The sequence below is a fragment of the Moschus berezovskii genome, chromosome 14 (genome assembly GCF_049115385.1).
Source record: "Moschus berezovskii isolate FMDL1 chromosome 14, NW_MosBer_1.0, whole genome shotgun sequence".
Lineage (NCBI taxonomy): Eukaryota > Metazoa > Chordata > Mammalia > Artiodactyla > Moschidae > Moschus > Moschus berezovskii.
Genome location: NC_142473.1, coordinates 85,230,814 through 85,302,902, shown reverse-complemented (window position 1 = coordinate 85,302,902; position 72,089 = coordinate 85,230,814). Strand labels below are relative to the sequence as shown.

General features: G+C 42.0%; 1 protein-coding gene and 1 pseudogene across 1 annotated transcript; one reads left to right on the top strand and one right to left on the bottom strand.

Moving 5' to 3' along the window:
* The first annotated feature begins 858 nt into the window (after window positions 1-858).
* LOC129553724 (olfactory receptor 5G9-like) lies at window positions 859-2,598 on the top strand (annotated as a pseudogene).
* Window positions 2,599-18,726: 16,128 nt separating this feature from the next.
* Window positions 18,727-62,210, bottom strand: LOC148775777 (fatty acid desaturase 2-like protein FADS2B). The gene is made up of 12 exons (XM_088843589.1): window positions 61,637-62,210; window positions 46,807-46,917; window positions 40,925-41,122; window positions 37,024-37,125; window positions 33,531-33,656; window positions 29,293-29,353; window positions 26,435-26,511; window positions 26,176-26,273; window positions 24,150-24,246; window positions 22,175-22,254; window positions 20,806-20,931; window positions 18,727-19,224 (listed from the first exon to the last, which is right to left on the bottom strand). Exons 1-12 carry the CDS (start codon window positions 61,955-61,957, stop codon window positions 19,164-19,166), a joined length of 1,458 nt encoding a protein of 485 aa, XP_088699715.1. The 5' UTR covers window positions 61,958-62,210; the 3' UTR covers window positions 18,727-19,163.
* Between the last annotated feature and the right edge of the window lie 9,879 nt (window positions 62,211-72,089).

Here is a 72,089-nt window from a genome sequence, read left to right as displayed (position 1 = left end):
AAGTTGAATAATAAATTTCAAAACAAAAAAGTGAAGGAAAAGTGCTTAGCATAAGTGTGATGCTGAACTCCAATATTCCTGGGCTAATAAAAATGTAAAGTATGAGTGGTTTTCTGAGCACTTACACATCAACCCTCTCATTCTAAGTAAGAGTTCTGAGAGATCAAGTTACAGGGCTTTCAGCCTCGTTGAATGAATGGAGCAATTCAGGTTCAAAGAGATCAGCTGATTTAACCAAGGCCATTCTTATAGTGCATGAAAAGAGAATACATAGAGGATATCAGTTCAGTTCAGTCGCTCAGTCGTGTCCGACTCTCCGCGACCCCATGAATCACAGCACGCCAGGCCTCCCTGTCCATCACCAACTCCCGGAGTTCACTCAAACTCATGTCCACAGAGTCGGTGATGCCATCCAGCCATCTCATTCTCTGTCGTCCCCTTCTCCTCCTGCCCCCAACCTTTCCCAGCATCAGAGTCTTTTCCAGTGAGTCAACTTGTCGCATGAGGTGGCCAAAGTATTGCAGTTTCAGCTTTAGCATCAGTCCCTCCAATGAACACCCAGGATTGATCTCCTTTAGAATGGACTGGTTGGATCTCCTTGCAGTCCAAGGGACTCTCAAGAGTGTTCTCCAGCACCACAGTTCAAAAGCATCAGAGCCGGGCTAATTTAGGCTGTTTTCATGGTTCATTCCATGTACTGTTTCCATAGAGGTGATGCTTAAACTCAGCATTCTATTATCCTATGGCTTCCCACTAGTGACCATTGGCTGTAACCTCAAAAGATAGGAAGCCAAAATGCATTATTCTGTGCTGCTATTGCAATGTACGGTGTTTAACCTCTTTACAATGAAAGGGTTTATGAAGACGCAGGCACACTCTTACAGTGTGAAAAAGAAAGCTCAGTCTGTTTTGACAGGTGAGTGCCCACTTCTGCCGGCCACTAGTGCAGGGAGCACGGGTTAAGCTTTCATTTTCCTCCTATGTAAAAGGAAATAAGACGTTTGGCTTGCAGGCTTGTTAAAGACAATATGTAAGGCACACATGCCAATGACTAGTGTGCACTTATTAGGAGATGAATAAGACTCTGTTAAGTGTCTGCAAGCATTCACTCATTTAATCCTCACAGCAATTTACAAGGTAGGTATTACTATCATTACTCCTATTTCACTCCTAGGTGAAGAAAAGTAGCTTTCCTAGGGTCAGAGCACCTGCAGAACACGCACTTAGGCTTAAGCTGTAATCCCAAAGTGCATGGCACCTGGCCTGACACTGAGCAGCGGTTCATTCTCTGCTTGTTTTATTTCACTCCCCTACATCCCTTCACCGCGTGTGTACCCATTTGGTGAACTCAGGAAAAGTTCACTGAAGTTGGAATTACTGGAAAGTTATTCTGGAATTCTCTCTGCTATCAGTTATGGGAATTTGAGTTTCTAAGCTGTGGTTTTCTCACCCATATATTGATGGATTCCTATGGAGCCTTGTACTATTATAGCTTCAAATCTGATCGTTTGCCCTGGTCTCTATTTCACTTCTGTTTCCTTGGCCACAGCATGCAACTAAACGTCACATGCTCTCCTAGGGACTAGTTTATTTGTTTCTGTGTCCCCTTTCTGAAGACATGTTTACCAAATTTCTCTGCTCTTCTCCAGCGGAACCCAGTCTGTCCCTGGCTAATGAGAGCGACACGAGGCTCACAGAGTTCATTTTTAGAGGTTTGAATTTCAGCCCTCAATTGCAGGCCTGCCTTTTCCTGCTCTTTCTGAGTTTCTACCTCATCAACCTAACAGGAAACTTGAGCGTGATTATTCTGATACAGATGGATTCCCACCTTCGCGCGCCCATGTACTTTTTCCTCAGTCACTTTTCTTTTGTGGACATGTGCTTCTCTTCGGTCATGAGCCCCAAGATGCTCTCCGACTTCTTTGTGAGGAGGAAAGCCATCTCTTTATGGGGCTGTGCTTGGTAACAAGGGTGCTTTGGGTTCTTCGTGGCAGCAGAGTGTTTTCTCTGGCGTCCGTGGCCTATGGCCACTGTGTCGCCATCTGTAACCTCCTGTTGTATTCTGTCACCATGTCCCAGAGACTCTGAGTCTAGCTGGCGGTGGGGCCCTGTGTCACTGGGTTGATGAAACCCATGACGCACACATGATGCTTTTTGCCTTCCTTTCTGCAGCCCCGATGCCATCCATCGCTTCTTCTGTGACTTGCCCCCTCTGCTCCCCCTTGCTTGCTGACACCAGTCTCAACAAATGGATGGTTTTTGTCGTGGCTGGAGCTGTGGGCATCTTCAGTGGCCTGACTGTCCTGGGCTCCTCCACTGACATCCTTATCCCCAGATCCTGAAGATCCGCTCTGCTGATGGGAGACGCGAAGCCTCGTCTACCTGCTCTGCACACCGGACAGCCCTGTCTATCCTGTATGGCCCTCTTCTCTTAATCTATGTTTGGCCTAGTGCCCGCGTCTCCCTGGGTCTTGACAAAGTGGTATCCGTGGTTTACACTGCAGGCATCCCTGTGTTGAACGCGCTTACCTATAGCTTGAGGAGGTCGAAGACGCCATCCACAGGGCCGTGGTGAAGAGGAGGTTTTCTGGGGCATAAATTCTTATCTGGAAAGGAAATTGGAGGAGAACGCTAAAATGACAGACTGTGTGGATTCCTAAGGTTCCAGGCTTCTAGCAAGTATTTGTGAGAAGGCAATGGCACCCCACTCCAGTACTCTTGCCTGGAAAATCCCATGGACGGAGGAGCCAGGTAGGCTGTGGTCCATGGGGTCGCTCAGAGTCAGACACGACTGAGTGACTTCACTTTCACTTTTCACTTTCATGCACTGGAGAAGGAAATGGCAACCCACTCCAGTGTTCTTGCCTGGAGAATCCCAGGGACGGGGGAGCCCAGTGGACTGCCGTCTATGTGGTTGCACAGACTCGGACATGACTGAAGTGACTTAGCAGCAGCATCAGCAGCAGCAAGTATTTGGGGATGCAGTGGTACCCCTTTATTCATTCATCCATCCAATTATTCATTCATCTTGTCACTGTGGATTCCTTAAGCCTTGATCTTTTCTGTATAACAAGCCAAAGTTATAGTTCAAATCCACAGCCCATTTAATTCGGTTCCTTTCAGCCACCTCATAGTCCAATCATTTCCAGAAAAAGCTTATTATTTAATATCAGCTACTATTTTTAATAAAAACTCTGTATATCTATTTTCTTTTTCTGCTGACTTCTTGGAATTGGACTTTTAAAATGCCAGTGTTTGCACAAGATTTTGCACTCACATTTCCCATCGATAGGAACTGGTACCATAAATGATGTGGGGTTTTATGTTCAGCCTCATAAGCGGAATGAAATCCCTGGCTGTACACACCAGTTTTGGGAATGACCTTGACACAAGGAGCTATGTGTATCTCAGGAACTAAAGATCTATCTATGTTCAACCCTGACAAATGGAATGGTCCACAGAGCCTGTTTATAGTAACAGAGGCCCTTGGGATTATCTCTAATGAATTTCATGCTTGAAAGAACTTCCGATGGAATGGGGTAAAATTATATGTGTGTGTGTGTGAGAAAATGTACAGCATTTGTCTTTTTCTGTCTAACTTCTCTCACTAAGCTTTAAACCTTCCAGGTTCATCCATGTTGTTACAAATGGCAAATTTTCATTTTTTTTTTTTTTATAGTTGAGTAAAACCACAGTGCAGAATCGTGGTCAAGAGGAGCTATCCCACGCCCAAGGTTAGGGCGGTGGCCGAGAGGAGCTGTCCCACGTCCAAGAGGCAGTGGTGGCTTGGGCACAGGAGGGCTGAGAGGAGCTACTCCACATTCAAGGTCAGGAGGGGCAGCCTTGAGGAGATACCCCTCGTCCAAGGTAAGGTACAGCAGCTGCACATTGCTGGAGCAGCTGTGAAGAGGTACTCCACGACCAAGGTAAGTGAAACCCAAATAAGAGGGTAGGTATTGGGAGGGGGCATTAGAGGGCAGACACACTGAAATCATAATCACAAAAATCTAGTTGATCTGATCATATAGACCACAGTCCTGTCTAACTCAATGAAGCTAAGCCATGCCATGTGGGGCCACCCAAGACGGACTGGTCATGGTGGAGAGGTCTGACAGAATGTGGTCCACTGGAGAAGGGAATGGCAAACCACTTCAGTATACTTGCCTTGAGAACCCCATGAACAGTATCAAAAGGCAAAATGATAGGATAGTGAATGAGGAATTCCCCAGGTCGGTAGGTGCCCAGTATGCTACTGGAGATCAGTGGAGAAATAACTCCAGAAACAATGAAGGGATGGAGCCAAAGCAAAACAAATACACAGTTGTGGATGTGACTGATGCTAGAAGCAAGGTCCGATGCTGTAAAGGGCAATATTGCATAGGAACCTGGAATGTTAGGTCCATGAATCAAGGCAAATTGGAAGTGGTCAAACAGGAGATGGCAAGAGTGAACATAGACATTCTAGGAATCAGTGAACTCAAATGGACTGGAATGGGTGAATTTAACTCAGATGACCATTATATCTACTACTGTGGGCAGGAATCCCTTAGAAGAAATGGAGTAGCCATCATGGTCAACAAAAGAGTCCGAAATGCAGTACTTGGATGCAATCTTAAAAACGACAATGATTTCTGTTTGTTTCCAAGGCAAACCATTCAATATTACAGTAATCCAAGTCTATGCCCCAACCAGTAATCCTGAAGAAGCCGAAGTTGAACAGTTCTATGAAGACCTACAAGCCCTTTTAGAACTAACACCCAAAAAAGATGTCCTTTTAATTATAGGGGACTGGAATGCAAAAGTAGGAAGTCAAGAAACACCTGGAGTAACAGGCAAATTTGGCCTTGGAGCACGAAATGAAGCAATGCAAAGGCTAATAGAGTTTTGCCAAGAGAACGCACTGGTCATAGCAAACACCCTCTTCAAACAACACAAGAGAAGACTCTACACATGGACATCACCAGATGGTCAACACCAAAATCAGATTCATTATATTCTTTGCAGCCAAAGATGGAGAAGCTGTATACAGTTAGCAAAAACAAGACCAGGAGCTGACTGTGGCTCAGATCAGGAACTCCTTATTGCCAAATTCAGACTGAAATTGAAGAAAGTAGGGAAAACCACTAGACCATTCAGATATGACCTAAATCAAATCTCTTATGATTACACAGTGGAAGTAAGAAATAGATTTAAAGGTCTAGATCTGATAGATAGAGTGCCTGATGAACTCAGGACGAAGGTTCGTGACATTGTACAGGAGACAGGGACCAAGACCATCCCCATGGAAAAGAAATGCAACAAAGCAAAATGGCTGTCTGAGGAGGCCTTACAAATAGCTGTGAAAAGAAGAGAAGCGAAAAGCAAAGGAGAAAAGGAAAGATATAAGCATCTGAATGCAGAGTTCCAAAGAATAGCAAGGAGAGATAAGAAAGCCTTCCTCAGCGATCAATGCAAAGAAATAGAGGAAAACAACAGAATAGGGAAAACAAGAGATCTTTTCAAGAAAATTAGAGATATCAAGGGAACATTTCATGCAAAGATGGGCTCAATAAAGGACAGAAATGGTATGGACCTAACAGAAGCAGAAGATATTAAGAAGAGGTGGCAAGAATACACAGAAGAACTGTACAAAAAAGATCTTCACGACAAAGATAATCACGATGGCGTGATCACTCACCTGGAACCAGACATCTTGGAATGTGAAGTCAAGTGGGCCTTAGAGAGCATCACGACGAACAAAGCTAGTGGAAGTGATGGAATCTCAGTTGAGCTATTTCAAATCCTGAAAGATGATGCTGTGAAAGTGCTGCACTCAATATGCCAGCAAATTTGGAAAACTCAGCAATGGCCACAGGACTGGAAAAGGTCAGTCTTCATTCCAATCCCAAAGAAAGGCAATGCCAAAGAATGCTCAAACTACCACACAATTGCACTCATCTCACACACTAGTAAAGTCATGCTCACAATTCTCCAAGCCAGGCTTCAGCAATATGTGAATCGTGAACTTCCAGATGTTCAAGCAGGTTTTAGAAAAGGCAGAGGCACCAGAGATCAAATTGTCAACATCCGCTGGATTATGGAGAAAGCAAGAGAGTTCCAGAAAAACACCTATTTCTGCTTCATTGACTATGCCAAGGCCTTTGACTGTGTGGATCACAATAAACTGTGGAACATTCTGAAAGAGAAGGGAATCCCAGACCACCTGACATGCCTCTTGAGAAACCTGTATGCAGGTCAGGAAGCAACAGTTAGAACTGGCCATGGAACAACAGACTGGTTCCAAATAGGAAAAGGAGTACGTCAAGGTTGTATATTGTCACCCTGCTTATTTAACTTATATGCAGAGTACATCATGAGGAACGCTGGGCTGGAAGAAGCACAGGCTGGAATCAAGATTGCTGGGAGAAGTATCAATAACCTCAGATATGCAGATGACACCACCCTTATGGCAGAAAGTGAAGAGGAACTAAAAAGCCTCTTGATGAAAGTGAAAGAGGAGAGTGAAAAGGTTGGCTTGAAGCTCAACATTCAGAAAACAAAGATCATGGCATCTGGTCCCATCACTTCATGGGAAATAGATGTGGAAACAGTGGAAATCGTGTCAGACTTTATTTTTTGGGCTCCAAAATCACTGCGGATGCTGATTGCAGCCATGAAATTAAAAGACGCTTGTTCCTTGGAAGGAAAGTTATGACCAGCCTAGATAGCATATTAAAGAGCAGAGACATTACTTTGCCAACAAATGTCCGTCCAGTCAAGCCTGTGGTTTTTCCTGTGGTCATGTATGGATGTGAGAGTTGGACTGTGAAGAAAGCTGATCGCCGAAGAATTGATGCTTTTGAACTGTGGTGCTGGAGAAGACTCTTGAGAGTCCCTTGGACTGCAAGGAGATCCAACCAGTCCATTCTAGAGGAGATCAGTCCTGGGTGTTCATTGGAAGGACTTATGCTAAAGCTGAAACTCCAATACTTTGGGCATCTCATGAGAAGAGTTGACTCACTGGCAAAGACTGATGCTGGGAGGGATTGGGGGAGGGAGGAGAAGGGGACGACAGAGAATGAGATGGCTGGATGGCATCACCGGCTCGATGGCCATGAGTTTGAGTGAACTCCGGGAGTTGGTGATGGACAGGGAGGCCTGGCGTGCTGTGGTTCATGGGGTCATTAAGAGTCGGACACGACTGAGCGACTGAACTGAACTGAACTGACTGAAAACCACAGTGAGGTATCACCTCACATCTGTTAGAATGGTAAGTTAAAAAAGACAAGATATAACAAGTGTTTGTGAAGATGTGAAGAAAAGGGAACCCTTTGTGCCTGTGGGTGGTGATGTAATTTAAAGCAACCACTATGTAAAACAGTATGTAGTTTTCTCAAAGGATTAAAAATGGGACTACCATACAATCTGACAATTCCACTCCTCGGTATCTATCCTAAGAAAACAAAAACACTTATTTGAAAAGACATATGTACCCTAAGGTTCATAGAAGTGTTATTTACATAGCCTAGATATGGAAGCAGCCTCATTGTTCATAAATAGATAAATGGGTAAAGATGTGGTACATATATTTAACGGATATTTTTCTTGGGGTTTGGTTTGAAAATCATGATGGGTAAACATAGGCATAACATAATACACGGGGATAGTGGTGCATTTTTCAAGCTTAAAATAACTGTAGAAAAAACCTGATAGATTTGACCATATATTGACCTGAGTTTGAGCCAATTCCAGGAGATAGTGAAGGACAGGAAGCTTGACATGCTGCAGTCCATGGGGTTCAAAAGAGTTGGACACGACTTAGTGACAGAATAGCAACAGTGGGAATATTAATAAAATCAGTTTGGTAGGACAGAATAGAATTGTTTAAAGGAATAGAATAGAATAAAGAAAGAATGAAGTTTAACAGTTCAGTTCAGTTCAGTCACTCAGTCGTGTCCAACTCTTTGTGACCCCATGGACTGCAGTATGCCAGGCCTCCCTGTCCATCACCAACTCCTGGAGTTTACTCAAACTCATATCCATTGAGCTGGTGGTGCCATCCAACCATCTCATCCTCTGTCGCCTCCTTATCCCCCTGCCCTCAATTTCCCCAGCATCAGGGTTTTTTCTAATAAGTCAGTTCGTCACATAAGGTGGCCAAAGTATTGGAGCTTCAGTTTCAGTATCAATCCTTCCAAAGAATATTTGGTGTTGATTTCCTTTAGGACTGACTGGTTTGATCTCCTTGCAGTTTAAGGGACTGTCAAAAGTCTTCTCCAGCATCGCAGTTCAAAAGCATCAGTTCTTCAGTGCTTAGCCCTCTTTATGGTCCAACTCTCACATCTGTACATGACTACTGGAAAAACCATAGCTTTGACTATATGGACACTTGTAGGCAAAGTGATGCTTCTGTTTTTTAATAAGCTATCTAGGTTTGTCATAGCTTTTCTTCCAAGGAGCAGCCTCTTTTAATTTGATGGCTGCAGTCTCCATCCACAGTGATTTTACTCCCATTAATAGAACTTAAATTGCAGTTTGAAAAACTCTATTCTTTTTTTTAAATTTATTTAAAAAAATTATTTATTTTAATTGAAGGCTAATCACTTTACATTATTATACTGGTTTTGCCATACACTGACATGAATCTGCCCTGGGTGTACATGTGTTCCCCATCTTGAACCCCCCTTCCAACTCCCTCCCTATCCCAACCCTCTGGTTCATCCCAGTACACCAGCCTCGAGCATCCTGTATCATGCATTGAACCTGGACTAGCGATTCGTTTCACATATGATAATATACGTGTTTCAATGCCATTCTCCCAGATCATCCCACCCTCGCCCTCTCCCACAGAGTCCAAAAGACTGTTCTATTCATCTGTGTCTCTTTTGCTGTCTTGTAAATGGGGTTATTGTTATCACCTTTCATATATAAATTCCATATATATATAATTCCATATATATGCGTTAGTATACTGTATTGGTGTTTTTCTTTCTGGCTGACTTCACTCTGTATAATATGCTCCAGTTTCATCCACCTCATTAGAACTGATTCAAATGTATTCTTTTTAATGGCTGAGTAATACTCCATTGTGAGTATGTACCACAGCTTTCTTATCCATTCGTCTGCAGATGGACATCTAGGTTGCTTCCATGTCCTGGCTATTATAAACAGTGCTGCGATGAACATTGGAGTACATGTGTCTTTTTCAGTTCTGGTTTCCTTGGTGTGTATGCCCAGGAGTGCAATTGCTGGGTTTTATGGCAGTTCTATTTGCAGTTTTTTAGGAATCTCCACACTGTTCTCCACAGTGGCTGAACTAGTTTGCATTCCCACCACAGTGTAAGAGGGTTCCCTTTTCTCCACACCCTCTCCAGCATTTATTGCTTGTAGATGTTTGGATAGCAGCAATTCTGACTGGCGTGAAATGGTACCTCCTTGTGGTTTTGATTTGCATTTCTCAAATTATGAGTGATGTTGAGCATCTTTTCAAGTGTTTGTTAGCCATCTGTATGTCTTCTTTGGAGAAACGTCTGTTTAGTTCTTTGGCCCATTTTTTGATTGGGTCGTTTATTTTTCTGGAATTGAGCTTCAGGGATTGCTTGTATATTTTGAGCTTAACTCTTTTTCAGTTGCTTCATTTGCTATTATTTTCTCCCTTTCTGAAGGCTGTCTTTTCACCTTGCTTATAGTTTCCTTTGCTGTGCAGAAGCTTTTAATTTTAATTAAGTCCCATTTGTTTATTTTTGCTTTTATTTCCAATATTCTGGGAGGTGGGTCATGGAGGATGCTGCTGTGATTTATGTCGGAGAGTGTTTTTGCTTATATTCTCCTCTAGGAGTTTTATAGTTTCTGGTCTTACATATAGATCTTTAATCCATTTTGAGTTTATTTTTGTGTATGGTGTTAGGGAGAGTTCTAGTTTCATTCTTTGACAAGTGGTTGACCAGTTTTCCCGGCACCACTTGTTAAAGAGATTGTCTTTTCTCCGTTGAATATTCTTGCCTCCCTTGTCAAAGATAAGGTTTCCATAGGTGCATGGATTTATCTCTGGGCTTTCTATTTTGTTCCATTGATCTATATTTCTGTCTTTATGCCAGTACCATACTGTCTTGATGACTGTGGCTTTGTAGTAGAGCCTGAAGTCCGGCAGGTTGATTCCCCCAGTTCCATTCTTCTTTCTCAAGATTACTTTGGCTATTCGAGGTTTTTTGTATTTCCATACAAATTGTGAAATTATTTGTTCTAGCTCTGTGAAAAATACCGTTGGTAGCTTGATAGGGATTGCATTGTACATATAAATTACTTAAGGTAATATACTCATTTTCACAATATTTATTCTTCCAATCCATGAACACGGTATATTTCTCCATCTATTAGTGTCCTTTCTGATTTCTTTCACCAGTGTTTTATAGTTTTCTATATGTAGGTCTTTTGTTTCCTTAGGTAGATATATTCCTAAGTATTTAATTCTTTTCATTGCAATGGTGAATGGAATTGTTTCCTTAATTTCTCTTTCTATTTTCTCATTATTAGTGTATAGGATTGCAAGGGATTTCTGTGTGTTGATTTTATATCCTGCAACTTTACTATATTCATTGATTAGCTCTAGTAATTTTCTGGTAGAGTCTTTAGGGTTTTCTGTGTAGAGGATCATGTCATCTGCAAACAGTGAAAGTTTTACTACTTCTTTTCCAGTTTAGATTCCTTTTATGTCTTTTTCTGCTCTGATTGCTGTAGCCAAAACTTCCAGAACTATGTTGAAGAGTAGTGGTGAGAGTGGGCACCCTTGTCTTGTTCTTGACTTTAGGGGAAACGCTTTCAATTTTTCACCATTGAGGATAATGTTTGCTGTGGGTTTGTCATATATAGCTTTTATTATGTAGAGGAATGTTCCTTCTATTCCCGCCTTCTGGAGGGTTTTTATCATAAATGGATGCTGAATTTTGTCAAAGGCTTTCTCTACATCTATTGAGATAATCCTATGGTTTTTATTTTTCATTTTGTTAATGTGGTGTATTACATTGATTGATTTGCGGATGTTGAAGAATCCTTGCATCCCTGGGATAAAGTCCACTTTGTCATGATGTATGATATTTTTACTGTGTTGTTGAATTCTGATTGCTAGAATTTATTAAGGATTTTTGCTTCTATGTTCATCAGTGATATTGGCCTGTCGTTCTCTTTTTTTGTGGCATCTTTGTCAGGTTTTTTTTTTTTTTTTGGATTTCAGTAACTTTATTGAAAGGTATATCCCTTAGTACCAAAACATAATGGGAGTTGGCTAGGTTACCTCTGGCAACTCAAAATTAACACTGATGCATTCAAAATATTGAAATTTATCAGTATTTTGGGAAAACTGTAAAGTTATCCATAAAACATGGTTTACCAAAGTATAAGATACACTGTGGTTCTTTGGTTCATTTTCTAATGCCTCTATAACAATAAAATGATGTCAAAATTGGGTGCAGCCATCCTGGATGGATTCAGGCTACACACTGCATTGAGTAACTCTCTGCAACACTTTAACCCTGTAGATCTCCGAACACTACACCTCAGCAACCTTATAATTATGAAGATGCCTACTTACCTTTCTTAATACTTCCTTTTGGCACACAGTAGGGGCAATTAATGTAAGTATATTCTCTTCCTTTTAACCAAAATTCTAAGTTAGAACTAAGTTTTATAAAAACAGTCCTCAGTAAAAACTGATGGAGTGTTAAAAAGTTTTCAGAGTTTGTCATCTTTGTCAGGTATTAGGGTGATGGTGGCCTCATAGAATGAGTTTAGAAGTTTACGTTCCTCTGCAATTTTCTGGAAGAGTGTGAGTAGGATAGGTGTTAGCTCTTCTCTAAATTTTTGGTAGAATTCAGCTGTGAAGCCGTCTGGTCCTGGGCTTTTGTTTGTTGGAAAATTTCTGATTACACTTTCTTTTTCATGCTTGTGATTGGTCAGTAAGAGCTTCTGTTTCTTCCTGGTTCAGTCTTGGAAAGTTATACTTTTCTAAGAATTTGTCCACTTCTTCCAAGTTGTCCATTTATTTGCGTATAGTTGTTGACACTAGTCTCTTATGATCTTTTGTATTTCTATGCTGTCTGTTGTTATTTCTCCATTTTCATTTCTAATTTTGTTCATTTGATTCTTCTCCCTTTTTTTCTTGATGAGTCTGGCTAATGGTTTGTCTATTTTGTTTATCTTCTCAAATAACCAGCTTTTAGTTTTGTTGATTTTTGCTATGGTCTCCTTTGTTTCTTTTTCATTTATTTCTACCCTAAATTTTATGATTTTTTTCTTTCTAGTACCCTTGGGATTCTTCTTCTTTTTCTATTTGCTTATGGTGTAGAGGTAGGTTATTTATTTGATTTTTTTCTTGTTTCTTAAGGTAAGCTTGTATTGCTATGAACCTTCCCCTTAGCACTGCTTTTACTGAATCCCATTGGTTTTGCATTGTTGTTTTATCATTTTCATTCGTTTCTATGCATATTTTTATTTCTTTTTTGATTTCTTCTATGATTTGTTGGTTATTCAGCAGCGTGTTGTTCAGCCTCCATATGTTGGAATTTCTAATAGTTTTTCTCCTGGAATTGACATCTAGTTTTACTGCATTGTGGTCAGAAAAGATGCTTGGAATGATTTCAATTTTTTTGAATTTCCGAAGGCTAGATTTATGGCCCAGGATGTGATCTATCCTGGAGAAGGTTCCATGTGCGCTTGAGAAGAAGGTGAAATTCATTGTTTTGGGGTGAAATGTCCTATAGATATCTATTAGGTCTAACTGGTCTATTATATCATTTAACATTTGTGTTTCCTTGTTAATTTTCTGTTTAGTTGATCTATCCATCGGTGTGAGTGGAGTATTAAAGTCTCCTACTATTATTGTGTTATTGTTAATTTCCCCTTTCATACTTGCTAGCATTTGTCTTACATATTGCAGTGCTCCTATGTTGGGTGCATATATATTTATAATTGTTATATCTTCTTCTTGGATTGATCCTTTGATCATTATGTAGTGTCCTTCTTTGTTTCTTTTCACAGTCTTAAAGTGTATTTTATCTGATATGAATATTGCTACTCCTGCTTTCTTTTGGTCTCTATTTGCGTTGATAACCTTTTTCCAGCCCTTCTCTTTCAATCTATATGTGTCCCTCGTTTCGAGGTGGGTCTCTTGTAGACAACATATATAGGGGTCTTGTTTTTGTATCCATCCAGGCAGTCTTTGTCTTTTGGTTGGGGCATTCAACCCATTTACATTTAAGGTAATTATTGATAAGTATGATCCCGTTGCCATTTACTTTATTGTTTTGGGTTTGAGTTTATACAGCCTTTCTGTGTTTCCTGTCTAGAGAAGGTCCTTTAGCATTTGTTGGAGAGCTGGTTTGGTGATGCTGAATTCTCTCAGCTTTTGCTTGTCTGTAAAGCTTTTTATTTCTCCTTCATATTTGGATGAGATCCTTGCTGGGTACAGTAATCTGGGCTGTAGGTTATTTTCTTTCCACACTTTAAGTATGCCCTGCCATTCCCTCCTGGCCTGAAGAGTTTCTATTGAAAGATCAGCTGTTATCCTTATGGGGATCCCCTTGTGTGTTATTTGTTGCTTTTCCCTTGCTGCTTTTAATATTTATTCTTTGTGTTTGATCTTCACTAATTTGATTAATATGTGTCTTGGTGTATTTTGCCTTGGGTTTATCCTGTTTGGGACTCTCTGGGATTCTTGGACTTGGGTGATCATTTCCTTCCCCACTTTAGGGAATTTTTCAACTATTATCTCCTCTAGTATTTTCTCATGGTCTTTCTTTTTGTCTTCGTCTTCTGGGACTCCTATGGCTTGGATGTTGGGGCATTTAACATTGTCCCAGAGGTCTCTGATATTGTCCTCATTTCTTTTAATTCATTTTTCTTTTTTCCTCTCTGTTTCATTTATTTCTACCATTCTATCTTCTAACTCACTTATTCTATCTTCTGCTGCCATTATTCTACTGTTGGTTCTACAGTGTTTTTGATCTCATCTATTGCATTATTCATTCTATACTGACTCTTTTTTATTTCTAGATCCTTATTAAATTTTTCTTGTGTCTTCTCCGTCTTTGTCTCCAGGTTATTTATCTGTAACTCCAATTTGTTTTCAAAATTTTGGATCATTTTCACTATCATTATTCAGAATTCTTTTTTTTTTTTAATTTAAATTTATTTTAATTGGAGGCTAATTACTTTACAGTATTGTATTGGTTTTGCCATACATTGACATGAATCTGCCCTGGGTGTACATTGTTCCCCAACTTGAACCCCCTTCCCACCTCCCTCCCCATCCCATCCCTCTGGTTCATCCCAGTACACCAGCCCTGAGCATCCTGTATCATGCATTGAACCTGGACTGGCGATTCATTTCACATATGAGAAATCCACTTTGTTGTTTGCATAATCTGAGGTTTAGTTTTAAAAATAGCCTCTGGAAATTTACTTTGAAGCACATAAAAAGATAGGGTAATGGATAGAGAGGTAGATGGATAGATATAAAATAAAACAAGTGAACTTAAAATGTAACTTCACAATTTTGATTATGGTTAGACTGATGTTCATTGTAAAATCCTTTCAACACTGCACATTTTCGTAAATACAGTTCAGAAAGAAAGGGTACCTGAGTGTTCCTCCTCTCAACAGAATTTATGCTTTATCTTTATTGACATTAATAAAGTACATTAAAATAATTTATGTTTAATATAGTACCTTCTGTATATTTAGGGTAGATGATTAGCAGGGAAATCGTCTAGTAAATCCTTTACAATATACTGATTAAGCAACAAATGATATGCTTCTATTTGGTATGATTTCCAGAAGAGACCTGTGCACTTACATGGTTGACTGGAAGTTTGGAAAACTAGAGCCCATGGCTCTCGACTATTCTTCCAGCCTGAGAGCTGGCTGCTGGCTCCAGGGGTAATGTCAGAAGTGGAAGGTAACTCCCAGGTGTTATCTGTTGTAACCGGAGAAATCGTTTTCTCACCTGTGACTCACAGCCCTCTCATCTAAGGAAATGTGCCCTTGTCATCATTAACATGGTTCAGTGTCTTTCTGTCCCATGAGTCTATTTGACTTTGTGGCTGCTCTTGCTGTTGATGGGGCCAGGATGGAAGGAACCCTCGTTGCATTAATAACAACAACCATCATCTGAATGGGTGTTCCTGGCTTATGAAAGTATTTTTATTTGCTTACTTTATTTGGTTGTCCCAACAAAGCTGTGATGCAAATAGGCCAGGTAATATTATGTACTCCACCTGTTTTACAGATCAAGGCAATGTATGAGAGACATGGCCAATTTCATGGTAGGGCATTGAGGAGCTGAATTTAAGACTGAGGTTCCCGCCTTCTAATCCAGTCAGTCATCCTCACTTAAAGCCCAACTGAAAATACAATTTCTCACTGTGAGAATTTTTTCACATTTGGAAAAGAGTGAAGCTTTCGAAGAAATAGGATATCAGGGAAAAGCCATGTGAAGGTAGCCACAAGTAAGGTGAACTTTTCGCGGGTTGAATTGATGCCATGTCACCACCAAAGCGCCGATCCATTTCTCCATTCCATTCTTTCATGTTTAATGCAGTGTCTCTCCCTTGAAAAGTTAAATCTCTGCTTGATTCTCCCCCAGTGAAGAACCTGAGCTGGATAATACTCTTTTAGGGTGGGAGTAGTCAGTCAGTGGGGACTGTTTGTATGTTTGTCCCATGCGCCTCCAGTCTTTCCCTCCCCACGTGCCTGTTCTTGCTGAGGTGGAAAGAAAACTACCCTTGTGCTTATTCCACCAGCTCCCGAGAAGCTATTAGAGTCCAAATGTGTCCACTGCTCACGACTTGTAATACCACTTAATTCCCCTTTAGTTTTGGTTTCTTGGCATGAATGTTAATGAGTATTGACTATGGAATCAGACATCCCTGGGTCTGAAACTCTCCTCACCCTTTCCTACCTGGGCCATCAGGCAAGTTGCTTGGCCTCCCAAAGCAACATGTTTTTATCTATAAAATGAGATTAATTATAGGACTTGTCCTGTGGCGCTTTTGTGAGGGCTAAATGGAATAATACCCATTCCACACACGAAGGGTGCAACTACTTACTGCTTGGTAGATGCTCATAAGTATTGGTAAGAATTTTAATAATCCTGAGTTAAAATATAGATGCACTCTTCATATACTTGATAAAATCCATGTTACTATCTGGGCTACCCCAGTGGCTCATTGGTGAAGAACCCACCTGCTAATGCAGGAGGTACCAGTTCAATCTCTGGTGGGGAAAATCCCCTGGAGAAAGAGCCCTTACGTCTAGTGAGAAGGAGTACTATTTACACACAGCTGCTTCTCCCTCCTCCCTCCCCCTCCCTCCCTCTCCTTCCTTCATTTCTTCCCGCCCTCCCTCCTTCTCTCCTCCGCCCAGCCTTCCCTCTTTCCTGCCGTCCTGTAGACTGGAAAAAAGGTGCACCATGAGAGCTGTGAGCTGAGTGTTGCTGGGGGCAAAGCGTGGACTCTTGCCCCGGAGACAGGGTTCCAGGTAGCTCTGAGGAGCGGCACCACAGTGCAGCCGGGGAGTCGGTATGTACGTGGTTTGCGTGAAGAAGGGTATGTGCAGTCAAGCACACATTTTGGCAGAAGCTTGCTGCTAGTCACAGGGAGCAGGTGTCACCATTAATGATCTTAGTGTTTTTCTCAGATGTGAGGAGATGCAAGATTTGGGCTCATAACCTCTTCTCCTGGAAATATCTAACTCTCTGAGTAAACTTCTGCCAATTTTCCCAGAACACAGTGCCTCCTTCCCTGTCTCCTCCCTGAACTTATTTCAGGGGGCTTGAAGGTGAGCGGCTGCAATGGCTCATGACTTATTCCTTGTAGAGGTAGCAGGCAAGTGCCAGTTTGAAGTTGACACTTCATTTTCCCCTCCTTCCTATCCTCGCCCACTGCGTTCCTTCCTTCTTCACATCTTTACTGAGCATCTCTATCATGTGAGGCAGTCCCTACTCCCATGGATGCTGCAGGCTACCGTAGAAGACAATTATTAAAGTAATTACACAAATGGATGTCACATTATGCCTCTAGTGATTACTACAGAGCTACAGAGTATTTCACTGGAGACCATAACTTAACAGGGAAGCTTCCCTGAAATTGTTACCAACAAAGGCTCACTGCTTGATGTGCGTAAAAGCCAATACTGTGTATACTCAGTTGCTCAGATTGTCCAACTCTTTGTGATCCCATGGACTGTAGCCCACCAGGCTTCTCTGTCCATGGGATTTTCCAAGCAAGAGTATGGGAGTGGGTTGCCATTTTGGTGCCAGCTTTTGAGAAGTTTTATTTTGAGGCTCACCGGCAAGGAGATGGGATGCAGGGTTCAAATCTGTGTCTCTGATCTGGGGTTTGGTCAAACTTTATGAATTAATGCTGGCTGGGTTGGTCTGCAGAAACGCTGGTGGGGCAGGTTGCCATTAGTGAGCTTTGGAACATGGTCATCTATGGTAAAATATGGTTCAGGCTTCAACATGGAATCTTCAAGGACCATGGGCCCTTCACTTCTAAAAGGATTCTGGCATTCAAGTTCCAGCCATGCCCTGATCCTTTGGTTTCCTGGGGGTTGTGGTGGGTCCTTTGGTTCTGGGTGTTACTTGAGGTCAACAGTTCTCTCGTCTGCACTCACCTTGGCTGCCTGGCTTGCATGTGGTTCTCTTGTCTTTGAAAAAGTCTCAGTGACTTGTTAGAAACAGACCATACTGGGGTGGTTCTGTGGTTCCAGGACTGCAGGGAAGTGGCAACTAACCAGGTGAGGAGTCAGGGCGGGGATGGTGACAAAGCAGTTCAGACACCGGCTTCAGAAGCCATGACCCGTTAGCAGAAGAGTGTGTGAGCCTGGAAGGAGGCCACTGGGCTGAAGAAGTGGCACGTGGTCTAAGGTGCGGCAGGGTCTGTGGTGGGAACCGATATGTGTAGTCTGTTGGCAATCACCAGGCTCCATCTTCACTCCTAGAGCCATGGGAGTCCACTGAAGAGCTGCAGGTAGGGCTGTAACATAATACTCATGAACCGCTTAGTGTACAGGAATGTCAATACAAGTTCCTGACCTGATGCCTAGTGAGGCAAAAGAAACTCAGATGGAGTTTGGAGCAGAGAAAGGTCTATTGCAGGGCTGTGCAAGGAGAGGAGGTGGCTCATGCCATGAAAAGTCTAGACTTCCCAGAAGGGTTTTGGCAAAGCAGTTTGTAAGGGCATGTGCAGGGGAGGTCCTGGGGTTTGGGATCAGCTTGTGTACAGCTCTCCGACTGGCTGGAGGTGAGGCACAGGGGTTCCCATCTTCAGTTCTTAGGCTCCTGGTGGCCTTGGGCTGTGTGTTCTAGGTCAAAAAGTAGTTCTTCCTTTCGGTGGTGGGGCGGGGATGGGTTCCTATATGCAAAACAATTCATGAAATTTGCATCAAGTACTATTTTCTGGTACCTTAGAGAGGAGCTAAAGCAGAGGATGTGCATGATCGCCTTTTGCGGGGTGCTGTTCCCAGGAGGCCCTGTAGGCTCCTGCTTGGTTACAGAGATAGAAGTCTGGCCAATCAAGCCATCTTTATTCCTGTGGCCAAAGAGCAGAGGGTGGAAATGATCTGCAGGATGGATCATCTGAATTCCAACCCAGTGCTCAGTGATCTGGGGAGTCATGAAAGCAGCCGGCCTTGGGTCTTCTCTGGGAAGATTATTAAACAAGCTGTTAGAAAACAAAATTTCAACTGAGTAAATTTGATGATTTAATTGGCTTTATTCAGTGACTTATGAACACAGTTAATCAAATGGGGCTCTGAGGGGCTGGGCAAATGGAAAGCATTTATGGGAAGAAGGGAGGGGCAAGGAAGCTCTCAGCAAAGTATATTTAGGGCAGACACCTTTTTTGGTGATGGGGAGGGGATGCCAAGGGATTTATTCTCCTCTTCCTATGGACTGGAGGCAGGGATGGAGAAGGGACAAAACACAATAGATTACCTCGTAGATAGCTGATCAAAAAAATTACAGATAGTTGATCAGAAAATTCCAGACAGTTGATTAAAATTACACTTTGGGGAAGGTTGAAACTGTGAGTAAGTCAGGCATTAGAGAGGTTTGGTATCATGAGCTTTAGCACAAGTGACACTTTGGGGCCTGTGGCTTTCTCTTTAACACAGACTCCCACACATCCACATCATGTTTCTGGATGCCTATAGTAAGCATCCATCCAGAGGGCTGCGGACTTCTTCAGGGCCCTGTGAGAGGAGCAGACAATATTGTGAGAAGGTGAGACTTAGGTCAAAGGAGCTACTTCATGGAACATTTGCTCTTTTGCTTAATTCAGGTCAACATTGCCTTTTTCAGATATATCTAAAAAATGTCTTTCTATCTTCCCAGTGGGGGAAATCAAGTACACTGACTTATGTATTAGAAGGTGAGTCCACATTTTCTGGCTTCCCAGGTGGCTCATTGGTAAGAATCCACCTGCCAATTCAGGAGATGCAAGACACACAGTTTCTATCCCTGGGTTGAGACGATCCCCTGGAGAAGGAAATGTCAACCCATTGCAACATTCTTGCCTAAGAAATCCCATGGACAGAGGAGCAGTCTATAGTCCATCAGCATTTCTATATGGAAGAGACTGAGTTTTTCTTTCAATTATTTTTCTTCCGTACGCCAAAGCATCACTTATTCTTTTCTCCATATTAAAAGAAAAATCTCTTCTGAATCTCTGCAAGACAAACCATATACATATACCAACCTATCCTATATCCACCTTCCTCTCCTACTTTATAAAGTTAAAGACTTTTCTAGGCTCTGTGATACAGCTGTGAGTAGGAGTGGTGAGAGTCTTTCTACCTGGAGCTCTGGTCTATGTTGGGAGACACATATTACATAATTTATTACCCAATATGCTATTAAATCATGATTGTAATAAAGATCAGAAATGAAGAGAAACACGTGCTGTGGGAGCATGTGACAGGTTTAGTCTTGGGAGCCAGGGAGGACTGAGATGAAGAAAGACCTTTCAGGTGAGCTTTGGAGAGTGAATCGAACTTGAGAAGGTGACAGGAGGGGGCTGGCAAGTTGGCAAATTATTCTAGGTAGGAGAAAAGGTGACCAAGGATGGTCATGGCAAGGGGCAGGGAGTTATGTAGCTGCTGAAGGGAAGTCAGATATCGGGAGGGCAGGAAAGGTGGAGGGCAGTGGCAGAAGGTGAAGAGGGGTCACTGTTCAGGGATCAGATCTGACCAGGTCTAGCCTTCCTGGTTTATTTATTTGTATTAAAAAGCTACACCTGCTTTTCTTTTTCCTAATTTTAAGATAAATTATACAACCAAGGTTTTGGCTGTTAATTTGATGAGCAAAGGATCCTCTAGGGAACTGTGACTGCTTCAGGATGAGTGTGGATTCTCAGTTCTCATAGGAAGAGTCACCCCTGCCTGTCCCACCAGACCCTGCAAGCATCTTAGTTTGCAACCCTGGACCAGGTGATTTGAGAGTCCCTCCCACTGGTTAAGTTCTAAAGCATGTCAAGGCTCTGTGGGTGATACAAAGCCAAATAATACAGAACCCTGGTTTATAAGAAGCTTGAAACTTAGTAGGGCATGACGGCGTTTTCACTAAGAAGTACCCAGAAGGCAGCAAGTAAATGGTAGGAATGACTGTTACCATTTCTGTGTTAGCGTTGCTCCTTATAGAGCCTCATGTCCATGCTGGGCACATGGATGTTCCTTAATAAATAGCTATTGGCTGAATGATTCATAAAGCAGTGAAGAGTCTGGGGACCAGCGGTGAAGGGAAATGAGAGCTGTGGGTTGAGGGACTGTTATTACCTGAGAATATCTCCAAATGCCTTCAAGATGGGCTTATTCACATACTGCAGTCCATGCTTGGCACACAGTGACTTCACCAGAGGTGCCACCTTGTGATAATTATGGCGTGGCATTGTGGGAAATAGACTAGGGAAACACAGAGAGGAGATATACAACTTCTCAGACCTAAGGAGAAACCCAAAGTTCCCTTTCCCCTTTTACAAAATAAAACGGTATCAGCCGTGTAGACCCAACCTTGAGCTTGCACATTACTTTTGTTCTGGGAAGTTACAAAACTTGCTGGCAGACTCATCTTATCCCTTAACCCACTACAAGCCTTGTGGGTGGCAGATGTTTAGGAAGATCTAAAAGAATACATTTTAATTCCATCAACTGTTTATTTTTGGTCAGATCAAATGAAGGTACAGCGTTTAGAACTTTCTACCATTTAGAACTACCCAGAGAACTGGAGATACTGAACTTCCCACCCCGCCAATGCTAATCTCTGTCTTTGTTTGTCTTTTTAACTTCCTTAGCAAGAATATTTGAATGTATATTAAGTCACTGTAAAACAGTTAAAAGTCCTAGGAAAGGAATAAGAAGTGAGGAGAGATGGATTTTTAATCCCAAGTTTTCATTAGTCAGCCAGATGACCGTCTTGGATGTAAACCTCTCCTTTAATAAAACTATGCGTAATAATCTTTTTGTTGCTGTTGTTTTGCTGAAATTTTCAAGCCCTAATGTGAGAAATAGAATGAAAAAAATTCCTTGAACAAATAAAGGTCTTGCTCCTTCTTTGACTATCATAGACTCACATGGCTTAGACAAAGAGAATGTGGAAAGCCTTTCCCCTGATACTCTGGAGAAACTGACTCGCAGTGTTTTAACTTGCATCCAGGCGTGAACTACCCGTTTTCCTCTCTGTAACTGACCCATTGGTAAGTATTTCCAGATACAATGTAGAAGTTGCAGCAGGGACTCCACTTCATTAGTTATTTTTTAAACTTGTCTCTAAAGACACAGATAAGTAAATATTTGAATTATAGCATAGTTAAGTTTGAACACAGGTTGGTTACTCGTGTCCTGGTTTTTCTTAGGTTTTGCCAACAAAGCAAATGCAAGGAAACCACCAGTTCCTGAGCCCATAGGAATCTGGAACTGCGTCACTGATACTTTTCCAAGATTCCTCTCCATTTACTCGCAATTGGGACACTCCCTTCATTTCTTCCTTCCCTTCTCTATCATTGTTGTTGACTGAAAAATAGCATCCTTTAGAGAGGCCTGGTTCATTTCCCCCAAGATTGCGGGTCTCGTGCTCTGCTCTGGACCATATGGAGGGGTCATTAGTGGCCACCCTCGGCCTTGGTCAGGAGACATTGGTCTCACTCACTGGTGCTCAATCTGGAAGTTCAGGTGCCCAGTGAACCAGTCATTGAACAGGGACTGTTCAACATTACAGGTGGCCAGGACCTGCAAAGACAGAGCACACATTAGATGGAAATCAGCCCGTGTCACACAAGAGCTTGTTACTCTTTTATTTATCCATCAGTCAACAAGTGCTGATTGAGTACATATTTTGTGTAACAAACCATGAGTGATAAAAATAAGTCCCTGGTCTCAGGGACCTTACAGGTATGAAGGAAATAAGACATTTTGGTAAGAAGTATAGATAAGGCAATAGATATAAGGAAGTAAATAGGATCTGAGAGGACTGAGTCCCTACTAGCCCTCAAAGTCAGAAGACTAAGGTGTCATGAGTAAGGACTTTGCAGATGGAAGCAGGATTGTAGGACTCTGGTAGAAATTATAGGAGTTTGAATATCATTACCACAGAATAGACTTAAAGGACTTCTAAATGGGGAATAAAGCATGCAAGGGCTTTAATCAATGGTTTTTTGCATAGAAATACATTAATATATACAAGTAGCTTCCTTTTCAATCTAATGTATTTTATTTTGTAAAAAACAAACGGACAAGAAGTTCATAGGATTCTCCAGATTACTCAGAATACTTATGAATGTGATTTTATTTAGTGCTTTTCTAAGATTTAATTCTTTTTAGGGTTGTTGCCATTTTGAATGTCATTTTTGCAGTTGCTCTATGTCAGGTTTCCTCGAAGTGTACTTTAGAGCACCTTGGGGTTCCCTAGGACACTTTCAGGGGATCTGTAAGGTCAAAATGATTCCCATAATACTTCTGAGACAACATTTGCCTTTTTCATTCTCATTCATGCATGCTTAGAGCATGGGTTTTTCCAGAGGCTATTAAACATGGGATGGTGCCATCATTCTGATGTTAACCTTTATTGGTTTTATCTTGTTATTTTAAAATTAATTAATAGATATTTTAACACTCTCTGTTTCAATTTCAAATACAGTAAGTATCAGTGGATATAACCTCCAGCAACGAAGCTCTTTGATGTCCTCAATAAGTTTTAAGCGTGGTGCTTGACCGAAGCGTTTGAGGACCGCTACTGCGTGGAATGTCCACTGAATTTGGCAGTGGGCACGGTGCAGGAAGCAGTATTGACCGGATGCTCCAGTCAGTCATGGCACAGCCAGTGTCAGGCCTGGGGGCAGCGGTGTTCTGCGTGGGGCACGAGTCTTTTAATCATGAACAGCATGCTTGGCGAGACTGCTGAGTCTCCTCTCTGGGCCCCCCTATCTGTACAGTGAAATTAGAAGGATTCCAGGGTTCTTCCTTCTGTTATTCAAGTGTGTGAGATTCGTGGAAAGACTGTACCATGTTGAGGCAGGTTTAGTAAGCCTTACCTGTAAAGTGCCGCACAGTAAATGTTTCGATTCTGCATCACAGCTATGCAGTTCTGCTGTTTTAGAATGAAAGCTATCATAGAGAATATGTAATGTATGAGTGTGGCTGTGTTCCAGTAAAACTACAAAAACACAGACTGATCTAGATTGTCCCTTGAACTGTAGTTTATTAAGCCTTGGTTAAGAGCAAAGGTTCTGAAATCAAGCTGCCGAGGTTTAAAACCTACTTCCAGGGAACTCCCCCTGGTCCACTGGTTAAGACTGTGTGCTGAACACAGGTTTGATCCCTGGTAGGAGAACTAAGATCCTGCATACCGCACAGTGTGGCTAAATAAATAAATAAAACCTGCTTCTACCACTTATTAGCTGTGTGATCTTACACAAGTTATGTAGCTTCTTCATACCTCAATTTTATCATTTGTAAACTGGGAATACTCTGAGCATGTAGGTACATGTAGCTACATCTCGTGTAGCTACATGCAAAGCAGTTGACAGTGCCTGGCCCCTGGCAAGCCTCCAATATACGTTATCTGAGGTAAGCAGATGGTGATCAGGATGCTTTGATGGATGCTTTCCCAAGAATAGCATTATTACCTGAGTGCTGAACCAATCCCGGTTCTCCTCTTTGCTCATTTTCATTGCTGTGTGGCTCATCTGGGTAACATATGCAATCCAGGGACTTTCAAGAAGCCTTTAAAAGAATAAAAGGAAGATATGATCACTCCTTGGGTAGTTTCAGTTCCAGTCACCGGGCTTGCATAACCACTGGCAGATCTGGCTGAGCATTAGAGGAAATGGCAGTGACTCAAAGGTTCCAATAATGTGGTGGTTGTTTGTTTTTCATCTTTGCAGACCTTTTATATCTAAAGATGACACACTAGGTATTCAGTCATACTACCTGTCTTGCAGCCTACCATACCAGGGCAGTGTCCCCAGTATTTTCTGTAGGCATTGGTGCAAGGCTCAGAAGCTACCTAGATAACTGTAAGTCAGGTTTCCCTGGTGGCTCAGTGGTAAAGATTCCATCTGCCAATGCAGGAGACCTGGGTTTTTGATTCCTGGGTCGGGAAGATCCCCTGGACAAAGAAATGGCAAACGACTCCAGTATTCTTGCCTGTGCAATCCCCTGAGCAGAGGAGCCTGGCAGGCTACAGTCCATGGGGTCGCAAAAGAGTCAGACATGATATAGCGACTAAAGCAACAACTTAAGGATATATGCAATGTGATTAACAGCTTGGCTGTTGTCATCAGATAGAACTGGGTACAAGTTTCATTTGGCACTGCCACTAGCCCTTATTTCCTTTTGAGTAAGTGATTTCATTTCTCTGAACTTTAGTTTTCTTATCAGAAAAATGTAATTGATACTATCTGCATTGCCTGGTTGTGCATTTTTGATTACATCAAATAAGATAATGCATGTAAAGCCTTTAGCAAATTGCCTGATGCATAGTTCAGTTCAGTTCAGTTCAGTCGCTCAGTCGTGTCCGACTCTCCGCGACCCCATGAATCACAGCACGCCAGGCCTCCCTGTAGCTACCATTATTGTTATGAATAGTAATGCAAATAAATGAGAAAGGAATAAATTGCGAAGTTAAAGAGGGTTATTCAGTTGAAAGTCCTTTCGATCTGGGGAAAATCTCTTGTCGTAAAATAAATTAAAAAAAATTTGGCCTCCTGTTATCTTTGGTAAGAATTATGATGTCCAGCTGGATTACAGTTTGAATTATTTGGTGATCAGGTAGAATACAGTTGACCCTTGAGAAACACGCAGGTCCACTTAAATGTGGATATTTTAAAGTAAACACGTACAGTACTGCAAGATTAGTGGTTGCCTGAATTCACGGTAGTGGAACCACACATATGGATAGATGACTATGGAGCTTGAATATCTTTGGATTTTGGTAACTGAGGTGGGTCCAGGGATAATCCTCCTCAGATGCTGAGGGGCTGCTGCTGCTGCTGCTAAGTTGCTTCAGTCGTGTCCGACTCTGTGCAACCCCATAGATGGCAGCCCGCCAGGCTCCGCCGTCTCTGGGATTCTCCAGGCAAGAACACTGGAGTGGGTTGCCATTTCCTTCTCCGATGCATGCGAGTGAAAAGGGAAAGTGAAGTCACTCAGTCGTGTCTGACTCTTCGCAACCTCATGGACTGCAGCCCACCAGGCTCCTCTGCCCATGGGATTTTCCAGGCAAGAGCACTGGAGCGGGCTGCCATTGCCTTCTCCTTGATGAGGGGCTGCTGCTGCTGCTGCTGCTGCTAAGTCACTTCAGTCGTGTCCGACTCTGTGTGACCCCATAGACAGAAGCCCACCAGGCTCCCCCATCCCTGGGATTCTCCAGGCAAGAACACTGGAGTGGGTTGCCATTTCCTTCTCCTACTGTACTGCAATTGGGAATTAATCATGTGGGAAAAAAGGCAGGATTGGGCAAATTCAGTTTCCAGGAAACTCATTCAACTATTGCAGCTGTTTTATTCCACATTTTCTTGGAAATGTCTCAGCTACAAGAATGTAGCCTGGTGTCACAATCTGCTAATCATTGCTAATCATAAATAGATCAAGTAAGAAAGGTAAGAGGACCATCCAGGCAATAAGAGTAGGAGAATATTATTGCTTTCTTACTTGACTAAGTATATGAGCACCATGGTTCCGAAGATTCCATAGAAAGGACCGAATGTGATGAAATAGCGGATATAAAAGCTGCTGACCCAGGCAATGTCCTGTGGAAAGAAGTGCTTGAAAGTTAAGCTAGTGGAAATAAAACTGGCTAAATCTTCTATCCTGGTTCTCAAGAAAGCTACATCTGGAAAGGACCAAACATTTACATTTCCCCTTTTCTACGAGCCTGATCTAGCTCTAGAGAAGGAATCAAGTTACTCACCTCCCAGTCCCTACTGCGGTACATTGCTCGAATGGAATCCAGGTTGAAATATACTGGCATGAGAAGGGCGGCCCCAACTGAAATGAAACCAAGAAGATGGTGAATAAATGAGCAGATATGATTCCTGTGGAAGCCAGTGGGAGTTGATCTCCTTGCTACCCCTGGAACATTGCCCCCGAGAAGGGTTCACGGTGGAGATCCACAACCACACCCTGGATGCTGCTGGGCTTTTAGAGTCTCTGAGGCGGAAACAGGACTTTGGTTCAAGCTCCCTTAAGGAAACTAGGGAAGCTTTGAAGATCTGAGTCATTCCTGATGAAGGCATCCTGGAAGGGCTTCTGCTGTGAGCTTTCAAGTTTTCTCAAGGTCCCTGAAATCCTTCAATCCTTCATGATCCTTCCTGTTGGGCCTGTCACAATATGTTGAGGTGGTAGATACAGAGCAGGCATACTGAGTCTGGCCAGAAAGTTATTTATCTGCTTCTCTCCCAGGACCAGTGAAGTTGCCTGGAGCAGGTAGGAGTCATATGGAGACCCTTCAGATTTTGACAGCTCTCTTCTTGATCAAACTTTAGTCAGATGCTCTGGAGCCCTCTTCCTGTAGAGGCTTCAAACTTGACCTGTAAACTTTCAAAGTCTGCAAACTGTCAGCACAAATGATTTTGTCCACCCTACACACTAAGAGACTCGCACATATGCTAGAAATAGTTTCTAAGAACAGTTCAAGGCCGTGCTCCTGGGATGATTCCAGCCCCCTTAAAATACTTGAGAAAGTTCAAAACTGTCCAAAGAACTTACTGCTTGTTCAGTAGGCTTCTGACCACCTTTTTCTTCAATCATTTGTTAGAAAACTTACAATTATAAAATTCTTACTGTGTCCCTCTGGGATGGATTGTCCCTGATCCAGAAGTGTCTTTCTCAAGGACTTGGGAGTCATCCCTTTGAAGTACAATCTTTGAGGATCAGGCTCTGTCCTGCCGCCTCTGGGAGGGTAAGGAGTTTGACTTTGATAAGCACCAGTGAGAAGACACACATGCCTTAACTACATGACCAGCTTCCCCTCCCTCTATCCTCTTGCCCTAATTTCCTTTAGCATGTCCCAGTGTTTTAAATATTGGAGAAGGAAATGGCAACCCACTCCAGTGTTCTTGCCTGGAGAATCCCAGGGACAGGGAAGCCTAGTGGGCTGCCGTCTATGTGGTCACACAGGGTCAGACAAGACTGAAGTGACTTAGCAGCAGCAGCAGCAGCAGCAGCAGCAGCAGCATCAGCAGTGTTTTAAAAGTCTCTTACCTTTCATTTCTGGAGAGTTGAGCTCAGCTTATACTGAAGTACCTTTCCCTACTACAGGAATCTGCATGAAAGCTGTCTCGCCACCTTTGTGAAATGTCAAGCCTCATCTCTCTCTGACAGGTTGAGTATGACTCATTTGTACCTGTCTTACTAAGTTGAAGACATTTGAAAGAAAATGACAAAATGAAACAGCTCCTGAGGACGATGTGGTCTGTAAGCTGGGCATTCTGCAGTGGAGCTACAATATTCATCCATTCCTCCTAAGCTGAGGCTGTATTGCTTTACTGCACACGGGAGGAGAGTTCAGACAAGAGACTCCAACAGTTTTTTCTTATGTGAATACACATCTGTCTGGGCTGGGAGAGTTTCCTTTCAAACTGGGGCACCAATGTTCTCCACACCCTTTTTGGTCTTGAAGGAGAATAACTGCATTAGGATAAGTCCTCAGAATTCTATCACAGGAAGAGGCTGCAGTGATGGTTGAGCCTCGTGTCTCAGAATATGGACTCACAGGCCATCCCAGTCAGGTATGAGACAGATGACCACTGGTGGCCAATGTTTGGGCAAGCCAGATCAGCTGCAACAGTTTCTCAATCTTATCATTGTTGGCATTTTAGGGTCAGATAATTCTTTATTGTTCAGGGCTGTTTTATGTACTATAAGACATTTCAGAACATCCCTGGCTTCTTCCCCATGGATGTCAGTACCATTCCTCCCCCTTTGTTGCAATCATCAAAAAAAGTATCTATATGCTGTCAAACGTCCCACTGGGGCAACGATGCTCTTAGGTGAGAACCACTGTTCTATAGGAAATGTTTGGAATCTTCCCTAATTTGGGTTTCTTTTCCAAATGAGTAAGCATGTTTTAGATGAGCATATTTTGGGGTCCTGAACTTTTCTTTGTGAGCAATCATGAGTTTGACTTGGTTAAGAGCAAAACATTTTTGCTTCTAATATTTTTATTGATATTAGCATTATTCAGCTACCCTATTTTCTCTCAAGCCTAGAACATATCCAGACCTGTCTTATTATATATGTGTGTGTGTGTGTGTGTGTATCCACTAAAATACCTTCTACAGCTGTATGTAAGCTGTGGGAACAGTCAACTTCCTTCCACACAGATGCTCTACAGGTGACTTTTATTCATGAGACTCTGCTTTTTCTGGCACCGACTGTCAGTGCTTGAGCATTCTTTTCCTGCTTTTCCTCCCTATCCGTATACCAGTGTCCTTTTCTTCTTGACAAGTATTGTAGTCTACCGAGGACGAGAGTCCCAGATACCAGACCCCTTGATTGGCATCCTGCCTCCCATCCTTCTTGGAGCATCTCCTTCCCTGTACAGTAGCCAGAGTGATCAGAGGCCCATTAAGAATGCCTAATTGCTCTTCTATTTTCCTCTTCAGATTTCACCCAAGTAAGTCTGAAATAAAACATGCTGCTTTTTTGAGGCACAACAAGACATGGGATCATCTCTCTGGGGGAGGATTTCAGTCATGCCTTCTGGCTTGACAACTGTTTGCTTCAAGGAAATGGGATGGTAAGGATTGCGGCTCCCTGGTGACTCACCCGTGCAGAAGTACAGGTGCTGCTTCTCGTAGTCGATGTATTTGATTTTTTTCTTGCCATACTGAATGAAGAGAGAATAAAACCAAAGTAAGTTGGTGATGGACAGGGAGGCCTGGCGTGCTGTGATTCATGGGGTCGCAAAGAGTCAGACACGACTGAACGACTGAACTGAACTGAAGAGCAATATAGACTCTGTTACTACACTCAGAGTTGTGTGTTTGTGTAGAATCTCTATAGAAGGAGCCATCTCGTCAGAGTTCATTTACTGTCAGACTGAAGGCACTGAAGAACCAGAACTGAAGGCGGCGGGGGGAGTACTGTGGTGCCTTTTTCTTTACTTAAACGTGGGCAGTTCTTGCAGGGGTGGTTTATCCCATTTGAATTCAGGGATTGTGATCGTTTATTATTATCCCCATGGGAGCCATTTTGAAATTTTTGCCCTGGTGTGGAATGGAATGGTGATGGAGGAGAAATATTTCTGATAAGTTTTCAAGGTCTTCTTCAACCTATGTGCTTAGAATTCTGCTTGAAACTCGGTCTGCTTATATCCATTCATCCATTTAGCAGATATTTGTTGAATGGTTGTGTTATAAAACACATAGTCATGACCCCTAGGATCTACTTCATCTTTCCTCCTTTAATTCCATCGTGGACCTCATGCTGTGGTTTACTCGTTTTAAGGCATGATAACATATAATGGCACTCATCTCACACGCTAGTAAAGTAATGCTCAAAATTCTCCAAGCCAGGCTTAAGCAATACGTGAACCGTGAACTTCTAGATGTTCAAGCTGGTTTTAGAAAAGGCAAAGGAAACAGAGATCAAATTGCCAACATCCGTTTGATCAATTAAAAAATAAAAGAGTTCCAGAAAAACATCTATTTCTGATTTATTGACTATGCCAAAGCCTTTGACTGTGTGGATCACAATAAACTGGAAAATTCTGAAAGATATGGTAATACCAGACCACCTGACCTGCCTCTTGAGAAATCTGTATTCAGGTCAGAAAGCAACAGTTAGAACTGGACATGGAACAACAGACTGGTTCCAAATAGGAAAAGGAGTATGTCAAGGCTGCGTATTGTCACCCTGCTTATTTAACTTATATGCAGAGTACATCATGAGAAATGCTGAGCTGGAAGAAGCACAGCTGGAATCAAGATTGCTGGGAGAAATATCAGTAACCTCAAATATGCAGATGACTCCACTCTTATGTTAGAAAGTGAAGAAGAACTAAAGAGCCTCTTGATGAAAGTGAAAGAGGAGAGTGAAAAAGTTGGCTTAAAACTAACCATTCAGAAAACTAAGATCATGGCATCCGGTCCCATAACTTCATGGCAGGTAGATGGGGAAACAGTGGAAACAGTGAGAGACTTTATTTTTCTGAGCTCCAAAATCACTATAGATGGTGACTGCAGCCATGAAATTAAAAGACATTTACTCCTTGGAAGGAAAGTTATGACTAACCTAGACAGCATATTAAAAAGTAGAGACATTACTTTGCCAACAAATGTCCGTCTAGTCAAGGCTATGGTTTTTCCAGTGGTCATGTATGGGTTTGAGAGATGGACTATAAAGAAAGCTGAGCACTGAAGAATTGATGCTTTGAACTGTGGTGTTGGAGAAAACTCTTGAGAGTCCCTTGGACTGCCAGGAGATCCAATCAGTCCATCCTAAAGGAGATCAGTCCTGGGTGTTCATTGGAAGGACTGATGTTGAAGCTGAAACTCCAATACTTGGGCCATCAAATGAGAAGATCTGACTCACTGGAATAGGCCCTGATGCTGGGAAAGATTGAGGACAGGAGGAGAATGGGATGACAGAGGATGAGATGGTTGGATGGCATCATCAACTCAATGGACATGGGTTTCAATGGACTCCGGGAGTTGGTGATGGACAGGGAGTCCTGGCGTGCTGCCTTTCATGCGGTTTCAAAGAGTCAGACACGACTGAGGGACTGAACTGAACTGAACATATAATCTTACCTCTGGGAATTTGAGTCATTTTCTAGGGGTCTTCTTAGTTAATTTAGTCAGTGCCCAAATGCACAAAGGCAGCAAATATCTTGAGAGGAGGCATAGAAGTAATGGTTTATCTCTATTTCCTAAGAGACACTTAATGTTTTGTTGAAGGAATTAGTGAATGAATGATAATTCAAATCTCCTGTATAATTTTACCATATTTAATTACCAGTCATGTTTAATTTTTGCTTTTCCCATTCTTTTGATACCTTCCCTTCTACATATTTCTTCTGTTATTTGGATATTAGACTTGACCCTTCTTTCTCTTACTATCATAAATAAAAATAAATGTCATGGTGATAAAGTAATGATAGTTATTTGCAGTTACTCCCAAGCTTCTAGATAGTTAAGTTGGTAGGAAACTTGAAAGAGGGAGTTGGTGAGAAATTTTGGAGAGCTGGCAAATGTAGGTGAAGGATTGATTTTTGAGTATTGCTCCAAAGGAGAAATCTAATTTTTTCAGAGTATGAGCACAGGACCTGGCCCGAGAGGATTTAATTAATAGTTGTTAAAGGAATGAATGTTTGAAGAAAGTGGTAGAATGACACAGTAAAACAGGAAGAAGAGAAACATTTAAGGCTTATCAGAGTTAGTTTTGTTGCAAAACAACTGAATTTAGAGATTAAATGATTTTAAGTAATGTGTTGTGCATTGTCTTTGAAATTATAGTAAGCAGAAACCTAAGGCTCGAGGGATATGATGGAGAAGTGATGATGTCTCCATCCTCTGTGAAGAGGCAGCATTTGAACTGGATACAGTTCTACAGAAGGGACTTCTGGAGGCGATCAGGCTGCCTCATGAACTCCAGTGAGGCAAATCTCCATTGCTGTGAGGGAATGAGGAGAGAAGTCAAAATGTCATAAGTTTAGTGATCAGCCGAGGAGTTCACAGGGATTCCGTGGTGGTTCAGCCTGTAAAGGGTCTGCCTGCAATGTGGGAGACCCAGATTTGATCCCTGGAGAAGGAAATGACAACCCACTCCAGTATTCTTGCCTGGAAAATCCCATTGGGTGGAGGAGCCTGGTGGGCTACAGTCCATAGGGTCACAGAGTCAGACATGACTGAGCGACTTCACTTTAGGAGTTCATAAACTTCAGAGAGCTCTGACTTGTTTGTGGAGTCATTGTGAAGAACAATTAACTAAAGACTACAGTCAAGGTTTCTTTCTTTCTTTTTTTCTTTAAATCTAGGCAGGAGACTTTTTCTCCTAATTGGAAGAAGGTTGTCTTCCAAAACTGGGAAAACCTATTTTGAGAAAGTTGCACAATTGTGGTTACCACGAAGTCCACACAGCTACTGACGAAGCTACACTCCTTTGTTTTTAGAAAGCTCCTGAATTCTTCCAACTTCCCTGGTGGCTTAGAGGGTAAAGCATCAGTCTGCAATGCAGAAGACCCAGGTTTGATCCCTGGGTTGGAAGGATCCCCTGGAGAGGGAATTGGCAATCCACTCCAGTACTCTTGCCTGGAAAATCCCATGGATGGAGGAGCCTGGTAGGCTACAGTCCATGGGGCCTCAAAGAGGCGGACACGACTGAGCAACTTCACTTCACTAAATCCTTCCAGAAGGAGAGAGAGCCTCTTCCTAAGCACTTAATTCTCAGGATCCATCATTTCCTTTCGAGGAAAGATACCTTTCTGTTGTTATCCTTATACCTTCTGTGTTGAAAGCAGACTCTAAATATCTTGGTAATAATCCTTACATGCTGGTTTCTAAGCTGAGATTTAAGAAAGTCATCAGCTGAGACATTCTGGAGTTTGCCTTCCTTTTTCTGTTCCTTAAGAAGTCTGAATTAGAGGTGAGGTCCTGTGTATTATGAGGCGTTTGAGCTGAGTTTCATGTATAAATGAACCAAAATGAACCTAAACCAAAAAATAACAGCTTAGTTTCTTCAAACAGCAAGAATTAGTTGGCAGAACTAGATATGTAGATGTTTCGTGATTTAGCATTTGTTGAATGTTCTGCCATGCCTTCTATAAGTGATTTAGCCTGCATGACTTTTAAGATCATGGGGTCGTTCATTCCACACTTTCTTCTTTTCTTACAACACCAGATTCACTTATTTAAAATTTATATCCTGGAGTTAAAAGAAGAGATGCTCTGAAAACATGCTTGAAGCCAGAATCTCCAACCTGATCTCTTCAAGACAAGGGTGTAGACTTTTCTAAGAGCCACTTCCTGAAAGATTTCTCTAGTGCTTAGGATTTCTAAACATACCTTGACAGGTTGTAATTCTCCAATAACAAAAAGTGGGCCTACGTCAATATCTGGGTCTTTGGGGTAGATGTTCGTTTTGACGTGGTGCTGGAAGTGCCGGTTATTCCACCACTTTGCAGACAGGCCCTGAGGAGAAGAGAACATTCATTAGCTGCAAGATTTCTCTCCTGAAATATCTTTCATTATCAGTGTTTTCCAAAACTAAAGAAAATCAACCCTGAATGTTCACTGGAAGGACTGATGCTGAAGCTGACGCTCCAATACTGACCACCTGATGTGAAGAGCCAACTCACTGGAGAAGACCCTGATGCTGGGAAAGATTGAGGGCAGGAGGAAAAGGGGATGACAGAGGATGAGATGGTTGGATGGTGTCACCGATTCAATGGACATGAGCCTGAGCAAACTTTATGAACTGGTGATGGACAGGGAAGCCTGGTGTGATGTGTTCATGGGGTCGCAATGAGTTGGACATTAGCTGCCATCTATGGGGTCGCACAGAGTCAGACATGACTGAAGCAACTTAGCAGCAGCAGCAGCACCTGAATAGTAACAATCAGAGTTTTCTGCCTACATCTCCAAAGTTTAATTAGGATATGGATTCCTGGAACATGCCACCCCCCCGCCCCGTTCCTGGGTCACAAAATGATTCATTGAATAGAGGCTCTAAAACCATACCAGCAAATAATTATCTTATCCAGGAACACAAATTCCAGGCTAAAACAACTCCTGATAATGAAGAAGAATAAAAATGGTTGAAATGAAATGGTTTTCCATCTTTCTTTTTTTTTTTTTGTCCTCCCTTTAAAAAGAAACATGAAATAGGTAAAGAGCAGAGAGTGTACTTCTTATTTTATAAATAAAGAAACTTCAGCTCTAAAACCAATTAGTTCTGGGGGGAAATGGCCCCAAGGTTCCTACTTCAATGAATATTTTAAAGAGTCATGGATCTGAAGTCATCTCCTATGGGGGCTTGCCTCTGATCATCACATGTTCAAGTTTCAATGATCTCATTAAATATAAAAGAGAATAAAAGTATTTTAGTTGATGCTGAGCTGATATCATCTCTTCTTAAGTTGTTTTGGATTTTTTTCTCTTTCAGTGAAAATCTGAAGGTTCTAACAAAGAAAAGGATTTGGAAGCATATCAACTTAGCTGAATCCACTGGATGTATAAATGCTTCTCTGTGGTTTGGGAAAATTATCTACCCTTTGGTGTTCAATTTCCTCTTCAGTAAATATAGTATAATATAATGACATTTACCTGCATGGGTTGTTTGAGGAGACATGAAATGCTGTATGTAGAATGCTGGCATATTGAGATATTCCATTTCTCTCCCCTTCCCATATTACATTAATCATATGTAGAAGAATAAGCAATAGTCACAGCTTTTACTGCATATTTGACATCTCTCAAAAATTGAGGGAGGGAATAAGATGGCGGAGGAATAGGACGTCGCGACCACTTTCTCCCCCACAAATTCATCAAAAATTGATTAATACGTATTTTAGGTCTGCAGTGCTCAATATAGTAGCCATTATCTGTGTGTGGCCTCTGAGCACTTAAAATGTAACCAGTCAAATTGAGACGGGCTGTGTAAGGATATAATGCATACTAGACTCAAAGCCTCCGAATGAAAAAAGAAATGTAAAGTATATTAATAATTTTTATATTTCTTTTATGTTAAAATGAAAATATTTGGAATATATACAGGAGTAATAAAGTTGGGAGAGGGTGTTTGCTGTGACCAGTGTGTTCTCTTGGAAAAATTCTGTTGGCCTTTGCCCTGCTTCATTCACTCCAAGGTCAAACTTGCCTGTTACTCCAGGTGTCTCTTGATTTCCTCCTTTTGCATTCCAGTCCCCTATGATGAAAAGGACATCTTTTATTGGTGTTAGTTCTAGAAGGTCTGGTAGGTCTTCATAGAACCGTTCAACTTCAGCTTCTTCAGCATTAATGTTTGGGGCATAGACTTCAATTACTGTGATATTGAATGGTTTGCCTTGGAAACGAACAGAGATCATTCTTTCATTTTTGAGACTGCATCCAAGTACTGCATTTTGGACTCTTTTGTTGATTATGAGGGCTACTCCATTTCTTCTAAGGGATTTTTGCCCACAGTAGTAAATATAATGGTCATTTCCATTAAATTCTCCCAGTCTGGTCCATTTTAGTTCACTGATTCCTACAATGTTGATGTTCACTCTTGCCATCTTCTGTTTGACCACTTCCAATTCGCTTTGATTCATGGACCTAACATTCCAGGTTCCCATGCGATATCACTCTTTACAGCATCGGACTTTACTTCCACCATCCGTCACATCCATAGCTCAGCGTTGTTTTCACTTTGGCCCCATCTCTTCATTCTTTCTGGAGATATTTCTCCAATCTTCTCCAGTAGCATATTGGGTACCTACTGACCTGGGAGTTCATCTTTCAATGTCATATCTTTTTGCCATTTCATACTGTTCATGAGGTTATCAAGGCAAGAATACTGAAATGGAGTACAAAGTGAAGCAGGGCAAAGGCTAGCTGAGTTAGCTAGGTTTGGATTACTGTGATAATGAATGGTTTGCCTTGGAAACGAACAGAGATCATTCTGTCATTGGTTTCTCACCAAATCCTAGAACATCAGAGAGAAGCTGAGGTCCCGCTGAAGTCCTAGTTTCAGAGATGAGAGCACTGAGAGCCAGAGGTGGACTCTGACTTGTTCAGGGCTGCACTGTGAGCATTGTCAGAGCCAGGGCCAAAACCTGCTCTCATCAATGCTTGTACTGTTATCTGGTGTCATTCTTCTGTCCATCTATCCATCCACCATTCCATCCACCCATTCATTCCTTCATGAAGTCAACAAGTGCTTATGGAAGGCCTACTGTGTGTTAGGCACTCTGTTAGGCTCTGCATAGGATACTGTGCCTGTCCTCCTGGAGCATACGTGTGGGGATAAGACCAACTGCCGCTGCTTTTTCCAGCAGTCTGGATTTTGCAACTCTCAACTCTTAAACAGGGCCATCTAACTTTCCGTGGTTTCTCTCTTTTGTTAAACTTTTATCTGTTCTGCATCTTTTCTTTTATTTATACATAGTCCTCCCAGGATTAAATAGTTTGCTGGATTCCCCTAGCTTCCCAGAAGTACACGTGCAGACCCCTTCTAAGAATATCGCTACTCATGACTTTGTACAGTCCTGAGAGGTGGTTCTTTAATGGTGTACCAGGGATTGGGCCAAATAGTTCATTGGCTAAGAAAAAAACAGAACTTCTTAATAAAACTAAACCTTTTCTCCTAAACATTTAAAATTCTAGTTTTAACATATATGTTATAATGTTATGTGTGTGCATATATATATATTTTTTTATATATATAGTCACTACATTGTTAGTATATTTACATTTTCTTGGGTGTGTAGTAACATTTTTTGCTCATAAGTGTATGTAGAAACCACTGCTTAGTGAAATGACTTTTAGAATCCCATCACACTCCTGGAACATTCTGTACCTTGAGATGACCCATCAGAAATGTTTGCATCAGGTGGTTCCACTTGGACTTCTTAAATATGGAAAGGTGTCCCATGTCATGCTGCAGAAATGAGCCCTGAGCCTAGAAGAGACAGGGTTGCTGTCAGAGAAGTTGACAAGGTAAGAAGAAAGTAGAAAGTGAGCCTGCTGGTAGGTTTGGGAACCCATGAGAATAGTGGGAGATCTCTGTGTGTATCTATCACACTTGCTGAGTTCCTTCCCATCTCTGTGCCTTTGCACAGGTGGTTCTCTCAGCCTAGAATGTTCTTCTCTCCACTTTCAGAACCTTCCAGTGTGGAATGGAAGGAGGATGCCTTTGGAGTCAGGCTGACTAGGGCTCTAAACTGTCCTTCACCACTTTACAAGTTACACAACTCTTGGAAAGCCAGTCGGTAGCTCTGAACTCAGTTCTTTATCTGAGAAGCAAGGATTACAATATTATACCTTACTCATTCAACTGTCTTGCAGCCAAAATACATGTAAAATTCCTGATGATGCTAAGCAGTCAAACAAATATTTGTGTCCTTTCTTGATTTCAAAAGTTGCTTTTAAAACTTTCACTGTTCGCTGATGACATGATCCTCTGCACAGAAAACCCTAAAGACTCTACCAGAAAACTACTAGAGCTAATCAATGAATACAGTAAAGTTGCAGGATATAAAATCAACACACAGAAATCCCTTGCATTCCTATACATTAATAATGAGTAAATAGAGAAATTAAGGAAACTATTCCATTCACTGTTGCAACGAAAATAATTAACTACTTAGGAATATATCTACCTAAGGAAACAAAAGACTTGTACATAGAAAACTATAAAACACTAGTGAAAGTAATCAAAGAGGACACTAATAGATGGAGAAATATACCGTGTTCGTGGATTAGAAGAATAAATATTGTGAAAACGAGTATACTACCCAAAGTAATTTATACATTCAGTGCAATCCCTATCAAGCTACCAATGATATTTTTCACAGAACTAGAACAAATAATCTCACAATTTGTATGGAAATACAAAAAACCTCGAATAGCCAAAGCAATCTTGAAGAAGAAAAATGGAACTGGAGGAATTAACCTGCCAGACTTCAGGCTCTACTACAAAGCCACAGTCATCAAGACAGTATGGTACTGGCATAAAGACAGAAATATAGATCAATGGAACAAAATAGAAAGCCCAGAGATAAACCCTTGCACCTATGGACACCTTATCTTTGACAAAGGAGGCAAGAATATAAAATGGACAAAAGACAGTCTCTTTAACAAGTGGTGCTGGGAAAACTGGTCAGCCACTTGTAAAAGAATGAAACTAGAACACTTCCTAACACCATACACCAAAATAAACTCAAAATGGATTAAAGAGCTAAATGTAAGACCAGAAATTATAAAACTCCTAGAGGAGAATGTAGGCAAAACACTCTCTGACATAAATCACAGCAGGATCCTCCAAGACCCACCTCCCAGAATATTGGAAATAAAAGCAAAAATACACAAATGGCACCTAATTAAAATCAAAAGCTTCCGCACAGCAAAAGAAACTATAAGCAAGGTGAAAAGACAGCCTTCAGAATGGGACAAAATAATAGCAAATGAAGCAACTGATAAAGGATTAATCTCCAAAATATACAAGCAGCTCCTGCAGCTCAATTCCAGAAAAATAAGTGACCCAATCAAAAAATGGGCCAAAGAACTAAACAGACATTTCTCCAAAGAAGACATAAAGATGGCTAACAAACACATGAAAAAATGCTCAACATCCCTCATAATCAGAGAAATGCAAATCAAAACCACAGTGAGATACCATTTCACACCAGTCAGAATGGCTGCTATCCAAAAGTCTACATGCAATAAATGCTGGAGAGGGTGTGGAGAGAAGGGAACCCTCTTACACTGTTGGTGGGAATGCGAACTAGTACAGCCACTCTGGAGAACAGTGTGGAGATTCCTCAAAAAACTGGAAATAGAACTGCCATATGATCCAGCAATCGCACTCCTGGGCATACACACCGAGGAAACCAGAATTGAAAGAGACACATGTACTCCAATGTTCATTGCAGCACTGTTTATAATAGCCAGGACATGGAAGCAACCTAGATGTCCATCTGCAGATGAATGGATAAGAAGGCTTTGGTACATATACACAATGGAGTATTTTTCAGCCATCAAAAAGAATGTATTTGAATCAGTTTTAATGAGGTGGATGAAACTGGAGCCTATTATACAGAGTGAAGTAAGCCAGAAAGAAAAACATCAATACAGTATACTAACGCATATATATGGAATTTAGAAAGATGGTAACCTTAACCCTGTTTATGAGACTGCAAAAGAGACATAGGTATATGGAACAGTCTTTGGGACTCTGTGGGAGAGGGTGAAGGCGGGATGATTGGGGAGAACAGCATTGTAGCATGTATATTATCATATGTGAAATGAATCACCAGTCCAGGTTCGACGCATGATACAGGATGCTTGGGGCTGGTGCACGGGCATGACCTGGAGGGAGGATATGGGGAAGAGGGAGGTGGGAGGGGGGTTCAAGAAAGGGAACACATGTACACCCGGGGCGGATTCGTGTCAATGTATAGCAAAACCAACCAATATATTAATGTAAGGTAATTTTCCTCCAATAAAATAAATTAAAAAAAAAACAAAGAATAAAGCAAGTTGACTTTTCAAGAAAAGAATTAGCATATAAAATTTTGTAATTAACATTGATGTTAATTCTCCATGAAGTATCCCCAATTGCCTCAATTAGAATTAGATGCCTCTTTCTGCTCCATGCTTGTTTCTTTCCCTTCTGCCTTGTATCGTGTCTAGATATTTAAATGACCATCTCCTCCGCTGGATGACTGTTTCCCAAGTGCAGGGTCAGGTGCATTTCCCTTTGTGTCCACCATACAGTGCTGTGGTCATAGAAGGCCATCTTCAGAGATCTGTGCTTCATTCAAAGATTTATCAATTGCCCTGCAGCACGCCAGGTGCTGATTGGCATTTCTATTATCCTATACATGATCCTATTTTCAAGTAATAAGAAATAGACTCTCTTCATAGAGTGGTGTATTGATAAGTATTGGTGAAATGAGGCTTTTGGCAAGAGTCTCAGGAAATTTCTTTTAAAAATACAGATATATAACTTCTTTTTAGTAGACTTTTTATTATGAAACAGCATGTATAAATAGTGAATATATATATATATATATATATATATATATATATATATAAATTAATGTGGGGCTTCCTTTCTTCATGGTGGCTAAGACAGTAAAGAATCTGCCTGTAATGTGGGAGACACGGATTTGATCCCTGGGTCAGGAAGATTCCCTGGTAAAGGGAATGGCAACCTACTCCAGTATTCTTGCCTGAAGTAACCCATGAACAGAGGAGCCTAGCAGGTTACAGTCCATGGTGTCTAAAAAAATTGGAAACAACTGAGCGATTAAAAAGAAAAAAAAAAGCTCACGTAGGTGCCTATAGTCATAATAAAATCATTGACCGACCATGAAAAATGTCGGTTGGTTAACGAATGAAGGACAAAGGAGATGGTTTCCCGGCTAGAACAGAACTTCAGTTACTGACACTGTGTGGATTCTATCGGCAAAGAGCAGCGACTGTCAGGGACACTTACCACATGCCAGTCTCTGTGCTGGGCACACCGCGGAGTAACTCGTTTAGTTCTCCTCAGAGCACTTCCATAAAAAACGGTTACCCCAAGGTACAGAGAAGAGAACTGGGGCCCAGTGGGTTTTGATAACTTGCTGGTGTCAGACACTGATGACTAGCTTGCCAGGAAGTGCCAGGCAGCCGCTGACGCCAGTGTAAAGAGAGAAGAAAAAATTCTGAGGCTTCCCATAGAGCCACTGCCTGTGCTTAGGATACCTACTTACCTGAGCAACCATGAGAAGAAAAGAAATGAATATTGTGATAAGCCAGCCGCTGCCAAAATGCCACACTATTACCCAAGCCAGGGCCTCCAAAATCAAGACCTGGGCGAGGTGAAGGAAGAAGAACCCCAGGTTGGCATTGAACATATTCATGGTCTCTAATGTCCTCCGCAGTTCTTGGAAATCTTCCACCAACTGGGACTGTGAGATAAACATGCAAGAAAGGAATTGGTGCCTTCAGTGGAGAGGGAGCACAGATGAACATAATTATTAATCTATTTTAATAATCTATGATACCTTAATTTTATGAATAGACATTTATTAATAAGCATAATTAAGGCATAATTTAAACTAGAAAACCAAACCTTAAAAAATTAACATAAAAGCAAAATGCTTAAAACAAGTTATGAAAATTTTTCTTTCTGGAGAAGAGACAGATGAGTCGTGATTTGTAAACTGTCCTCAAATTGTTATGGGACTTATAATTTACTTCTTTTTTTGGGGGTGGGGAGTTCAATGAAGAGATGCGTAACTCTAACAATTCTCTTTTTAAAACTGATTAATTAAAAATTTTTTTTGATGCAGATCATTTCTTTTGAAATTTTATTGACTTTGTGACAATATTGCTTTTATTTTATTTTTTTTTCGCTGTGAGGCATGTGAGATCTTGGCTCCCTGATGAGGGATCAAACCTGCACCCGCTGCATTGAAAGGAGAAGTCTTAATGACTGGGCTACCAGGGCAAAACCCCAAAAGTAATTTTCTACTTTTCAAAATGAAACGTTTTATTGAAGTATAGTTGATTAACAGTGTTGTACTGGTTTCAGGTGTACAGCAAATCATAAATATATATATGTATATAATACACATTGTTTCCTCAGATTCTTTTCCATTGTGGACCATCATGAGATACTGAATATAGATCCCTGCCAAACAGCAGGTCCTTGTTGTTTGTCTGTTTTATGTGTAGAAGTGTGAGTATCTGTTAATAATAGTTGCCTTTTAAAATCAATGTGTTGTTTAATCTCTCTTTGGGGAACTTTGCTATCTACATGGATCTGTGTTACTTTCTATGTTATCAGCTGATAACATAGATAAGTGGCTGGCTTGTCACAATATTCATTTCTTTTCTTCTCATTGTTGCTCAGGTAAGTAGGTATCTTAAGCCTACTAAGGCAGTGGCTTTATGACTGGCATATCAATATGACAGTCTTTAGCATGTGCAAAGACTCCTTTATGAATGACAGAGTTCACTTAGATTGGCTCAAAGGATGAATTTCCTGTGAGATGCTCAGAAGCTGTACAGGAATGAGACAGGGTCTCCTGTGGTTTTAGTGTGTGTGTCCCTTTGTTGGAGGAGTCCTGACTCTGTGTGCATGTGCTGTGCTTACGTATGCAGGTCAAGTGCTAGCACTGATTTACTGACTTGAACATCAGACTCGAGAGTCAGTGAAAAGCCTGGGAAGAAATAGCTCCTTAGCTTAATGACTATAACGGGTTTGAAACTCAGACTATTGAGAAAGTGACCAGGGTATAAGAAGGAAAACTGGATTGTTCAGATGTGAAAGAGAAGAGAAATTTTAAATAATAAAAAGGAGCTATGAACATAATCCTAGAAGCAAGAAAATTCATTTCAAAATTCACTGATACAACTTGTAAATGATGCAATGCCTAGGAAAGTCTGGATGGACTCATCTCTAAAGACACCATGAACATCAGAATTCTGGTGGCCACAGATGACTTTAATAGATCACACCAGTGTGCCAGTCAACAAAAGAGTCTGAAATACAGTACTTTGGTGCAAAATCCAAAATGAAAGATGATCTCTGTTCATTTCCAGCGGAAACCATTCAATATCAGAGTAATCCAAGTCTGTGCCCTGACCACTAATGCTGAAGAAGCTGAAGTTGGTTGGTTCTCCTAAGACCTACAAGACCTTCTAGAACTAACACCAAAAAAGATGTCCTTTTCATCATCAGTTCGGTTTAGTCACTCAGTCATGTCCGACTCTTTGAGACCCAATGGACTGCTGCACGCTAAGCTTCCCTGACCATCACCAACTCCTGGAGCTTACTCAAACTCATGTCCATTTAGTCGGTGATGCCATCCACCACCTCATTCTCTGTTGTCCCCTTCTCTTCCTGCCTTCATGTATCACAGCATCAGGGTCTTTTCAAATGAGTCGGTGCTTTGCATCAGGTGGCCAAAGTATTGTACTTTCAGCTTCAGTATCGGTCCTTCCAATGAACACCCAGGACTGCTGTCCTTTAGGATCGACTGGTTGGATCTCCTTGCAGTTCAAGGGACTCTCAAGAGTCTTCTCCAACACCACAGTTCAAAAACATCAATTCTTCAGTGCTTAGCTTTCTTTCATCGTAGGGGATTTGGAATGCCAAAGTAAGAAGTCAAGAGATACCTGGAGTAACAGCAGGCTTGGCCTTGGAGTACAAAAGGAAGCTGGGCAAAGGCTAACAGTGTTTTGCCAAGAGAACACACTAGTCATAACAAACACCCTCTTCCAACAACATAATAGATGACTCTACACATGGACATCACCAGATGGTCAATACCAAAATCAGACTGATTATATTCTTAGCAGCTAAAGATGGAGAAGCTCTATACATCAGCAAAAACAAGACCGGGAGCTGACTGTGGCTCAGATCATGAATTCCTTATTGCAAAATTCAGACTTAAATTGAACAAAGTAGATAAAACCACTAGGCCATTCAGGTATGACCTGAAGTAAATCCCTTGCAGTTCCACTTACAGTGGAAGTGAGAAATAGATTCAAGGTATAAGATCTGATAGACAGAGTGCCTGAAGAACTGTGGACAGAGGTTCATAACATTGTACTGGAGGTGGTGATCAAAATCATCCCCATGGAAAATGAATGCAAAATGGCAAAGTGGTATCTGAGGAGGCATTACAAATAGCTGAGAAAAGAAGGGAAGTGAAAGGCAAAGGAGAAAAGGAAAGCTATTACCTCTCTGAATGCAGAGTTACAAAGAATAGCAAGGAGAGACAAGAAAGCCTTCCTCAGTGATCAGTGCAAAGAAAGAGGAAAACAAAAGGATGGGAAAGACTGGAGATCTCTTCACGAAAATTTCATACAAAGATGGGCTCAATAAAGGACAGAAATCATACGGGCCTAACAGAAGCAGAAGATGTCAAGAAGAGGTGGCAAGAATACACATAAGAATTATACAAAAAAGATCTTAATGACCCAGATAACCACAATCGTGTTGTGATCACTCACCTAGAGCCAGACATGCTGGAGTATGAAGTCAAGTGGGCCTTTGGAAACATTGATATGAACAATGCTAATGGAGGTGATTTAATGCTAGTGGAGGTGATGGAATTCAGCTGAACTATTTCAAATCCCCAAAAGATAATGCTATTATAGTGTTACACTCCATATGCAAATTTGGAAAACTCAGCAGTGGCCACAGGACTTGAAAAATCAATTTTCATTCCAATCCCAAAGAAAGGCAATGCCAAAGAATATCCAAAGTACCACATAATTTCTCTCATTTCACATGCTAGCAAGGTAATACTCAAAATCCTTCACACTAGACTTCAACAGTACATGAACTGAGAAATTCCAGATATACAAGTTGGATTTAGAAAAGGCAGAGGAACCAAAAATCAAATTGCCAACATCTGTTGGATCATAGAATAAACAAGAGAATTCTAAAACAAAACAAAACAACAACAACAACAAAAAAACTGCTTCACTGATTACTCTAATATTCCTCTGGGTTTACTGTTTCTTTTGACCATTTGTGGATCACAACAAGCCGTGGAAGACTCTTAGTGAGATGGGAATACTAGACCTACCTCCTGAGAAACCTGTATGCAGGTCAAGAAGCAACAATTTGAACCAGACTTGGAACAATGGACTGGTTCAAAATTGGGAAAGGAGTACATCAAGGCTGTATATTGTCACCCTGCTTATTTAATTTATATGCAGGGTACATCATGTGAAATGCTGTTCTGGATGAAGCAGAAGCTGAAATCAAGATTTCTGGGAGAAATATCAACAACTTCAGATAAGAAGATCATACCACTCTGATGGCAGACAGTGAAGAGGAACTAAAGAGTCTGTTGATGAAGGTGAAAGAGGAGGGAAAAAAGCTGGCTTCAAACTCAACATTCAAAAAATGAAGATCACGGCATTCAGTCCAATCACTTCATGCAAATAGATGGGGAGAAAATAGAAACAGTGACAGACTTTATTTTCCTGGTCTCCAAAAATCACTGCAGCTGGTGACTGCCGCCATTAAATTAAAAGATGCTTGCTCCTTGGAAGAAAAGCAGTGACAAACCTAGACAACTTATTAAAAAGCAGAGACTTTCTTTGCCAACAAAGGTCCATATAGTCAAAGTTACGGGTTTTCCAGTAGTCATGTGTGGATGTGAGAGTTGGACCAGAAAGAAGGTTGAGCACCGGAGAATTGTTTCTTTTGAACTGTGATGTTGGAGAAAACTCTTGAGAGTCCCTTGGACAGCATGGAGATCACACCTATCAGTCCTACAGGGAATCAACCCTGAATATTCATTGAAATGACTGATGGTTAAGCTGGAGCTCCAAAACACTGGCCACCTGACGGGAAGAACCAACTCATTGGAAAAGACCCTGGTGCCTGGAAAGGTTGAGGGCAGGAAGAGTAGAGGGAGAGAGGATGCGATGGTTGGATGGCATCATGGACTCAATGGACATGAGTTCGAGCAAACTCTGGGAGATAGTGAAGGAACATAGAGGCTACGCGTGCTGCAGTTCACGGGGTTGCAAAGAGTCAGACGTGACTTACTGACTGAACAACAGCATCTTGGCTCCTACACCTTGTCACAGGAAGATGGCTATGTGTCCAGGCTGTCTGCCTGAGGGCCCACTCGTCTCAGTACAGTGTGTTATTTCCTGACACACAGCCTTGAGGGATGCACATGGGCCTAAGGAGTCAGCATAAGCGTTCATCTTGGGTCTGCATGTAACCAGTCCTCTTTCCTCAGGTTCCTCCTATCCCCGTGTGAGTTTGTTTCTTCATTTCTTAAAGTGGAAACACAATTCTTATTCTTTCTGCCTCACAGTGATATCTGGATCACCACTTTGTACAAAGTATTTGAAAAGAAAGTTTCAATTGTAAGCTGTTTTAAAACATGAAGTGCAAAATAAAAAAATGCAGTGCTTAATATTAGCTAAAATCCCTTTACGCTTCATGTGTAACCATTCTAGTGAATTCTAGTCTTATGGAGGCCCTGCCTTCTGAAGACAGTTTTTCAGTCAACCAAAGTCTTGGTGAAAGAAAGGTGGTGCTTTTCGTGGGGAATACCCAAAGGTTAGAAGCCAGAAAGAGGTGAAATGGAGTTCCTGTTCTTTGCTTTTTAGAAGGTAGTTTATTCTCCTGGAACTGTAATTTGTCCAATGGTAAAAAGAACTATAGTTAGGATATGGTCACATCATTGATTCAACAGCTATTTATGGAATTCCTACTACAGGTCCAATCCTGTGCCGGTAGGTACTGAGGACACACACTCTCTGCTCTCATGGAAACTGGTTTAACAGGGAACATCAAACAATTATAAGCAGTCACGCAAAAAGAAAAGTTATGTGTAAGTTGCATGGCAAGAAGTAGGTAGTTAGAAACCTGGAATTACTATTTGGCACAGGGCCAAGCAGTCCATTCTTTTGTTTCTTAGAGGTTTAAGAATTCTGAGGATCTCAGGAGGATGACATTGCTTTGAAATACTTGGAATCCACTCATTTATGCTATTTCAGGCCCTCCCAGGAAGGATGGCTGGTTTCCCACAGAAAATGATAAGTTGGCCCTGAACTATACCTCGTCCCCATCCCTCCACATACTCTTGAGTCCTGACACCTCACTCACGTTTTTGTTTCTCTCCTGATTGGGCTCTTCTGGAGCAAGCTCTCCAATAAGCAGTGGTTTAAGGTACAACCGCACAATGTCAGGGTCCGGATGCATGGCTCTGAAGACGTCCTGTGAATCAGAGAGAACTGTTAGAGGCTTAAAAATGACACGCTTACACACGGATATCTCCCCTTTCTTACCTCATTCTATCCTGACCTTTGGAATCAGCACAGACTATGTTATACAGCATTTACTTCTAACTCTATGTTGACACTTCAAGTTCGTTGATCAGAATTACCCTTGGAATTCCTCTATGAAAGCCTCACACTGGAGATCCACCCACTGAGTGCATGGCTTCCTAGGCAAGTCCTGGGTAGAAAGTTGATCCTCAAGCATTGGAAGAGGTCGTTATTTATTTTATTGAGCCCAGAAGTAGTAGTTGGCTTTGAGGTTATGGGTCATGGTGAATCTTTAGCGTCAAACCTCAGGCTTGGTGTGGAAGTTGCCCATATTATTTGGAGCATGCAGCAAGCAAGACTCCAAATCACATCTATCAGAGTTTCCCTTTTAGTTCTTGGTCAAGGCCCAGGGGACAGATGCTCTTGAATTAAGTTATTTCCAAGGAAAGACAAGTTAAAGTTGTTGATGATAACAAATGTCAAAGAGAGCATGGGAGCAAAGCCCTCGAACCCTTAGTTGTCTAAAGTGGGACTTTCTTGGTTAAGTTTATCACTGAAGAAGCCTTAGCACTCTTTCTAAAAGAAAAAACCATAGCATTCTCTGTAGGGGTTTGAGTCAGGCACAAAGTAGAGCTGACCGACAATATTTTTCCAACTCCATTCCCATGTTAAGTAGTAACTCCAAGTGGCTATGAGAAGCAGTGTTGGTTCCCATGTCTTGCTTAAGTTTGGAAATAAGAGATAGGCTTTTTTTTTTACTCCAGGGATTTAAACTGCTTTGGGGGGAAGGAGGCTTCTCCAAGAGTAAGATACTGGACTTCTTGCTATTATGGCTAAGAATAGGAATGATTAATATGAAGAAAAATAACCAAGGTTTTAATTTGAATGTGGAGTCCACGCACAGTACCCTGGAGTGGTGGTGCTGTATAGTGCTGCTTAAGAAGCTGTATCCCCGAGCAGCCTCCCCACACCTGAGTTCTATACCTGCTGTGTAATTGTGGACAAGTCTCTTGACCAGTCCTTGCTCCTGTTTTCTCTTCCCTAACATGGGAGTGACAGTAATAGCTACTCAATTTATAAAGTTACAAAAATTAAGTGAATTGATTAGAATCTGAGTGGCTTATAGTAAATTCTCAGACATATTATTTCTCTTTCCTATACCTCTGGGCTTCCCTGGTGGCTCAGATGGTAAAGAATCTGCCTGCAATGTGGGAGACCCCGGTTTGATCCCTGGGTTGGGAAGATCCCCTGGAGAAGGGAAAGGCAACCCACTCCAGTATTCTTGCCTGCAGAATCTCACGGACAGAGGAGCCTGGCGGGCGACAGTCCACGGCGCTGCACAGAGTTGCACATGACTGAGAAACTGAGACACACTGGGATAACAGCTACTGCTTCCTTCTCTTCAATGAAGTACAGCAGCTCAGAGAGTTTCTTTCCGTGCTCCACTCAGAGTGAGCTCTGAATTGTTTCAGTGAATACGATGAACCCCCTAGCTGCAAAATCTAATGCAACTTTAGATACATCTAGAACTACATGCAAGCCTACATAAAGCATTTCATATAGGCTTGTATGTATAGATATATATAAAATGAATGAACTTATTCAGAAGGGTGCAATATCTCTCTTTAGACTCACTTTTCTAGATTCAGTGATGTAAGAAGGGATTTGCATCTGCTAGAACCAGTCCAGGCTGTCCTGTTTATTCTGCCTTTGTACACTTTCTCTGACCCCCTTGGAAAATGTTGCTTTCAAAGATGTGTTTTCATTGTCACATTCAATGACTCTAAAGTTAGGTTACCTAACCAGGATGAGAGTCGTTTGGTGATTAACAATGTGACTAAAACATTTCAGGGTGGCCCATACTGAAAAATCATGTTCTGCCTGTTGTTAAGGAATAGATGAGGATGAGAAACACTTTGAGGCAAGATCAGAGTGTAGAGGAGGGCCGAGGCCCTGGATTTACGTCTTACTCTGAGCAGTCATCCAGAGCCTGGAACAGCGTGCTGACGCTAATATTCCTCTGGGTTCACTGTTTCTTCTGATCTTCAGCAAGATTCACACATCAATACTGTGACAACAGAGCCTGCGACCTACAGAGTTTTCCAGAATAGTAAGAACGGCCCTGCTGTGTGGAACTCTTTTCATTGTATTAATGGGCAGTACCAAAGTGGCTTAGGTGGTCTTAGAATATTGTTTGAAGGAATTCCCTATTACAATCTGGATACTGAGTAAGCTGTGAAATCTCCTTCTCAAAAGACCTTCAAAATGTTTTTTTTTTTTTTTTTTAAATTAACATTATTTGGCGAGTATGCTCCTCCTGAAGAAAGTCCAGGGGTAAATGAAGGGGAGAGGGAGTGACACCTGTTTTTTTAGTGTATCCTGCGTACAAGGTGCTCTATGGGCCAACTCATCATCATCAACTTAGTTCTGTGAGGTTCCATCATCTTTGTTGTACATATAAAGACTCCAAATCTCAGGACATTGCCACAGTTAGTGGGAGAGCCAGGATCTGAACTCAAGGCTATGTGGCTTTAAAGCCAGGAAGCCATAAGGTCCATTCCAGCCTTAACATGTGCAGTTCTTTTCCTGAAAGAAGGGTGATACGAGATTGTTTGGGGAGGATGTTAAGATCAGTGTATGCATGCTGGGCAGTGAGTAAAGGTGTTTCCCCGCCTTAGGTTTTGATCACGTGCATCACTTTGTGGCTCCAACCTACTTCTCCAGGTTTACCTCGCACCATACCGTTCATGCTGCATCCTGTCCAGTGGAACTCTCCCTATTCGATAAACGTCCCATGACCCTGTATGGTTCTGAAGCTTTGTGATACATACTGCTCCCTTTGCCTGGACTGCTTTCCTCCATTTTTTCCTACTTAAAAGTTCCTTCTCATTCTTCAACATCCAGATGAAATATGCCTTCTTAACACAGTCAGGAAAGTTATTCATGATCTCTTCTGGGCTCCCGTGACACTTTGTCCCTAACGCTTTGCAAATGACGCTGCAGTGAACCTGTGTGTTCACAGAGGCCTTCTCCAGTGGCTCTTGACTGCTTTGAAGACTGGGACCGTGAGCTGTTGATTAAATTATTCCTGATGTTTTCTGCTGTGCCTGGAATGGGACATGTGATCAAGAGAGGTCTGATGAACAAGGGAAAGGGGGAATGAATACAGCAGTGTATGATTTCTCTAACAAGGAGAAAGTTGACAAGTATTGAGTTCAAAGGATATGGGTCTTAAGCACTGCCGTCTCTTCCCCACCCTCAGCATCTCTATTTTCTGACCTTTTAACTCCTTTATCATCTCTCATTTTTGTCTGTTATCTTTTGATTCACTTCTCAACCATCATCTCTATTTCCTAACCTATTCATAAATTTACTCTTATGAGTAAGAGTAAATTTATTTATTTACTTAGCTCCTCTTAAGACTGATTATTTCCCATACAGTATCAACACAGAGGAAAGATGTGATTATCTGCTTTCACAGTGACTTTGGAAATCCTGCTGATTTTTTGCTGTTATTTAATGGGGGATGGGAAGAGCAGTATGATCCCTAGTGGGAGAGACAAGTATGTAAAGTGAGAAGGCCTGGGAAGGATCATGTCCTTACAGCTTAACTACTGTATACAGGCTGTGCCCGCATCAAGGCCCTTGGCCTAGAGGGCATGTGTGCGTTGAAATCCAGGAGACATTCCATTTGCCGAATCTTGTTCTGCAATCAACCACAGTGTGTGCCTATTAAAGTTGCACCACAGCACAGTGTCGGGAGCAGTGAGGTGTGTGGTTTGTGCTGGAACACCGCTTAGTCTCTGAAGCCTCCGTTTGCTCTTGATGCTCCGTGGGCTCATTTATTCCTTCACGCATTTACTCAGTCATTACAAAACCTCCTGAAGACTCAGCTCAGCAGCAAAGAGCTTAAGCTTTGGAATCAGATGCCATTAAATGATGATATTTTTATATTATTATTACTTGATTCATCGGAAGTGGGTTGAAATTTTCCCAAATTCAGAAAAAAATCCCACCCATGGTGAATATATGTATATAGTCACAAAGTCAATGTAACTAGATCATGGATTTTGATATGCTTATCTCAAAAAGCTCACCAGGGGACTTCCCTGTCAGTCTGGTGGTTAAGACTCCATGCTTCCAATGGAGGGTGTGTGTTCCATCCCTGTTGGGCAAATAAGGTCCTATACACCTTGCAGCACAGCCAAATAAAAACAAACAAACAAAAAAGCCCAGAACATTCAATACCCGACCGTGGACACCTATTCCTACATCTTTGGGTAGATCCTCTTCTGGTTCCTTGTCATTTCTCCCCTGTTTCAAGGCAAATGCTGAATCAAGGTCCCTCGTATTTCTGGGAGATCATGAGTTTTGAGTAGGCTGATTTATGGGGAGAATATAGTCTTTGCCTTTGTTCTGGAAAAGAGCCACTGTGGAGTGGAGAATGTTTATGTGAAGTCACCAAGATTCCCCTCCACCCACAGGGATAAACAGAGGGTTTTTTTTTTTTTTTGCCATAACTCACTCTGTTGTTGGAGAACTTTTATTATTTGAGATTTTTTCCTATGATATACTTAACTGAGCTCCAGGCCTGACTCTCTCTCTAGCTCCACTGTCCCCACCAAACCTGTTCATTTTTCTGGTTTCATTACCTTGTAAGAGCAATTGCTCTCCACCTACCTACATAAGTCATCCATCAGACAGTTTAGACGCCTTACTCCCGCTTACTTTCCCAGCCACTTATCCCCTATTATAAATTATGTCTTCTGGTTATCCACCCCCTCTTCCTCATTTTGGTTTTCAGTGCCTTATTCAGGACTCCAGTATGTTCCCTGGACTCCTTCCTTCATTTTGACTCTTTTTTTTAAAAAAAATTATTTCACATGGGACTGTAGCCTATTAACAATGTTGTGATAGCTTCAGGCAGACAGCAAAGGGGCTCAGCCATACGGATACCTGTATCCATTCTGCCTTGACTAACTCTTCTTGATCTTCAACCTTTACTTAACCACCAAGCTGGCGTTTGAAAAAGAGTCCCTCTTCATGGCCATTGTCACCAATTAGCACTTTAACTGCACTTGTCTCTTTACTCTTCTACCTGTTTTTCAACTTGAACCATCATTCAAATGAGAATCAAATTAAAATTTAATTTTAAAGTAAAAAAAAATGTTGACAGCCCACAAAAGATACAGTTATTACTGAAGACAACTTTCCTTTTACAAACAGCTAGAATCCTGGTTGTTTTCCTTGTAGGACTGGGTGTAGTGGAGGATGCTGGGCTAGAGAAGTATCATTTGCTGCAGTGGGAGGAGAGGAAGACCTACAGTGATGGTAAAACCCAGAGTCCTTCGCTCAGAACTCAAGACCCTTTCTCTGCCTCCTCCTCTTCTCATCCTCAAGCCACCTTACTGACCAGGACTGTGCTCAGCAAAGGATGTGGCCAGGCCGGGACACCTACTCTGCTGGTGCTCACTCGTGATGGAACCTGCTCTATGTGCCACCTCTGGACACATCCTCCCTTGCCCTGCCCCAGCCTTGCCTCTGCTGATTCCACAGGACTGACTCTTTGGGACTTGCACGCAGCTCTATCTTCTTCCACCTTGCAGTCTTCTGAGCAGTTGAAATAAATTTTGCTATATTTCCGCTAGGCTTTTGTCATCTTTTTCCTGTCACATTGGATTTTTACTCTGATGAAGAGTTTGAGTTTCTCAGTGTCCCTCTGAGAGCGTGATGTTCAGACACAAGGAGGTGGCTGACTGTGCACATTGGGTAATAACCCTGACTTCTTTGTTCTGAACACACTGCTCTTGTGCACACCTCACAAGATTGTGTTTACTTCTTTTGTGGAACCCAGAAGTACTGTTGACTTACTTATATAAAACCTGGGGCTTCCCAGGTGGCACTAGTGGTAAAGAACCCTCCTGCCAATGCAGGAGACATAGGAGATGAAAGTTCGATCCCTGGGTAGGGAAGATCCCCTGGAGGAGGACAACCCACTCCAGTATTCTTGCCTGGAGAATCACCAAGGATAATGAGCCTAGTGGGCTATAGTCCACAGGGTTGCCCAGAGTCAGAGATGAGTGAAGCAACTCAGTGCCACTTGGCATGCAGCATGCTTCTTATGGACGTATTGTAATCTATATAATTAACTCTTCCTGTTGGGTTTGTCTCTGGCTTTCCCTAGGTAAGCTTTTCTAGGTGAGAAGATCTGAGCCTCAACTTTACTTATTAGCATTGTGCATTAGTTTTAAATCATATAATTTGAAAAAATCAGATAAATAATATGTGCAATAACAGGAATTGATGTGCCTGTGTTTTGTATAACAGACTTATTTTTCTTAGTAAAATTCCTTGCACAAAATGACAACTTTTCTCAGAATAGCTAAGGAGTAATAAACACCATTTTTTGAGTGTTTAATCTGTGCTGGGTATAAGAAGAAAACCTTTATTTTATCTCCGCTGACTTTGACAACCACTAAGCCTCTTGAGAAACCTGTATGCAGGTCAGGAAGCAACAGTTAGAACCAGTCATGGAACAACAGACTGGTTCCAAATAGGAAAAGGTGTACGTCAAGGTTGTATATTGTCACCTTGCTTATTTAACTTATATGCAGAGTACATCATGAGGAACGCTGGGCTGGAAGAAGCACAAGCTGGAATCAAGATTGCTGGGAGAAATATCAATAACCTCAGATATGCAGATGACACTACCCTTATGGCAGAAAGTGAAGAGGAACTCAAAAGCCTCTTGATGAAAGTGAAAGAGGAGAGTGAAAAGGTTGGCTTGAAGCTCAACATTCAGAAAACAAAGATCATGGCATCTGGTCCCATCACTTCATGGGAAATAGATGGAAAAACAGTGGAAACAGTGTCAGACTTTGTTTTTTTGGGCTCCAAAATCACTGCAGATGCTGATTGCAGCCATGAAATTAAAAGACGCTTGCTCCTTGGAAGGAAAGTTATGACCAACCTTGATAGTATATTAAAAAGCAGAGACATTACTTTGCCGACCAAGGTCCGTCTAGTCAAGGCAATGGTTTTTCCCGTGGTCATGTATGGATGTGAGAGTTGGACTGTGAAGAAAGCTGATCGCCGAAGAATCGATGCTTTTGAACTGTGGTGTTGGAGAAGACTCTTGAGAGTCCCTTATACTGCAAGGAGATCCAACCAGTCCATTCTAAAGGAGATCAATCCTGGATGTTCATTGGAGGGACTGATGCTAAAGCTGAAACTCCAGTACTTTGGCCACCTCATGAGACGAGTTGACTCACTGGAAAAGACTCTGATGCTGGGAAAGGTTGGGGGCGGGAGGAGAAGGGGACGACGGAGAATGAGATGGCTGGATGGCATCACCGATTCTGTGGACATGAGTTTGAGTGAACTCTGGGAGTTGGTGATGGACAGGGAGGCCTGGCGTGCTGTGATTCATGGGGTCGCGGAGAGTCGGACACGACTGAGCGACTGAACTGAACTGAACTGAACTGAAGACAGAAGTATCATTATCCCATTCTCTAGATAAAGGAGCTGAGGCTCCAAGAGCTTCAGTAAGCTCCTCAGGACATTGCTAGCAAGTGGTGGAGCCCAGGTGCAAACCACACCTGTTTCATTCGCAAATTTATACTCTTGATCATCAGACCGGGCGCCTAAAACTGTTTTAGAACGACCACTTGAATGAGTGAATGAGTGAGTGACCCTATGCAGCGAGCATGGTATCATTATGTACTTCTCACGAGAAGGGTGCTTGGTATCATTATGTACTTCTCACGAGAAGGGTGCTTGGTATCATTATGTACTTCTCACGAGAAGGGTGCTTGGTATCATTATGTACTTCTCACGAGAAGGGTGCTTGGTATCATTATGTACTTCTCACGAGAAGGGTGCTTGGTATCATTATGTACTTCTCACGAGAAGGATGCTTGGTATCATTATGTACTTCTCACGAGAAGGGTGCTTGGTATCATTATGTACTTCTCACGAGAAGGGTGCTTGGTATCATTATGTACTTCTCACGAGAAGGATGCTTGGTATCATTATGTACTTCTCACGAGAAGGGTGCTTGGTATCATTATGTACTTCTCACGAGAAGGGTGCTTGGTATCATTATGTACTTCTCACGAGAAGGGTGCTTGGTATCATTATGTACTTCTCACGAGAAGGGTGCTTGGTATCATTATGTACTTCTCACGAGAAGGGTGCTTGGTATCATTATGTACTTCTCACGAGAAGGGTGCTTGGTATCATTATGTACTTCTCACGAGAAGGATGCTTGGTATCATTATGTACTTCTCACGAGAAGGGTGCTTGGTATCATTATGTACTTCTCACGAGAAGGGTGCTTGGTATCATTATGTACTTCTCACGAGAAGGATGCTTGGTATCATTATGTACTTCTCACGAGAAGGGTGCTTGGTATCATTATGTACTTCTCACGAGAAGGGTGCTTGGTATCATTATGTACTTCTCACGAGAAGGGTGCTTGGTATCATTATGTACTTCTCACGAGAAGGGTGCTTGATATCATTATGTACTTCTCACGAGAAGGGTGCTTGGTATCATTATGTACTTCTCACGAGAAGGATGCTTGGTATCATTATGTACTTCTCACGAGAAGGGTGCTTGGTATCATTATGTACTTCTCACGAGAAGGGTGCTTGGTATCATTATGTACTTCTCACGAGAAGGGTGCTTGGTATCATGTACTTCTCATGAGAAGGGTGCTTGGTATCATTATGTACTTCTCACGAGAAGGATGCTTGGTATCATTCATTATGTACTTCTCACGAGAAGGATGCTTGGTATCATTATGTACTTCTCACGAGAAGGATGCTTGGTATCATGTACTTCTCATGAGAAGGGTGCTTGGTATCATTATGTACTTCTCACGAGAAGGATGCTTGGTATCATTATGTACTTCTCACGAGAAGGATGCTTGGTATCATTATGTACTTCTCACGAGAAGGATGCTTGGTATCATTATGTACTTCTCACGAGAACGGTGCTTGGTATCATTATGTACTTCTCACGAGAAGGGTGCTTGGTATCATTATGTACTTCTCACGAGAACGGTGCTTGGTATCATTATGTACTTCTCACGAGAAGGGTGCTTGGTATCATTATGTACTTCTCACGAGAAGGGTGCTTGGTATCATTATGTACTTCTCACGAGAAGGATGCTTGGTATCATTATGTACTTCTCACGAGAAGGATGCTTGGTATCATTATGTACTTCTCACGAGAAGGGTGCTTTGTATCATTATGTACTTCTCACGAGAAGGGTGCTTGGTATCATTATGTACTTCTCACGAGAAGGATGCTTGGTATCATGTACTTCTCACGAGAAGGGTGCTTGGTATCATTATGTACTTCTCACGAGAAGGATGCTTGGTATCATTATGTACTTCTCACGAGAAGGATGCTTGGTATCATTATGTACTTCTCACGAGAAGGATGCTTGGTATCATTATGTACTTCTCACGAGAAGGGTGCTTGGTATCATTATGTACTTCTCACGAGAAGAATGCTTGGTATCATTATGTACTTCTCACGAGAAGGGTGCTTGGTATCATTATGTACTTCTCACGAGAAGGGTGCTTGGTATCATGTACTTCTCATGAGAAGGGTGCTTGGTATCATTATGTACTTCTCACGAGAAGGATGCTTGGTATCATTATGTACTTCTCACGAGAAGGATGCTTGGTATCATGTACTTCTCACGAGAAGGGTGCTTGGTATCATTATGTACTTCTCACGAGAAGGATGCTTGGTATCATTATGTACTTCCCACGAGAAGGATGCTTGGTATCATTATGTACTTCTCACGAGAAGGATGCTTGGTATCATTATGTACTTCTCACGAGAAGGATGCTTGGTATCATTATGTACTTCTCACGAGAAGGGTGCTTGGTATCATTATGTACTTCTCACGAGAAGGGTGCTTGGTATCATTATGTACTTCTCACGAGAACGGTGCTTGGTATCATTATGTACTTCTCACGAGAACGGTGCTTGGTATCATTATGTACTTCTCACGAGAACGGTGCTTGGTATCATTATGTACTTCTCACGAGAAGGGTGCTTGGTATCATTATGTACTTCTCACGAGAAGGGTGCTTGGTATCATTATGTACTTCTCACGAGAAGGATGCTTGGTATCATTATGTACTTCTCACGAGAAGGGTGCTTTGTATCATTATGTACTTCTCACGAGAAGGGTGCTTGGTATCATTATGTACTTCTCACGAGAAGGATGCTTGGTATCATGTACTTCTCACGAGAAGGGTGCTTGGTATCATTATGTACTTCTCACGAGAAGGATGCTTGGTATCATTATGTACTTCTCACGAGAAGGATGCTTGGTATCATTATGTACTTCTCACGAGAAGGATGCTTGGTATCATTATGTACTTCTCACGAGAAGGGTGCTTGGTATCATTATGTACTTCTCACGAGAAGGATGCTTGGTATCATTATGTACTTCTCACGAGAAGGGTGCTTGGTATCATTATGTACTTCTCACGAGAAGGGTGCTTGGTATCATTATGTACTTCTCACGAGAAGGGTGCTTGGTATCATTATGTACTTCTCACGAGAAAGGTGCTTGGTATCATTATGTACTTCTCACGAGAAGGGTGCTTGGTATCATTATGTACTTCTCACGAGAAGGATGCTTGGTATCATTATGTACTTCTCACGAGAAGGATGCTTAGTATCATTATGTACTTCTCACGAGAAGGGTGCTTGGTATCATTATGTACTTCTCACGAGAAGGATGCTTGGTATCATTATGTAGTTCTCACGAGAAGGATGCTTGGTATCATTATGTACTTCTCACGAGAAGGGTGCTTGGTATCATTATGTACTTCTCACGAGAAAGGTGCTTGGTATCATTATGTACTTCTCACGAGAAGGGTGCTTGGTATCATTATGTACTTCTCACGAGAAGGATGCTTGGTATCATTATGTACTTCTCACGAGAAGGATGCTTGGTATCATTATGTACTTCTCACGAGAAGGGTGCTTGGTATCATTATGTACTTCTCACGAGAAGGATGGAGGCTTGGGGAAGAGTGTCTATGTAAATAAGGAAAGATGTCCCCTTTTGGGCAATCATATGTCGGTGCACATTTGCCTTTCAGGTCACAGCCTGCACACACTTTTTAGGCTGTAGAGAGAGAACATTTGACCTCAGGTTCTCTGACTTCATGCTCTTCCCTCCTTCCCTAGAGAACATGCCGCTTCTCCACCAAGTACGCCTCTGTTCCCAGTTGGCAACAATCAGGATTTCTAAGCAGGTGGTAAACAGGAAATGTGAATCACATCTCTGAGGCTATGGATGCTGTGATATGAATAATAATAGGTATGATTTAATGAAAAGTGTGTCTGGCATTATGCTAAACATTTTACAAGCTTTAGTCTCATTTACTAATTAGATGGGTAAGGTGATGGACAGGGAGGCCTGGCGTGCTGTGATTCATGGGGTCGCAAAGATCGGATACGACTGAGCGACTGAACTGAACTGAACTGAAGGTCGTTCCCATTATGCAGATGATGAAGCTGAGTTCCAGAGCATTTCAGGGACTTTCCCAGGCTTATATAACCAGTATACCGCACCACAGATTCCATGTACTCTGACTGGCTGTGGAATACCGTGGTTGTCAGAATGCTCCTGGCACATTTCCATTCTTCTCTAGCTATCATCCCCTGGAGACTTTTCTCTGAACATTCTGGATCTGCCTCCTAAAGGTCTAGGGTACATGACTGACCATGCTCAGGGTGTTCATCTTCAAGACACAAATCCTAATGTGTCATGGGTATTTTCCCATAAGGTTCTGATCATTTCTGTTTTATTAATCAATTCTTCCTTGTTGACTAGAATTGGATGCAGAATCATGGTCTTTCTCTATCTTCTGAGAGAGAAAATCTTACCAGCAAATTACAAATTCATCAGCTGAGCTGCTTGCTGCAAACTACATCTACCAGTTATATTAAAGGTGGTTGAAGGTACATATTTTTCTAACACATTCTCTGAGCTGATTCTGTGACTTGTGTTAGAAAAGCATCGTCCATATTTTCTTTGTGTTGTGGAGATGAGATCTTTGGTATTTTTTCCCCTCTTCTTTGCCAATTCATTTTTTTAATTGAATAGAATTTCCTTACAGAATTTTGTGGTTTTCTAGACATCTTGGAATGTGAAGTCAAGTGGGCCTTAGAAAGCATCACTACGAACAAAGCTAGTGGAGGTGATGGAATTCCAGTTGAGCTATTTCAAATCCTGAAAGATGATGCTGTGAAAGTGCTGCACTCAATATGCCAGCAAATTTGGAAAACTCAGCAGTGGCCACAGGGCTGGAAAAGGTCAGTCTTCATGCCAATCCCAAAGAAAGGCAATGCCAAAGAATACTCAAATTACTGCACAATTGCACTCATCTCACAGGCTAGTAAAGTTATGCTCAAAATTCTCCACGCCAGGCTTCAGCAATGCGTGAACCGTGAACTTCCAGATGTTCAAGCTGGTTTTACAAAAGGCAGAGGCACAAGAGATCAAATTGCCAACATCCGCTGGATCATCGAAAAAGCAAGAGAGTTCCAGAAAAACATCTATTTCTGCTTCATTGACTATGCCAAAGCCTTTGACTGTGTGGATCACAATAAACTGTGGAAAATTCTGAAAGAGATGGGAACACCAGAGCACCTGACCTGCCTCTTGAGAAACCTGTATGCAGGTCAGGAAGCAACAGTTAGAACTGGCCATGGAACAACAGACTGGTTCCAAATAGGAAAAGGAATACGTCAAGGTTGTATATTGTCACCTGCTTATTTAACTTATATGCAGAGTACATCATGAGGAACGCTGGGCTGGAAGAAGCACAAGCTGGGATCAAGATTGCCGGGAGAAATATCAATAACCTCAGATACGCAGATGACACCACCCTAATGGCAGAAAGTGAAGAGGAACTACAAAGCCTCTTGATGAAAGTGAAAGAGGAGAGTGAAAAAGTTGGCTTAAAGCTCAACAGTAAGAAAACTAAGATCATGGCATCCAGTCCCATCACTTCATGGGAAATAGATGGGGAAACAGTGGAAACAGTGTCAGACTTTATTTTTGGGAGCTCCAAGATCACTGCAGATGCTGATTGCAGCCATGAAATAAAAGACACTTACTCTATGGAAGGAAAGTTATGACCAACCTAGATAGCATATTCAAAAGCAGAGTCATTTCTTTGCCAACAAAGGTCCATCTAGTCAAGGCTATGGTTTTTCCAGTGGTCGTGTATGGATGTGAGAGTTGGACTGTGAAGAAAGCTGATCCCCGAAGAATTGATACTTCTAAAATGTGGTGCTGGAGAAGATTCTTGAGAGTCCCTTGGACTACAAGGAGATCCAACCAGTCCTTTCTAAGGGAGATCAGTCCTGAGTGTTCATTGGAAGGACTGATGCTAAAGCTGAAACTCCAATACTTTGACCACCTCATGCGAAGTGTTGACTCACTGGAAAAGACTCTGATGCTGGGAGGGATTGGGGGCAGGAGGAGAAGGGGACGGCAGAGAATGAGATGGCTGAATGGCATCAGCGACTCTGTGGACATGAGTTTGATTGAACTCCAGGAGTTGGTGATGGACAGGGAGGCCTGGTGTGCTGTGATTCATGGGGTTGCAAAGAGTCGGACATGACTAAGCGACTGAATTATAGAACTACGGTATCTTAGGGCTTCCCAGGTGGTGCTAATGGTAAAGAACACTCCTGCCATTGCTGGAGAGGTAAGAGATACAGTTTTGATACGTGGGTCAGGAAGATGCCCTGGAAAAGGGCATGGCAACCCACTCCAGTATTCATGCCTGGAGAACCCCAAGGACAGAGGGGCCTTGCGGGATGTGGTCCAAAGGGTTGAATGTGGCTAAAGCAACTTAACATACATGATGCATGGTATTTTAGGCATCCATTGAAAGCCAAACTTTTCAGCTATTTTGTTGGAGGAGGGTTATGAGGAAAAACAGTGATGGTAAGTGGTTAAGACTGAAAGTTAAGAAAGATAAGTGTTTTGAATCTGAGATCTGCTGGCTGGGTGAACTTGGGTCAGTCACTTGACCACTCTGATTTCAATTACTTCTTCCATAAAAGTGGGTTGTATTACCTGTATCACACTGAATGAACTACACAACAAAAAAGAACTCTACAGAATCTAAAAGCCTGTGTCACTGTACGCTTTCAACATTGTTCAACATGTTGATGCTCACCAGATGAACTGCTGTCTATTTCACGCACTCCAGCTGTAGGAGTCTGAGAAATTTCTACTTGAGCGAAGACGTTTTTTCCAGATTTTACTCACCTATTTGTAATTTTCTTCTTATAAGACAATGACTCCATTTCAAAACAAAACAAATAAAACAAAAAACATAATGCCAAGAACAAAACCCAAAACCTGAAATACACATAGTATCTACTGTCAGTGTCTGAGCCCACTGCAAATCTAGTGTGAGTAATGGCTAGACCTTGAGGCTTAATTAGCTTTCAACATTTTGCTGGATAGGAATCCTGAAAACTTGGTTTGCGAGGAGATGAGTGATCATGGAGCTTAAACACCTACCTGAAATGCTTTTGGAAAGACAGCCAAGGTCCCAGCCACCCAGAAGCTGGAAGAGAGAGAGAGAGGCAGACTTTGAGTTCCTTACCGTGGCGTCTTCCCCAGCGTAGTGGTTGAGGACCTGGCGCCCACCAGGATGCCTGTCTGCCCAGCCAGTAACATCGTAGACCTTGCGATTGATCACCAGCCACTGGTCAGTCTCCTGATTGTGTCTCTGGACCTCCTGCCAGATGTATGTATGGAGGCTTTTTCTGGGCAAGTCGCACTTCGCATTTGCCTCCTGCCTTGCAGAGAGCTTGGCTTTCCCATTTGCCATTGGTTTCTCCTTTGCCTGATGCTTCTCACCTAGGTACAGCTGGTTCTCGTCTACAAGGCTCTCATTGCCCTCAGGCTTTTCTTCAAACGTCATTGTCTTTGTGCTTTTAGAATTTCTGGCTTGACACCTGGAATTTCTAATTCTCACCTGATTGAACTACAGAATGACCTTTTATTCCATGAAGTAAGATGCCTACACAGAAAACTTTTTAGCCTACTTGACTCTTGGCAAACCTGATAGTGAGCTCCTTCCCAGCCTCTCACTCCTCTGTCCTGAGTCCTTTTTTGTCCTGATGAAGACTGCACTACCTTTCCCCGCACCCCAGAACATTAGTCTACCTTTCTCTCTGCTCTCTCTCTGCTGGCTGATCGTTTAGCAGCATTCTTACTCATCATTAAGTGTTCCTTAGTCAATATCTGGAGCCAATCACAGCCCAGAGGATGGTGTGGCCTGACCCCTGGGCGGAGGGGCTGGGCTCCTTCTCTGCTGACTGCCTGCACTGGCATCATGATGGGTCAGGCTCATTAGCTCTCCCCTGTTGAAAAATTGTTTTAATTCAGCATGTAAGCAGAAGCTTGCAAAACCTCTAGGAGGATATGAACGCCTCCTGGAACTGGGAAATGTTCTTTCTTTGTTGTTGTTAAGATTGGAAATTTTCCTTTTATTCCGCTTTTCTCAGATTACAATAAAAATTTTTATTGTTTTAACTGATGGATAGTTGTTTTACAGAATTTTGTGGCTTTCTGTCATACATCAACAAGTATCAGCCACAGGTACGATCGTATCCTGTGTATCTCCCTCCCCATCCCACCGTTCTAGATTGTCAGAGAACCCCTGTTTGAGTTCCCTTAGTCACACAGCAAATTGTTCTTTTGACAGCTGTTATTTCTTCCTAAGGATTTTACATTTCTGAAAAAAGCATTTTTGACTTTAAAATGTTTGTAACACCCTATTGAGGTTACCTTGGTTTATACATTATACATATTTCAGGTGTGGAAAATTATATTTCATCTTCTGAAACACTACAGCATGCTCACCACCAAAAGTTTTATTTTCCATCAGTCACCATACAGTTGACCTTTACCCATTTTACCATCCTCCCAACACATCCACTTGAGTAGCCACTGCAGTGTTCTGTATGTTTGTTTTTAACATTTCATGTTTGTATTCCAGAAAGGAGTGAAATCGTATGGCAGCTGTCTTTCTCTGCTTGATTTTTTTCACTTAGTATAATATTCTCAAGAAAATGAAGTTGCTCAGTTGTGTACAAGTCTTTGCAACCCCATGGACTGTTGCCCACCTGGGTCCTCTGTCCATGGAATTTTCCAGGCAAGAATACTGGAGTGGGTTGCCGTCTCCTTCTCCAGGGGATCTTCCCAATCCAGGGATTGAACCTGGGTCTCCCCCGCATTGCTGGCAGATGCTTTTCCATCTGAGCCACCAGGGAAGCCCACATTCTCAAGGGCCATCCCTATTTTCAAAAGTGAAGATTTCATCTTTCAATCATTTCAATTATCTTTTAGTGATTTCTGATAATTTTTGTCTGTTTTGTTTTCTTTGCTTTATTCTTCAGTTGGCACTCTGCTTTGGTTTTGTTTTATTTATTTATTTATTTTTAGCTTTTTAAAATTGTTTGATTTCCGTTTTGGTTTCTTCAGTTTGTCTGGTGGTTCTCTTGTGTTGTGTTTTTCATTCTGTTTTCACTTCTTTTGTGTGTTTCTGTTACTTTGTTCTTGTTTCTATTTACAGTTTGGGGTTTTGTCTTTTCTTTCTTTTTTCCTTTTCTTTAATCTTCATTGGGGTTTTGATTTGCGTCTCCCCGAAGACTAACAATGTTGACCATATTTTCATGTATCTGTTGGCCATCTGCATATCTTCTTTGGAAAAATGTCTATTCATTTCTTCTGCCCATATTTCAACTGGGTTGTTTGTTTTTTGGAAGTTGAGTTGTATGAGTTGTTTATGTTGTTTGGATCCCTTTTTACTCATATCATTTGCAAATATTTTCTTTCATTCAGTAGGTTGTTTTTTTTTTTTTTTTTTTTGTTCTATTGGTGGTTTCCTTTGCTGTGGAAAGCTTTAAAGTAGGTCCCATGGGTTTATTTTTGTTTATTTATTTATTTTTTGCTGAGCTTGGTCTTCACTGCTGAGCATGGGCTTTCTCTAGTTGCAGTGAACAAGGGGTGTTCTCTGTTGAAGGGGCTTCTCTTGCTCTGCAGTATGGACTCTAGGCTCATTGCTGAGCCCGGGTTTTCTCTAGTTGCCATGAACAACGGGTGCTCTCTGTTGAAGGGGCTTCTCTTGCTGTGCAGTATGGACTCTAGGCTCATTGCTGAGCACAGGCTTTCTCTAGTTGCTGTGAACAACGGGTGCTCTCTGTTGAAGGGGCTTCTCTTGCTCTGCAGTATGGACTCTAGGCTCATTGCTGAGCATGGGCTTTCTCTAGTTGCCGTGAACAAGGGGTGCTCTCTGTTGAAGGGGCTTCTCTTGCGGTGCAGTATGGACTCTAGGCTCACTGCTGAGCAGCTGTCTTTTGGGCCTCGAGTGTGGGCTCAGCACTCGTGGTGCAGTTGTGACTTAGTTATTCCATGGCACATGGGGTCTTCTTGGACAAGGGGTTGCATTTGCGTCCCCTGCAGTGGCAGGCTAACCCTTAACTGCTAGACCACCAGGGAAGTCTCCTATGTGTTTCAGTTCAGTTCAGTTCAGTCTCTCAGTCGTGTCTTACTCTCCGTGACCCCATGAACCACAGCACGCCAGGCCTCCCTGTCCATCACCAACTCCTGGAGTTCACTCAAACTCATGTCCACAGAGTCGCTGATGCCATCCAGCCATCTCATTCTCTGTCGTCCCCTTCTCCTCCTGCCCCCAACCTTTCCCAGCATCAGAGTCTTTTCCAGTGAGTCAACTCATCTCATGAGGTGGCCAAAGTATTGGAGTTTCAGCTTTAGCATCAGTCCTTCCAATGTACACCCAGGATTGATCTCCTTTAGAATGGACTGGTTGGATCTCCTTGCGGTACAAGGGACTCTCAAGAGTCTTCTCCAGCGCCACAGTTCAAAAGCATTAATTCTTCAGCGATCAGCTTTCTTCACAGTCCAACTCTCACTTTCATACATGACCACGGGAAAAACCATAGCCTTGACTAGACGGACCTTTGTTGGCAAAGTAATGACTCTGCTTTTTAATATACTATCAAGGTTGGTCATAACTTTCCTTCCAAGGAGCAAGCGTCTTTTAATTTCATGGCTGCAATCAGCATCTGCAGTGATTTTGGAACCCAAAAAAACAAAGTCTGACACTGTTTCCACTGTTTTTCCATCTATTTCCCATGAAGTGATGGGACCAGATGCCATGATCTTTGTTTTCTGAATGTTGAGCTTCAAGCCAACCTATGTGTCTAGTTTTGCTTTTATTTCTTTTATGTTGTTCAGTCACTCAGTCATGTCCAACTCTTTATGACCCCATGGACTGCACCATGCCAGGCTTCCCTGTCCTTTGATGTCTCGCAGAGCTTGCTCAAACTCATACGTGAGTACATGTATGTTCACCCAAGTTCATGCCCAAGTTCAAGAAGAATGAAAGTGGAGAAGCCAATTAAGAAGCTCTTGTAGTACTCCAAGGGAGAGGTGATGATGGACTGCACACGAAGAGTGGCAGTAAAAGTGGAGAAATTGTGCAAATGAACTTATTAAGATTCTTCTCTGATATATTGCTTTTTTAACAAGGAAAAAAGTTGAATTTTTAAAAGCCAGGTCTTTAGTCCATGTAGCTATTTCCCCATACTCCAACAATACCCAATGATTAATCCCATCAGAACCCTCATTAGGTTGAATCATATATAATTGCTGTTTTTTAAACATCAAGCCAAATATAATTAGTGTCTTATGGCTCAGGGTAAGAAATACAATTCTTCTGAACGTGCTCACGTTGAGTGTCTATTTTGTGCCGGCCTTGTGCTGGTTCCTACAACATTGTATGTGTTCATTTTAATCATCTGAGTTTCACCCAGGGACACTTACTAAGGACCACGTCCTTTATATCTGCATTCTAACCACCTAGAGAGTGACTGGCAAATTTTAATAGAAAGAGCCCTATTTGTACAGAAGAAGCAAGGTTGGGGTCCTTGGCAAGGCTAGAAATAAAAGAATCCACAAAGATAGTGGTTTTGGGATGGGTTTTTTTGGTTCAAAACGATAATGTCCTCATGGTTGGTAAATGACTGAAGAGATAAAGGATTGGCAGGAATAGAAACAGTTCTCTAACTGCTACTAAAACCGAAGGGAGCATTGGTCTCATGCCTTGAGTCAAACTCCTAAGAATACACAGGAAATAATTCTAAAGTTGGAATTTAGCTGTCTCTATGGTGTGGTATTGTTTTTGAGATTGGTTCATGCTTTGTAACATTATTCTGAAAGAATGAATTTGGATTCTGGTTTAAAGACTCCGTGGTGGAGACTGGGCTGAATGACAGGTATAGCCAGTAAACATCTTTTATGAAACCAAGTAGAATTGGTAATTCATGGTGGGAGTATTTGATTATGTAAAAACAGCATGTGGCTTCTTGAAGAATGGAACTTCCTCAGCTAAATCTAAGGCATCTACCATTACCTTATCAGTAACCTGATGTACGTGATCTTTGAACTTACTCCTTTGCACCGTGGGCCACACCCAAACCACAATATTTGTGGAATGATGATAAACAAAATGGGCTCTCCTCTTACAAGTTAGAGAAAAACCCCCAGGAACAGCATTTTTTGTTCAAAATGATGGTGATGATTATTTGACAGTGGTAGCAATAATAAAATATTTATTAAGCACCAAAGATGTGCCAGGAGTATCCTAAACCCTTCACATGCATTAGAAAAGTTAATCCTCACAACAATCTGATGAGACAAGCACTAAAAGCTTTAATAACTTGCTCTTATTTACACAGCTCACAGTGGCAGGCCTGGCAAATCACTTACACAATGACTAGTCTTCTAGCCAAATTTACACTTCTCAACCGTGAAACTTCCTTCTGCTGCACAAAAACTTTGTTTCTATAGTATGCTTTGTTTGGGAACCTTCTCACTTTACCTGGCCAGGAAAACATCTATATATCCATTAAGACTAATTTAAGGAAACGTGAAGATTTCTTTAAGTCTCTTGTGTTTTCTTGGTGCTTAGAATATTTCGCTACATACTAATGTTCATTATGTGCCTGTTTGCCTTCACTGCTAATCTCTACACAATTCTTCCTTCTTTTTATCCCTGGGACCAGGTCAAGGCATAATAAATATTTTGTGAGTGTATAATGAAAGAATCGGAGAAGGCAATGACAAGCCACTCCAGTACTTGCCTAGAAAATCCCATGGATGGAGGAGCCTGGTAGGCTGCAGTCCGTGGGGTCGCTAAGGGTCAGACATGACTGAGCAACTTCACTTTCACTTTTCCCTTTTACACATTAGAGAAGGAAATGGCAACCCACTCCAGTGTTCTTGCCTGGAGAATCCCAGGGATGGGGGAGCCGTCTATGGGGTCACACAGAGTTGGACACGACTGAAGTGACTTAGCAGCAGCTTAGCAGCAATGAAAGAGTGACTATAAGAGCTTAATTATTTGAGCAGAGCCAAAATTCAAACAGTAAGCAGCCCAAATGAACTGTTCTCAGAGAAGTGCTTTTGAAATGTATTTAATTGTCTATCCGTCATCTCTTTCTAATAGAATTATCCAAGCCTCTGGTGATGTAGTTCAACTGGAGCAACTATGTCTCTGTAAAGTGACCCTTCTCCTCTAAGCCACAGAGGCTGATTCAGGAGAGCTACTCAGCTCCAGGTGAGCCAGAGAACTTCTTTTGGAATTAGCTATTATCTTGAATAGAGGATATGTAAATTTAAAAGCTATTGACCACAGTTGCTCTTCACCACTTGGACCAGGAAGCCCAAAGGCTTGTCTGTATCAAGTGCAAAAAGTGAGATAAAATAAGTCAAGATATAAATTCAGGAAAATTTCCTGAATAAATCTCTTGTAGTGTTCCAGTGACTGAGAGCAATAGGCTCCATGAGAAAATAATCATTTTTATTGTGTCCACTATCATTCTCTCAGGTCTAGCAGAATAGGCATTTAATAATTATTTGATTAATGAATAAATAGGCTGGGTCCTAAAAAGATGAAATACCTGGAGGAAGGAAAGGGACAGCAAGTCTTGTTCTCATATCTCACGTAGGATTATAATGATTGCCACAGTTGATGCCATGATTTGAACTTAGACTCTTATGTTCTGAAAAATGTTGCAAAAATTTACTTGGGTGGATTAGATAATTATGAGTTACCTGGAAAGCTTTTGTAAATGTTTAATTCTGGGTATCAGCCTTGGAAATTTTGCTTCAGTTAGTTCAAGATGGTGTTTCCAGATTCTGCATTTTCTGAAAGTTCCCCAGATGATTTTATGGAACAAATAGGTTTTTACAGTTTCTTGAATTCCCACACCCTATGGTTCATTCATCTCCCAGTTCTAGTACTAGATAGACTCTTGGTTCCATTAAGTGTGTTTTAGATAACATCAATTTGCCATTCATCAGGGACTACTGATGAAAGGATCAAATGTATGTAAAAAGCAGCACAATCTGATTGCTTGGCTTTTAAAATTTCCTGGTGAAAAATCAGTTACCACCATCCTTCAATGAAGAAAACAACAATTCTACTTTTGGCTCAAAAGTTTCAAGGTACCATTTAATCAGAATGTAAGACAAACCCCTTTTACGTGTGAAGGCACAAATGACAAGGCCAGAGAATGTGGGTTTTTTAAAAACCCTCTTTTCATCATTGTAAGCTGGCCTCATTTATACTGACCCTTTCTGTTTGCTTTCCACAGAGTTAGTTTTAGTTCAGGATAAACTGGAAGCTGAAACTCTGACCATAAGCATACACTGCACCGTTTGAATTATGAATGAATCTGTACCTAGAGATCCTGAGAGTCGTGGTACTGGTAGCTCCCTATTCAAACAGGTGGTGCCTAAACGGTGATAAAGCGAGTATTAATCAAGGCATCTGGGCTCTAACCCTCATTGTTGGCTGTTGTTGTTGGTCACTCAGTCATGTCCAGCTCTTTGTGACCCCACTGGCTGCAGCACCCCAGGCTCCCTGTCCTTCACCATCTCCTGGAGCTTGCTCCAACCCATGTCCACTGAGTTGGTGATGCCATCCAGCCATCTCATCCTCTGTCTTCCCCTTCTCCTCCCACCTTCCATCTCTCCCAGCATCACGGTCTTTTCCAATGAGTCAGCTCATCACATCAGGTGGCCAAAGTACTGGAGCTTCAACTTCAGCATCAGTCTTTCCAATGAATATTCAGGGCTGATTTCCTTTAGGACTGACTGGTTTGATCTCTTTACTGTATAAGGGACTCTCAAGAGGCTTCTCTAAAACCACAGTTCAGGAGAGGGAACAAGATGGTGGAGGAATAGGACGGGGAGACCATTTTCTCCCCCACAAATTCATCAAAAGAACATTTGGACGCTGAGTAAATTCCATAAAACAACTTCTGAATGCCAGCAGAGGACATCAGGCACCCAGAAAAGCAGCCCATTGTCTTCGAAAGGAGGTAGGAAAAAACATAAAAGATAAAAAGGGAGACAAAAGAGGCAGGGACGGAGCTCCATCCGGGAAGGGATGCTTAAAAAAGAGAGAAGTTTCCAAACACCAGGAAACACTCTCACTGGGGAGTCTGTGGCGAGCCTTGGAACCTCAGAGGGCCAAATAACAGGGAGGAAAAAGAAATAAATAAATAAACCCCACAGATCACGTGCCCAACAGTAACTCCCAGCGGAGAAGCAGTGCAGACGCCTGTATTCGCCATTAGCAAGCGGGGGCTGTGCAGGGAGGAGCCGGCGGCACTGCTTAGAGAGGGGACTGGGCCTGAATGCCGCGAGGGCAATCTGAGGGAGCTAACTGGAGATAGCAAAGCAGACTGTGGGATAGCTACCCTGCGAAAAGGCGAAAAGCCCTAACCCAAGACACCACCAGGCATGCTCACAGAACAAAGGACCGAGCAGAGCTAGCCGGCTGCGGACGGCCCATCCACCACCGAGACAGGCAGGGGAGGGCAGCCAGAGTTGGAAGGGGGCAATGGCGGCCCCAGAGAGGCATCCAATACCAAACTGCAGGCAGGCTTCGTTGCTAATGAAGACTTCTTGGGTTTCTGGCCGGTTGACATCCGCCTGAGAAAGTGTGCTTGTTGTAAACCCAGAAAAACCAGCAGCAGGGACCCAGGGAGATGATAAGTTGCAGCGACTGCACTCGCCAAACACCTGGTCACCTGAGCTGCTCAGACCACGGAAGGGTGAAAAACGCAGGCCCAACCAAGTCTGTGCTTTTGTGGAGTACCCGAGTACCTGAACCTGAGCGGCTTAGACCTGGGATGTGCATGCAACACAGCGCCGGCCTCAGACAGTTCCCGGCAGAGCAACCTAGAGCCTGTGCAGTGTAGACTGGGACAGCACACACGCCGTGAGCAGGGGCAAACCCAGTGTGGCTTAGACACTGCGAGCACTTCCCACAGACGCCAGAGATATTTGTCTGCAGCGTTCCTCCCTTCCCAGAACAGGACTGAACAAGTGAGCCTTAAAAAGTGTTGACCACCGCCCCCTAGTGTCAGGGCAGAAATTAGACACTGAAGAGACCATCAAACAGAAGCTAAAACGGAGGGAACCACCTTGGAAGTGACAGAGAAGTCTAGAGGCTACTCCAAGAATAAGACTGAAAACCAGAGGCAGGAGACTTAAGTCCAAATCCTGGGAACACCAGAGAACTCCTGACCCCAGGGAACATTAATTGATAGGAACTCATAAAATGCCTCCAAACCTACACTGAAACCAAGCACCACCCAAGGGTCAACAAGTTCCAGAGCAAGACATACCACGCAAATTCTCCAGCAACACAGGAAAATAGCCCTGAGCTCCAATATACAGGCTGCCCAAAGTTACTCCAAATCCATTGACATCTCATCCATATGACATCTCATAACTCATTACTGACACTTCATTGCACTCCAGAGAGAAGAAATCCACCAAAACACCGACACAAGCTTCCCTAACCAGGGAATCTTGACAAACCACGCTTCCAACCTCACCCACAGCGAGGAAACCTCACGATAAAGAGAACTCCACAAACTGCCAGAAGACGGAAAGTCCACCCCAAACACAGCAATATAAGCAAGATGAAGAGACAGAGAAATACCCAGCAAATAAAAGAACAGGATAAAGGCCCACCGACCCAAACCAAAGAGGAAGAGATGGAACCTACCTGATAAAGAATTCTGAATATTGATAGTGAAATTGATCCAAAATCTTGTAAACAAAATGGAGTTACAGATAAAAAATCTGGAGACAAGGATTGAGAAGATGCAAGAAAGATTTAACATGGATCTGGAAGAAATAAAAAAGAGTCAATATACAATGAATAATGCAATAGATGCGATAAAAAACACTCTGGAGGGAACCAACAGTAGAATAACGGAGGCAGAAGATAGAATAAGTGAGTTAGAAGATAGAATGTTAGGATTAAATGAAACAGAGGAGAAAAAAGAAAAATGAATTAAAAGAAATGAGGACAATCTCAGAGACCTCTAGGACAATGATAAATGCCCCAACATCTGAATCATAGGAGTCCAAGAAGAAGACAAAAAGAAAGACCATGGAAAATACTAGAGGAGATAATAGTTGAAAACTTCCCTAAAATGGGGAAGGAAATAATCACCCAAGTCCAAGAATCCCAGAGAGTCCCAAACAGGGTAAACCCAAGGTGAACTACCCCAAGATGCATATTAATCAAATTAGCAAAGATCAAACACAAAGAACAAACATTAAAAGCAGCAAGGGAAAAGCAGCAAATAACACACAAGGGCATCCCCATAAGGATAACAGCTGACCTTTCAATAGAAACTCTTCAGGCCAGGAGGGAATGACAGGGCATACTTAAAGTGTTGAAAGAAAATAACCTACAGCCCAGATTACTGTACCCAGCAAGGATCTCATTCAAATATGAAGGAGAAATCAAAAGCTTTACAGACAAGCAAAAGCTGAGAGAATTCAGCATCACCAAACCAGCTCTCCAACAAATGCTAAAGGACCTTCTCTAGACAAGAAACACAGAAGGGTGTATAAACTCAAACCCCAAACAATAAAGTAAATGGCAATGGGATCATACTTATCAATAATTACCTTAAATGTAAATGGGTTGAATG

What these genes read in the sequence shown, in the direction of transcription:
- LOC148775777 (XM_088843589.1), bottom strand. Translation starts at nt 61,957, where the DNA reads ATGACGTTTGAAGAAAAGCCTGAGGGCAATGAGAGCCTTGTAGACGAG. An exon ending in ACCGCAGTAGGGACTGGGAG is followed by an intron (nt 26,274 to 26,434) that starts GTGAGTAACTTG and finishes TTCTTTCCACAG; the next exon opens with GACATTGCCTGGGTCAGCAG. An exon ending in GCATTTGGAGATATTCTCAG is followed by an intron (nt 19,225 to 20,805) that starts GTAATAACAGTC and finishes CTCCTCTCACAG; the next exon opens with GGCCCTGAAGAAGTCCGCAG.